At 57.2% G+C, this 68,904-nt stretch overlaps 1 protein-coding gene across 3 annotated transcripts; it reads left to right on the top strand.

The window, feature by feature from the left end:
- Positions 1-432: 432 nt before the first annotated feature.
- Positions 433-53,086, top strand: GRM4 (glutamate metabotropic receptor 4). Of its 3 annotated transcripts, none has more exons than XM_074564210.1 (11): positions 433-570; positions 9,094-9,881; positions 18,415-18,631; positions 30,223-30,358; positions 32,846-33,000; positions 33,300-33,440; positions 40,310-40,510; positions 41,334-41,470; positions 42,048-42,983; positions 48,718-48,964; positions 52,195-53,086. In XM_074564210.1, the coding sequence occupies exons 2-11, from the start codon at positions 9,363-9,365 to the stop codon at positions 52,242-52,244; spliced, it is 2,739 nt and encodes a 912-aa protein (XP_074420311.1). In that variant the 5' UTR covers positions 433-570; positions 9,094-9,362; the 3' UTR covers positions 52,245-53,086. The 3 variants fall into 3 exon arrangements, with proteins under 3 accessions (XP_074420311.1, XP_074420313.1, XP_074420312.1); XM_074564212.1 differs by lacking the exon at positions 433-570 and adding an exon at positions 1,542-1,647; XM_074564211.1 differs by lacking the exon at positions 433-570 and adding an exon at positions 6,690-6,859.
- Positions 53,087-68,904: the final 15,818 nt, after the last annotated feature.

Below are 68,904 nucleotides of genomic sequence, written 5' to 3' on the forward strand. Positions count from 1 at the left end.
CGAGAGGTGCTGGGGGCAGCAGGGCAGGAGAGGGGCCATGTCCAACCCGCTTCCCACCAGCCGGGGCTTTTGCTGCCCTTCATGCCCGGCGCTGCTCGGCAGAGGGGGCTTGCGGGGCTGCAGCCGTTCCCCCCGTCGCTGGGAGCCGGGGGGCAGCCGGGGGCGGATGCGGGGGTCCCCCCCGCCGCCTCCCCGCCGCCGTGCGCTAGTGCTTTAAAAGGCTGGCAAAGCCGGCGGCGGGCTTCCCAGCGCTTCTTCATGCAAAACTTCCCCGGCCCCGGCCCTCCTCCTCTTCCTCCTCCTTCTCCCCCTCCTCCCCCTCCTCCTCCTCCTCCTCCTCCTCCTCGTCGCGGCTGCGGTGCGGGTCCCGCCCGGCTGCGGCTCGCTCGGCTCCCCGGGCCGGGGCCGGGGCTGGGGGGGGGCGGGCGGGTGGCAGTCGGGCTGCCCCCGCCGCATGCCGCAGGGCCCCCCCGGGGTTCCGGCGCCCCGCCGGAGCCGGAGGCGGATCTCGGTACCGGGCAGCGGCCGGAGACGGGGTCGTCGGCGCCGCCAACTTCGCGCTGCCCGCGGGTAAGTGCGGGGCGGCGCGGGAGGGGCGCGGAGCATCCCCGGGGCGCCCGGTCCCCCCAAAACCTTCCCGCAGGAGCTGGGGTGCCCCTTCCTCCCCCTCCCTGCAGCCCCGCTGCTCCCCCTCTTCCCCTCCGCAAAGCTCCAGCAAATTTTCTGCCTTTTCTTCTTATTTCTTTTTTTTTTTTTTTTAGGGGGGGCTGCGACAGCGAGGGCTGCAGCAGGAACACCCCCCCACACACACCCCGTTTGGCCCCCACCCTCCCGCGGCAGCTCCCCAGCTCCCCCCTCTTCCGCTCGTTCCATTATTCACAGTTGTGGGGCTGCGGAGCGCTGCCCGTCGCCACCCCGCTGCATCCCGCCGTGGGGGGGGGTGGGTTCCGGGGGGGACATCCCCTGCCCCAATCCCCAAGCTTTGCCACCTTTGTCCCCAGAGGTGCCATGAGCCCCGGCGTAGGCTGGGGGAGGGCAGCTGGGGGGCTCGTCGGGCTGGGAAGGGGCTTGGGGCAGGAGGCACCGGGCAGGGGCTGGTGGCCGTGGCCGAGCCGCAGGCGGGTGGTTGCCCTGGGCTCGCCTCGCCGCAGCGGGCAGGGCCCGCAGAGCCCGCCGCAGGGCAGGGCAGGGGCAGAGAGAGCCGGGGCTTTGCCCGGGTCGGCGGGGAAAGGGCTGCCCCTTCGAGCTCGGAGGGGTTTGGGGGGGGTAAGACCCTTCCCCGGAGCCCCGGAGGCACCCCCGGTTCGGGGCAGGGAGCCCGGCTCCTTGTGCAGACAGAGGTTCCCGGGGCTGATTTCCTCTCCGGAGCCTCTCCGGCTCCTCAGTGCTTTTTGGGAGAGTGGATCCGTGTGGCTTTGGGAGCCGCTGGGGAAGTTGGCAGCCGTGGGAAAAAAACGGAGAACTCTCCCACCGTCTGCCCGGGTGCAGCTCTGCTGCCTTCCTCCTCCTCCTCCTCCTCTTCCTCTTCCTCCCGGCGTGATGAGTTTGCCATGCTCTGCCAGCCAGGTTATTTTTCTGTGGGCTGCTTCGGGCTTTGAGGGGGATGCCCACTGCCTTCAGCGGTGGCTGCGACGGAGACGCTGCGGAGTGAGTCATTGCCATCGCTGCCGCCGGGTGACCTGTGGCTTGGGGCTTGTCGGAGGGATGGCACAAAGCCGGGCTGGGGTGACCAAAGCCAGGCTGGGGTGACTGGAGCAGCTCACCAGCACTGGCCGCTCACCCGAGGCAGGGCCCGGGGAAGGAGGGAACTGAGCTGATCTGTTGAATGCAGCGAGGAGCTGCATGAAAATGCCAAGAGAAGTGCCAAAAGAAAAAGCTCATTTCCTTCCCTGCCTCCTCTTTCTATAAGCTGGGCTTTATCTGCACCAGGGCAGCAGGCAGGGGGTGCGGGGGGACGTGCTGGGCATGGCTTTGGCTGGGGGGAGAGCCAGGGCGAGAACCCCCCTCCTTGTATCCTGCCGCCGCCTTCATGCTGAGAGCCGCCGTCCGATGGGATGTGCAGAAATCCCGGCTGCTTTTGGCCAGCCTGGCCGAGCCGGGGGGAAGCAGCGCCGGGGGCTGCGGCAAGGGTGGTCCATCTTTGCGAGGGTGGTGGGTCCCTGCGGGCAGCAGTGGGCTCCAGCTGCCCCTGGTTGGGGGGGGCACAGGCAAGCCCGTTTTGGGCAGGGCAGCAGGCGCCGGGCTGGTGGTGCTGAGCTGCACCCCGGGGTGTCGAGGCAGCAGAGGGGGAGTTTCAAGGGGATTTTACAGCGGGAAGCAAAGCTTGGGCACAGCCGTGGTCCAGCCCCACATCCTGGGGGCCAGCGTCACCCTGCGGAGGAGCCCGCCGGCTCCCCGAAAAACGGCATCACGTGCTTCAACTTTGGCATCAGGCAGGAGGAGGATGGATTTGTCAGCTCAGCCACCCCCTTCCAGCTCTTCCCAGAAAGGCAACGGCTTGAAGATGTGGCAGGTCCTAATTATAACATAGGCGAACCCACTCCCGCCGCCCTCCCCAGCTTTGCGCCCGCTGCGGGCACCGTCTCTTCCTCTCGGGCTTCGTGTCTAATGGAGGGGTTTCCTCTGCGGGGTGGTCCGGTTCCCCGTGCCCCTGTACTGCGGATGGCCCTGCACAAAGCCTGGCTCAGGACGGGGGTCTCTGCCCCACCCTGGGGCTTTCCCAGGCTGGGTACGGGCAGGGGCTCGTGCTGCCAGACCCCGGTCTTGGGCCGTAGGTGTGATGGGGAGCAGAAACGCCGGGCAGTGCCGCAGGCACCGCCGGGGACCGGCAGTCAGGCTGTGCTCTTGCTCCAAGCCAGCGCCGTCCCAATTTGCAGAAGGTGATCAAAAATTAATTGCGGGATTTTGCTGCACGTGGCAGGAGCGGGGATGAGTGCCGGCTCCTTCCCTCCCTCCGGCCTCTCCCGGCTGGAGCTCTGTGCCTTGGCTGCTGGCAGAGACCCCGCGCCGCCTCCCGCAAGGTGAGCCTCTGCCATCTCCGCTTGTTCCGTGGCCGGATCCTGCTCGCCTTCCCCTCACCATGCCGTCAAATCCTTCAAAGTGAGGGATTAGCGCTGGCCTGCTTGGCAGCGGGGAGGGGGGGGGGAAGGAGAGAGAGCTTGCCTGCAGTTAAGGAGAGATATAAATATATATATATAACATGATAAATATTCCCTGGGTCTGATCCATGCCCAGTGGGAGCCTTTTTCTTCCGACTTCAGCATCCTTTGGGGGATGCTCTGGAGCAGCCAGGAGGGTGGCGGTACCCGGCTTTCCCTCCCTGTGGGGCTCTGAGCCAGCTGCTGGCAGGACCCCGTCGCAGAGAGGTTGAGTCGGGACCCTGGTGATGGGCTTGGGCTTATGCAAGCGTTGCGATAGCGGTTTGTGCATCGATCGAGGGATTGCTGGGGCGGGGGGGGAGCTGCATCTCGGAGCATGTCGGGTGGGTTTGGATGGTAAAATCTGGGGTCTCTGCTTGCCGCTGCCTGCTGAGCCGTGGCCTTGCTTTTCCTCCGAGCGAGCGCTGGGGTACTTGACCTGAATACTTAAGGTTTTCCCTGTCGAGAGAGAACTTAACCTGGCGTCCCTTCCCTCCGTGTCTAAATTCTGCTGTACTTCACGGAGCTTTTGCAATTAAAAAAAAACAACCCAGGAGCCGAAACGAAGTTCCCTGAAATCGCTTGCAAGTGGGGAAGAGTGAGCGTGCGCTAATTGGGATATTGTGCTGCGTGCCGGCTGGCCCCGCTTGCCGAAGGAATAGCAGGTGGGGAAAGAAACAGCCTTGATTTTCAAAAAAGATGCTGGCGAGCTCGCGGCAGCCAGCGTGGCAGAAGCCGGCACAGCCCTCCCAGTGCCGGGGCTGGGCTGGGGAGGTCTCTTTGGCAGTGGGCTGATGGGCGGCCGGCTCCTTGGCAGCCGAGGACGGGGTCGTGCAGGTGAGTGCTGGGCGCAGCCTCTCAGCCGTTTATTCCTGCATCTCCTGGACCACGTCCCTGGCTCGGCCTTTGCCTGGTTTAACAATCCCCATGCAATTTAGCGCAAAACCAGTGAGTGCCCTGGCTCTGAACTCTCTCCTGCACAGCCAAAGGAGCCTGGTCCTGCTGCAGGCAGAGCTCTGCGGTCCATGGGAGCAGGGGCTGCTCGGAGAGGGGTGGGATGCTCGGGCTGCCCTGCGATAAGCCCTGCCTGGGACCCGAATAACTCGCCTCTCGGCTTCGCCCGCTGCCGGTGGTGATTGATAAAGCCGCGGTGATTAGCGTTCAGCCATCGCTTGGGTTGATGGCACATGAGATGTGAACTCGCCTGCCTGCAGCGGCATGGGCTCCACGGAGCTAATGGCAGTAAAATGACTTGGTTTTGACTGGGAGTCCTGCAGGGAGCGGAGCGAGGGAGAGAAATGGGCCGTTTCCTTCTTTATTTATTTATTTTCCCCTCCGAAGGAGCGTTTCCATTGCTGCAAAATCCCTGCATCGAGGGGCAGGTCTGGGGGGCTCCAGCGAAGACCCCCTCCCCCTGTGCTGTGCAGCAGCGATGGGCCAGGTCTCCTCTGGCCCCAGGGCTCGGGCTATCGGGCTTGCTCGCTGTGATTTGGGGGTCCCTCCGGGCCGTCTGTTCCCGGAGCTGCAACAGCACCAGGCTGGGGAAGGGAAATTTTACAAACAAAACCCATGCAATGCGTGCGGGGGGGCTCCAGCTGCCTCTCCTGGGGATCCACCAGCCCCGGGGAGCGACGGGGAGCGCTTGCCTTGGCCCCAAAGTCCTTGACCCCCACGACGGGATGGGCTGCCCAGCTCCGTGGCTGTGTGTCCCGGCGCCTGTGAGCATCTCTGGGCTCTGCGGGACGCGGCGAGCCCGGATTATGTCTCGCTGCAGCCCCGGCTGGTGCGGCGCTTGCAGGGATGCGCGGAAGGAGCTGTGGGAGAGGCAAAGCCCAGGATGGTCCCTGCCTCTGGGACATGATCCCTTCTCCAGGCGCTGGAGATGGTTTTGCAGCAGGAGCTCTGCCCGGCGCAGGGGAATTTTTTAATCAGCGTTTGATTTCTCCTGCCCAGCTGCGCCCTCGCTCTGCCCCATCCAGGCGCCTTCCTGGATGGTGATGATGGTGATGCCGGTGTTGGCCGGTGGCTGGGCCACCACTAGAGGGGGGCAAGATGCCACCGTGCAGGACTGGCCCCATGTCCTGGGGTGCTGGTGACCCGCAGGGCAGGGGCAAAGCCCGGGAGCCAAATGCTGCCCATGGCCCCTTTGGCTACCCCTGTCCCGGGGTGGCAGCAGCCCCAGCACCCGCTTCTGCAGCTCCGGACCCTCGTTAGATGAGTCTGGCTCAGGCTGGGCAGTGACCCGTGCCCGGGGTGTGGAGATCTGCTGGGTTTGATTAGTCCTCGTGCCGTTTTTCAGATGGCGGATCCGGCTGCGGCATGGCTGGGATGAGGGCGGTGGAAAGGCTCATTTCCCGCCGACGATGTGCTTGTGGGAAGTGGGAGGAAAGCAGCATTGCTCCTTCCTTTGGAGCTATGAGAAGTGCCACGCTGAGCGTTTATCCCACCCTGCACCTGACTTGTTGCAAATCCGCAAGTATTTCTCCCCCTGGGGCGGTGCGGATGGGGCAGGAGGGTGGCTCCATCCCCTCGCTGCCCATAGCGCATGGATAAGGCTGTTCTCCACTCCGCCAGCACCTGCTCTAGGCAGGTGTCTCCCTCCAGATGTGCGTCTCCCTCCAGATGTGCGTCTCCCTCCAGGTGCGCGGGACCGGCTTCATGGTGGAAGGGCTGCTTTGGGGAGGTGCAGGAGCTCCCTGGGGATGCAGAGGCTGCTCCCACACCTCGGAGGAAGGATGGGTTTCCCTCCTCCTTGCTCCTGAGCTCTAAGGTCCGGGTTCCTGCCTGCTCGCCCAGCCCCGCACGCTGCCCACCCCTCCGGGCGCATCCCCGGCACGGTGGGACCATGATTTGGGCTGTGGGGGGAGCAGCGGCTTGTGTGCGGCCGTGGGGATGCTCGGGGCAGGTGGAGGGTGTTGGGGAGAAGGGGATGCTCGTCTCCTGCTCCTTCGTGACGAGCGCCCAGGCCTTTTGCAGCACAGGCACATCGAGTAATTCAGGCTGCATCTCCCCTAATGATTCAGCGAGGGATTCAAACCAGCTCCCCCCTCCCCTCCCCATTATTTGCGCTTTCTTCTTGCTTGCCGTGATATTTTTACCTTCAGTTCGTTCAGATTATATGATCAAAGGAGGCACAAAGGGGAGAGAACAGAGAGGAAAAAGCTTAAAAGAAGAAAGGGAGAGGCTGTGGGCTCTGGGGGCACCGCCAGCTCCGTGGGAGCTGCCGTGGTCTTGGAGGATTTTCCTGGGAGCGGGTCCACGTGGTGACCCTTCTCCGATGGGCAGAAATGTCGCGGCTCCTGGGGTAGGATGCGAGAGATGACCTGATTTCAGCTGGCGGGGGTAGAGGCGGGGTGCTGCAGTGTTTGAGCATCTCTGGGTCTCCCCATCACCTGCCTCCTCGCCACGGGCAGAGCCTGACCCGCTTCCAGGATGCAGCAGGAGCTGCTTTCCCCGGCTCTGCTCCCTCTGCCGATGGGAGGGATGGCTCCTGCAAGGGAGGAGACGGGACCGTGCGGAGGGTTGATTCCTGTCCTTGATCCCCATCCCGGCGGCGGGGCGGGTGGGTGTCGTGCCGCAAGCGCTCCCAAGCTCCTGCCTTTTGAAGCAAAGAGCTCGGCACTGGGTAATTCTGGTTGCTTAAAAGCCCCGGCTGTCAGAAACGCTTTGGAGATGGGCCTTCAAGTGGCTCCGACGGGCAGGGATGTGCATAATTTATGGAGGTGAGTTGAGGCAAGGGCCCTCCTGGCTGGGGCGGCTGCGGAGCTGGGAATCTCCTCTGCGGTGTAAAGGGGCTCAGCTCGGCATGGCCGGCTCCAGCAGGCAGCACCCCTCGGGGCCGGCTCAGGATCCGGCCCGGCTCGGATGCCCGGGCTCTGTGCTTGAGCTGAGATTAATTTAAGCTGTTTCTTCGGTCTCGCCGTTGCAGCCCGTCCAGCTTGGGGAATGCATTTGCCTGCTCAGCTCTCCTCTGCTTTTTGGTGCCTTGCATTAATCATGCGCTGCCCTCGCAGCATCCATCATCAGCGGCTGCTTGGAGACAGCAGGGGTGGGATGCAGGGGAGGGCTTTCCAGAGGGGAAACTGAGGCAGGGGGCTGTGCTGCTTGGGCAGGGGCAGCTCCGGGGCATGGGGAGGGGGACAAAGGGCTGTCCTACAGCAATCCTGGCGCACCCTGTGCCCACTCGAGAGGGTCCGTGGTGAAAGCAAAAGAGATAAGGTGAGGGCACAGGGGGTTGCAGGAGGATGGTGATAGGTAAGACCCCCCCGGGCTCCCCCCCAGCTGTGAGCAGGAGGCTCCTGCGAGGGTGCGGGGCCGGGATGGAGGGGCTGGGATGGGCTGAGCACCCTCTGCCATCTCCAGCAGTGGCTCTGGGGGAACCGCCACCTCCAAGAGCCGTCGCGGGCAGTGGTGTGCTGGGGCAGCGGGGCAGGATGGCAGTTCCCAAGAGCAGGTGGGGTTTTTCCACCCGGTGAGAGGACCAAATCCCACCCCGAGCTGTTTGGTGGTTAATCGGGACCCAAGGGTGCCTCCTCCCCGTGCTGTGCTGCAGGACAGGGCTGCTCTTCGGTTGCTGCTTCTGGGGGAGAGCAGCTGGCGATGCCGAAACGCTCCCCACGGGCCGTGCTTGGTGCTGGGGCTGCCGATAACCCGTGGCCGTCGGGGAGGTTTTGGGATTTGGTCGGGATGCAGCGTGTGTCCCTGGGCACAGCCTGCTGGCATCGCCCAGGCGCTGCTCCCAGTGCCTTCCCCACCCGTTTTGCCCTCATTCTCTCCCTCCTTCCTCCCCCGTGGACACCCAGCTCGGGGTCCGATGGCTTTTGCAGCCCGATGCGCTCGGCGCACAGCTGACCATCCATCCTCGCTGTTTTCAATTTGAGCGGACCCTCGGGTTGCTGGCCTGGGGCAGCCAGACAGCCAGACTCCCCCCGCGGCTTGGGCGAGCCCTCGGTGCTGTCGGTATTTGCTGCTGGAAGCCGTCGGTAACGGATGCTTGCAAGGAAGCAGCTGCTGGTTCGGAAATCAGTGGCCCGAAGGAAAAGCGGCAGGAGCAGCAACGCTTCGGGTAGTGATTCAGATCCGTAACGCCGGGTTTCGGCAGTGCCTGGCCGTGTCGGCTCTCGCTTAACACACGGATCAGCTCTGAGCCCGCGTGGTTTGCAGCGCGGTGCTCCAGACGTGGGGGACTCGTGGCAGGCGATTGAAAAACCGGTTGAGAAACAGCCCCCAGGTCCTTTGGCACATTGTGCCGGGGCTGGGGGGAGGCTCGTGGCTCTGACCCCCCCGCCGTGCCTGGCGGACCTGGGAGGAGGCTTGGGAAGATCTTCAGCCTCAGTTGGGGGCAGGAGCTTGGGTCTGGCTGGGCCATCGATGGGAATAAGGAAGGGGCAGGTGGGCACAGCAGGGGATGCTCAGGAGAGGAGGGGACTTGCCGCTCGGTAGAGGGGCTGTTTAACGAGCAGGTTTCTCCCCCAATCAGCTCCCCAAATTGAGCTCAGCTTTAAGGTGGCTGCCTGGTTCCCATGCCCGGCTGTGCCCTGGGGCAGGAGAGATGCTCTAGGGCGGGCAGGGCTGTGGGTGCATGTGAGGTTTGATCCCCTCTGAGATCCTGGGGCTTGTCCCACTTTGGAGGCTCCCCGAAGAGGGGATGGGTCCCGGCGTCTCCTTCCAGCCCCAAGCTGGCCACCGACCTGGTCCCGCTCCTTGGGGCAGAGTGGGCTGGGGGCCCCTGCTCTGGTCTCTCCACCTGGATGCGGTTTGGGCTGAGCCAAAGCAGCTGGTGGGAATCAGAAATCAAGTGAATCCCAAATCTTTTTTCTTTTAAAATAACCCGCAGTGTTAATTTCTTCTGGGCTCCCCAATGAAAGCTCGGAATAGCTGATGTCCTCTTCATCCTCCTGCTTAATTTTCTCTCTCTCTCTCTCTCTCTCTCCCTCCTGTTCCTCCCCTCCAAAAGGGCTCTGGAGAAAGGACCCGAACCTTTGCTTGGGCTCACATCTCTGCCGCCACCTCTTCTCCCTGGTGTAGCCATGCAGACCCTGACACCGTCCCGCAGCCTGGCTGCCCGCTGCTCCCCGGGGGACGGCATCACCGGCGGGAGCCGCTGACGGTGCCGGGAGCCCAGCAGGAGCCCACCGGGAGCCATGCCGCCCACCCGCGCCGGCCTCGCTCCCTGACAGCCGCCGGGTTTCGGGCCGCGAGCTCTGCCCCAGCACGGCTTTGGCGATGAGCGGGGGTTATTTTTGCATGGAGCGTCTCTCCTTCTGCCTCCTCCTGAGTGCCTGGAGCTGGGGGTGGGCGCCCGGGGGTGCCGCCAAGCCCAAGGGCCAGGGCTACCCGCACATGAACTCCATCCGCATCGACGGGGACATCACGCTCGGGGGGCTTTTCCCCGTGCACGGCCGGGGCGTGGAGGGCAAAGCCTGCGGGGAGCTGAAGAAGGAGAAAGGCATCCATCGCCTGGAGGCCATGCTCTTCGCCCTGGACCGCATCAACAACGACCCCGACCTGCTCCCCAACATCACGCTGGGCGCCCGCATCCTGGACACGTGCTCGCGGGACACGCACGCCCTGGAGCAGTCGCTGACCTTCGTGCAAGCCCTCATCGAGAAGGACAGCACTGAGGTACGCTGTGTCAACGGCGGCCCCCCCATCATCACCAAACCCGAGCGGGTGGTCGGCGTCATCGGCGCCTCGGGCAGCTCCGTCTCCATCATGGTGGCCAACATCCTGCGGCTCTTCAAGGTAGGGCTTGGCGAGGGTAAAAATAACCGCTGGGCAAAACCACCGTGGGTGTTTTTGTGGTGTTTTTGCAGTTTTTCTCCACGCGTGCCTCTTCCTCCATGGCCGGAGGTAGCTGGTGTCTTTAAAACCCTTCTCCTGCCTCCCCCGGGTCCCCCGGGATCCCTTCCTCCATCCCCCTCCGGTGACGACACTTTTAGCAGGAGGATATTTATCTCTTCTCCCCCGGCTTCATGGCGACGGGGGACGCTGACGCTCCTGGCGTCAGCGGGGCTGTGGGAGGGAGGTCGCCTTGCAGGGGATGGATGGGGAGGTGGGCTGAGGATGGGGGGGAGGTGGGATAACTTGGGCTGGAAGGGACCGTGGGGGGCTCAGCCCACAACCCGTGCCCACGGGGGCCATCTCTGGGGTCAGACCGGATTGCTCAGGGCTTGGTTGTGGTGGATCTTGAAAACCTTTGAGGCTGGAGAGGGTCCAGCATCCCTGGAAGCTCCCCGCGGGTAACTCGCCCCCCTCCCCGCCTGTTACTTGAGGGGGTTTGGCTGGTCTGTGGGAGCGGTGTCACCTGGGGGGCTCATCTTGGGGGGACCCTGCCTGTCCCGCTCAGCACCCTGGGTGTAAGATACCTTTTGCCATCATTTAAGACACGCCGGGCATCTCCCTGCCTGTGGCTCTCACCTGTAGACTAACGCTCTGACGTGCCGGCCCGCGAGCGGCTGAGAGTCGGGACCGTTCCGATACGCTCCACCCTGGCACCAGTTCTGGGGGAGAGCTCGACAGGGGGGTGTGGGTTATACCCCCACAACGTAAGGTCACACCGGGGCCAAATGGCTGGGCGGCCGCAGGGGTGCTGCGCTGGCTGCGGGTATGGAGGCAGCTATCGCCAACGGGGGGGCGAGGACGGCTGTGACCGGCCAGGGGACGTCAGCCAGGCTGGGGACATCGGTCCTGTGCCACCGGCCCTGGGTGCGCAGGGGGGACTGGGGCGCTGAGGGCTGCGGTGGGACGAGGGCTGGCTCTCCCTCCCGCTCTCCGTGCCAGCTGCGGGAAGGCTGAGGAGTTTATAATTACTTTCCCCCTCGTTGTGCATTTATTTATCTGCAGCGATGTCCCTGAGCTGGAGAGAGTGTTTGAACAAGAGCCCCCTCTGCAGCAAATGGCAGGGAGAAATGTAAATACTCCGCACGCCCATCAGCGCTGGGAGCCCTGTGCTGTTCCCGGAGGGGGGGTCCCAGCTCTGCCTCCCCTCCCAGCACCCCGAAACCCCTCGGTTCTGCAGGGCTGGTGCCGTTTTCCTTTTTCTCTTTCCCTCCTCCCCTTCCTCCGCCGGCCCGGCACGCTGAGCGCACCGGGCGCCCTCCTGGGAGGGCTGGAAGCTGTTAGCGAAGACGGAAAAAACAGCGTGCTGATGGAGTTTGATTTTTCTGGTTTTTTTTTGTTTTTTTTTTTTTTTTAAATGTGTTAATGTTCCAGGCAACGAGTGAGAGGGCTATTCAATAATTAAAATAATATAAATTAGAGGGAGCGGGAGGAACTTAAAAGCTATTTGCCGAGACAAAAATGATTGAATGCTTGCCTCGGAGAGGAGGAGGGGGGCAGGCAGCGGGGAAGGAGGCAGGAGAGTGACAGTCGGAGGATGGAGGGTACCTGCATCCTTTCCAGGTTGTTATTATTTTTCTCCCCCTTCTCCTCCAATTTTGATCCTTGGGCAAAGCGGCCGTGACCCGTGCAGGAAGGATGTCACTGGGCTCAGATGCATCCATGCCCCAGCCTTGCACCGGGGACATGTCTGAAGCCCTGGGTGTCCCCAGCAGCTTTAAAATCCGGAGCTGATCTCAGCCCGAGGTGAGGGTGAGGAGGCAAGTAGAGGATGGAGACCTCAAATCCCCCGGGGAGGGGAGGATGCAGGACGAGCTCAGCCCTTCCTAGACAGCAGCGAATCCCTGCGTGGGGGTGAGAGGGTGTGAATGCCGGGGGGGGGTGTGTGTGCAGAGTGGGTGCGCTCCCCGGCGGTCCCCAACATGGGGACATCATTCCCACGGGACGTGGGGGTCTCACCCCACCCTGCTGGGCACAGCCGTGTTCCTGCAGGAGCCCGGGGGGGGGGGCTCTTCCCCGCCACCCGCCCCCGCCAAGCCACGACCTGAGAGCTGCTGCCGCTCTTTGTTATTCAAATAGTGGGTTTATGGCAGGGACATGCTTAAAATGAAAATAAGGCAACTTCCATTTCACGCCACCGCTGACCTTTAAGCGCGGGTGACTCCGCTCTGAGGTTCAGCAAAGCGTTTGCCTTCCCCCGGCGCCGCTGTGCGGGCGGTTGCCTTTGCCCATTCCCGGGGGAATGATGCTTGCTGGAATTCTGGCTCCAGCCATGGCATGGTGGCACCAGGCGAGTACTGCTCACGTCCCCCTCGGCGCCCGCACCGGGACCCCTCGGTGTTCCCCCGGCGAGGGGCTGCGGGGGTAAAGTGCTGGGAGCCGAAGCAGGGGCACCCATCCCCATGCTGGGGGGAAGCACCGGGGGTGCCTGCCCTGGACGGGGCTCAGTGCCCCCCTGCCCGCAGGCAGCTGGTGGGGGAAGCGTGGTGGTGGTGGGGGGTGCATTGTAAATGCCCTGTAAGTCCATTGATTTTTAAATCGCTGAAGTGGTTCTCCAGGAGGGCTGCAGCGCATCCAGCGAGCGGCACCGGCACGAAATCAATTAGAAAGTCCAACAAGGCGAGGAGCAAACAGCTTCCCCGCTGCCCCCCCGCCAGCGCCCGGGTGTGCGCTCACAGCCCCGTGCCCCTCGGGATGCGGGCAGGAGCCCTCCCTTCCCTTTGCTTTTCACCCAGGGCCCCCCTCGCCCTGTCCCGGCAGCCGGAGGTGGGTCGCAGCAGGTCTGCATCCCTCCCTGCAGACGCTGCAGAGCCCTCGCTGGGAGGGGGTCACAGCAGTTCCCCCCCCCCCCAGTTTATCCCTGGGAGCTTGGAGCAGCCCCATCTCTATCTCTGACCATATGCGTGGCGGAGGTGGCTGTTCCTGCCCCGGGGTGATGCTGTGTGTCCCTCCCTTGTGGTCCCTCTCCCCATCCCACACTCCTCTCCCTGCTCCATCCCCGCTCCCCTCGCACACAGCCCACTATCCCCCCCTCCCCCAGCAGCAGCAGTGAGCCCAGCCCCTCCCTGCCAGGGGTTTTGTCGCTCCCGCGCTGCATAAATAAATAACGTGTCCTTCGTTAGATGCCACCGTCTAATTAAAGCTGTACATCAGCGGAACAACTTGCAGATGCGGCATCCTCTGTCCAAGCTGGTTTCATCACTCCTCGTAGCTCTGCCTGCAGAAAAACCTTCCCCCAGATCCCTGGTCTCGGCTCCGTGTGATAGCATCTCTCTGGCGTCACTGCCAGAGCTTTCTGGCACGCTCCAGCTCCTTCCCACCCCTCTCCGCCAGCTTTCCAGCCCCAGCTCTACCCACTTTCTCCCGAACCACCGCAGCGATGATGGTGTGAAAGGAACCGGGTCTGTCCCCTGCAAATGCGATCCCCAAAAAGCCGCGCCAGGGGCTGGGGCACATTTTTCAACCCCATCCCGAAAAAGCTGGGACGTGATGAAGGCCAAGCGCTCAGCCGGGGTGAGGAGCATCCCTGGTGAGAGGATGGACTCCACGCACGCCGGACGCTTTGAGGCGCTTGTTTTCTTCGTGGCGGCGAGTGCGGCAGCTCCTTTTTAGCGCAGGGGTGTTGTACAGCATGAATAATTCACCTAATGGAGGACGATGCCCGTTGCCTGCGCGGCGGGAGCCGGGGGTGCTCAGCACCTGCAGGCACGCGAGGGTTTGAAGCCTGGGGCTGGGTTGCTGCAGCCGGGAGGGCGCAGAGCTGGATCAGACCCCGGGTGTGACCCCCCCCCAGGCTTGTGTCTGCTCCCCACCATGGGGGGATGCCCCGAGGCTTTGGGGGGGCGGTGAGACGGGAGGGATGCTGCACTGGGCACCACGCTTCCCCACTTAGTGGGTAGATAACCTTCATGAAGCCGGGAAGGTGGAAGTGGGCCGGGGGAGCGCTCTGATTAATCACCCGCTCCTGCCACTTCGTTTCCTTGGTCTTCACCGGGTTTATTAAAACAGATCACAGCTGCCTGGTTCCCGCGGGCTGCCCCGGCTGTGGTGGTTCCCCCCTCGGTGCCTGGGCACGGCATGGCGAGGAGGAGCAGGAGGCCGAAGGCAGGGGGTATGGCATGTCCAGCGAGCAGCATGCCCAAGGGCAGCATCCTCAGCTCTCTGCATCCCGTGCTTTGCTCTCAGACGGGATGGGAGCTGTTTTTTTGGGAAAAAGGGCTGCAGCCACCCTCCGGCAGCACTGGGGTTTTCCACTGGAGCTGCCTCCCCGGCGTGGGAAGCTGGGTCCATGAGCAATAAAGAAAAAGGTTTTTTTTTCTCATCTCTGTTTTTACATCCTCCGGCACCCCTGGATGAGCATCTCCTTTCGGCGTAAGCCCATGCCAGGGCTGGCCGGGAGAACCTCCCACAGCTGCCGCTTCCCGGCGCTTTATTTCTTGACAAGAGCCAGATTTATTGAAGGGACGGAGCAGGCAGTGCCCGGCCGGCATCAGCCCCAGCGTAGGAGCTGCCTGATTTACACGCTCGGTTTAACAGGTTGCGGCAAAGGAGCTGGTGGGTCGGGGAGTCCATTGCTCCCTGCCCCAAGCTGTGTCCCCTCGAGCATGGCTGGCGTGTGTCACCCCAGAGCGGCTGCTTTTTGGTGGCACCGGAGCTGGGAAATGGAGGAATTTGTTATCGGTTTCGCGTCGTGTCGGAGCATCACGATGCCCGAGCGGTTTGTCTCCCCTGTGCAGTAGGAGCAGTTCCCCCCATTTTCACCTGGGGAAACTGAGGCACGGAGAGCCGGTGAGCAGCCCAGTGTCTCGTCTCCTGGTTGCGGGATCTTAATCGCTCTCCGAGGAGATGCTGAGGGCTGATCCTCTCTTGGCACGGGGGCTGATCGTGCCCCCTGGGGAAGGGGCAGTGGGACGGGGGGGCTGCAACTCACTGTGCTCCGATGACAAGGTGTGACCACCCCCCCCCACTCAGCCCCTCGCTCCTCCAGTCCCTGCAGTGCTTTACACTCTCCCTAATTAAAAGCTGCCGTCCAAATGGCTCGATGATGGAAATTCTAATTAAATCAATTCCATCTTGTCGGTGAACCAGAGGTTTGCATAAGATATGCATGAAATTAATAATTATGGTTAGGGAATTAGCTGCTCCCGACCCTGTTTCTGGCAGGGGGGGGTCGGTGCCGAAGCCCCTTCTCGTGGGGATGCTCCCGACCGGTGTCTGTGGCTCTGGCTGTGCAATGGCCCGTGTGTTTTTTGGCTCCTTCCCCCCTGGCTGCTCAGGCTGATGTTCGGATTGATGGTTTAAGTTGAAGCATCGCAGGCCCACAAACCTCGGCTGGGGCCGTGCCGAAATCAACGCTTTTTGCCTAATTCTCCCCAATCTGGAGGAATTTCTGTCTGCCACTGGTAGAGAAAATGCCGCGCCAGCTCGTAAGCTGGCAGTAATGTAATGGGTACGGAATCAAGGCGTGTTTGTGGTGCATTTGAGGTCGATCACACCAGTCCATTGACCCAGGGGCTGGGGGGAGCAGGATGACACCCCCAGCCCCTGCTCCTGCCGGCTCTCTCACCCTGAGGGACATTTCTCCAGGTTGGGGGTGCTTCTGGATGATCCCGACTCTGTTTCTGAGTTCAAAAAAAGGGAAGAAGGAGTTTTCACCCCCTGCCCTGCAGTTACTCCCCACTCTTGATGGGACAAGGAAGCCTTGGGGTGCAGGAGAGCTGGTGCTGCTGATTCCCCCCCCTGGTATTTATCCCGGGCTGGAGATGAGGCAGGCAAGGTGCCACCGATGCCCAAATACGCAGCTGAGTTAAGTTTCCAGCTTCCCCTCCCCACCGCATCCTCCTTCTTTCTAGGAACCTTGAATTCCCTGCCTGCATTCTGCTTTTATGGACCTAAAAGGACTTTTGTCTTTTATCTGAGAAAATAGCTGGTGCCAGGAGTTGGGCTATTGTAGACCAGGAGATCAAAAAGGCAGAGGGGGAAAAAGGCAGAAGTCGTCTATGAAACGGTCATTTGGGAACTAGTATTTTATTTTCACTTCCATCCAAGGCAGAGGAGCGAAAGAGAAAAGCTCTTTCTGTTTGTTTATTAAAATCCAGCTTCCAGCTCGTACCCTGTAGATCAACAGGTATTTTCTAGGCTTTGTTTTTCCAGCAGGGCCTCGAGCAGGATGGGCAGCCCGGGGGTGCCCCGGCTGGGATGGGATGCTCGGTGGCACGGGGAATAGCTGTGAAATCTCCATCAGGGAGGAGGCAGGGATCCGTTTAAACTAAAGTACTTGGCAAAGAAAAAGAACATTGGGAAAGGATCTTCTGGAAAGGCAGTTTTGCATCCTTGCCCCTAAATCTCCTTTCACGTGAGCGCCGCTGCTTCCCGCGCCCTCGTCGCATGGGCAACGCTGCATCCCGTCGCCTCCCTCCCAACCCCCCCGTGTCCATCCTTTGGGCAGCCGCTGCCGCAGGCAAGGCAAGGAGGGAGAGCGGGCACGGAGCAGCCCCCCCGCCACATTCCCCCCCCTCCACCCCCAGGATGAATGATTGCCAGCCCAGCGCCTTGCCTGCTGAGCAGAATTTTAATTGAGTCTCACGCACCGGCTCCCGGTCACAGATACCCAACGAGCAGATCACAGCCCCTCGGAACGGAGCACAAAGCAGATTGTCACAGAGAGTAATCCTATTTGCGCCTTGATAAAGATTCCTTCCTTTCCCACTCCTTCTCCATCTCTCCCTTTTTTTTTTTTCATCTTATATTTTGCAGGTAGGTGGAAGGGTGGCTGCTCCTTTCCAGGGGCCTTTTAGCATTCAGGTGGAGTCGTGGGTTTATAACACCGGTATCGCATTTAATAGCGCGCGCGAGAGAGAGAGGGGAGTGGAAGAGGGGAAAATAAGGGAGAAACAAAGGAGAAACTGTGAGATGCAGCCTGGGAGCAGGAGCGGGGGAGGATGGAATGGGTCGTGGGGGCTGGAGACCAGGGAGGGTCCGGGGTGGCTCCGGTGCAAGTGTCCCCATCCTTGGGATGCCGCTGCCCAACCAGGCTCCCAGCAAGGTGGCTTGATCTTAGAACACAAACTAGGCTTCCCACAGACCCCAAACCTCTCCCTGGCTTCTCCGAGCCCACCCAGGTGTCTCTGCTGCTGGGAATTGGCTGATTGCTTAATGGGGAGTGGTGACGGGGGAGGCTAAAGGCAGCCTGAGCTGATTTGGGTATCCAGCAGCACCCAGGTGTCGGCTGAGCCCGGGCGATTACTGGGATCCAGTGCAGCCCCTTGTGGCTCCGGCAGCCTTTGTGCTCCTGCAAGCTGCAATTACTGAATTATTCCTAAACTGGATTAGAGGGAGCAGGAGAGGCGGAAAGTGCTCTAAGAGCTGGGGATGGCTGCTCTGTACCCGCTTGTCCCCAAGTTACGGGGTGGTTTGGGATGGGCGATGCCCTGGGCTGTTTCTCCTCCCTTTGCTCTGTCCTGGCAGCAAAGCAGCATCTGGGGGACAGCGAGAGGGTGGCCGGACCCTTCCCTGGGCCATGACCCGGCTCCAGGTGGGGCGTCGCGGTGTCTGCAGCGCTGCTGCCCTGTAGCTCCAGCCCCTGTGATTTTATCGCTGCTGAATTTCAAACCTTGCCCAGGTTTTGGGAGAGCTCTGCCAGCCCTTGTGATGTGCCGGGCTGCTCCTGGGACAGGCACCTGCTCGGGCGTGGGACGCGGGGACGATGGATGGGACTGTCTGGGTATTGGGTGTGTGTTTGGCAGGGAGCTTCAGGCGGGTGGGGAGAATCTGGGCTTGATAATTTAATAAGCCTTTTCCATCTTTAAGATAAATTAACATCTGTGGTATGCTTTGGAGATGTGAAGTGATGTGTAAGTGTTCAGCATCGCGTGATCCTGCGGTGCTAAATCATTCTAATGTACCGTGCGAGGTGCGGCAGCTCTGGTTAATTTAAAGGGCTTATTTACGGCTTGGGTGGACAGGACCTGGTGGGGTGAGGTTGGATCTGTCCTTCCAGGGGCAGGAAGTCAAAGGGAGACCTTAGCCATGCTGTCCAGGGCAGAAGCAAGGTTTTCTCTTTGGCCTCTCCCATGATGGGCAGATCGGATGCCCAGTAAACCCTTCTGGGGTCCTGCTTGGTGTCCCTGAGCTTCAGGTGGTCCTAACTCCACCAAGGGCTGAGTCACCAGATCAAAGCCTTTGGGTTTCCACCAAGTGGAGCTGATGACCCTCCGCTTTGTGGTCTCCCCTTCATGAGTTGCTGGTCCTGGGTGCTGTGGAGCATCCCATGTCTGTCTGGTGGCTCACGCTCCCACCTGACCCATGGTCTTCCTTGATTTCCACCTCCCTCCCCTCCAGAGCAGGGCTTTGGGAGCATGGGCAAGGCGAGGGCATTGCAGTGGGGTGCAGAGCACCTCTTTCTCCTGACACTTTGTCTTTCCCCCCTCCATCCCAGATCCCCCAGATCAGCTATGCGTCTACCGCGCCGGACCTGAGTGACAACAGCCGCTATGACTTCTTCTCCCGCGTTGTCCCATCCGACACCTACCAGGCCCAAGCCATGGTGGACATCGTCAAAGCCCTCAAGTGGAACTACGTCTCCACCTTGGCCTCTGAGGGCAGCTATGGTGAAAGCGGCGTGGAAGCCTTCATCCAGAAGTCCAGGGAGGATGGTGAGTGGGTTTCTCCTGGGATGGGAGCTCGGTGTGGGCTTTGGAGCAGCTGAGACTGGAGGAGAAAAGGCAATGGATGGGGATGGAGAGATGCGTCTGGTTGGACTTCTTGGCCAATCTTGGGATGATGGTGCATGAGCCGGGGTGATGGCACGGTTTGGAGGATGAAGCTGGGGTGGTGCGTGTTTTGGGGTTGCCCTGCTCATTGCAAGGACAACGTGGTGTCCAGCAAGGATCCAAGCTCTCCAGCAAGGATTGGGACCCGCAATCCCAACCTACCTCTGCTTTCCAGAGCAGGCTGCTTTATTGCTGCCAGCTCTTTTCAGAAAGCATCTCGAGATCCCGTTCCCTGCTCACCAGGAGACCTCGGATGGCTGCTGAGCCATCTAACCCCCTCCCTCTGCTGCTGAGCCACGGCGCTGGGCGCGTTTCAGAAGAAAAGACTTTTAGAAATACTCCCAGGTTTTAACAGAAAATAAAGTTGGCACCAACGTGCGCTTCGCCCAATTTTAGTGGAATTATCCCCGAGGGCAGGTGTTTTAACTTGTCTATAGGCTTTGGACAGGCGTAAAGTCCCTGCTCAGCAAAACTCTTTGTGAGGATTTGTCTGGAGCCAGAAAATGTTTTGCTGACGGGAGCGGTGGGATGCTTAGGGGGGGATTGGGAGCCGCGAAGGAGCTCATGGGTACGCGCTGGTGGCCGACCATCGATCCTGGGACTGGCTGGGATGGTGAGGACCCCGGGATAGTGCTGTCGTGGGTGCTGTTACCGTGAGCCCAGGGCTGCCCCGACACCCCGCGGCAGAGCACCGGGGTCCCTCCTCGCTCTGGCATTGCTTCGCCTCCGCAGCATCGTGTGCACAGGGTGAGACGGGAGCTAAAGAGTGTTTTCTGAGGCAGTTAAAACCCCGCAGCGCGCAGGCTGCTGCCTATTACTGGCTTAACTGTATCTGAATGGCACATTAAGTTCTGGCAAAATCGGTGGGACACCAGCCGATCTGGAGCTAGTCAAACTGCGTTATGGCCTTATAAATGGATAAAAGGAATAAAAACTTCTAGGTGACGAGCTCCTAATCAAAGCCCTATAAATAGGAACAGCGTTAATTCTGTCTCGCGCGCGCGCCCTGGCACTGGGAACCGGCTGCGCTTTTAATATGCGGAGAAACCCATCTGGGGATTCAACCTGGAATCTGCTCTTCAGGATTTTAACTTGAAAAGCAGAATATTTTCACGGGGCTGTGGTTTTTTGCAAGGAGGAGTGCGTGGGGATGCTTCGGAGTAGGCGGGTGCGATGCTTGTTGTACGGCGGGGCGTGGGACGTGCTGCCTGTGCGCCCCGTGATGGGGATGCGGGTGTGAGCGGTGCCGGGGTTGTGCCTGCATGTGACAGGTGGGATGGCGAGTGGCTGCAGGGGACGCAGGGGGCTGGAGGCGGGGAAGGTGCCGTTGGGTGCCTGGCAGGTCTGGGGGAGCTGGATGGGGTACACCGTGGGATGGGGTATCCCACGGGATGGGATGCTCTGTGAGATGGGGTGTACCCCTTGGGGTGGGGTACATCTCAGGATGGGGTACCCCACGGGATGGGATGCCGTGTAAGGTGGGGTGCCCCACGGGATGGGGTGCCCCTTGGGATGGGATGCCCTGTGAGATGGGGTACCCCTTGGGATGGAGTCCGTCTCGGGAGGGGGTATCCCATGGGATGGGATGCCCTGTGAGATGGGGGTACCCCTCAGGATGGGGTGCCCCACGGAAGGGCTGTGAGCAAAGGTCTGGGTTCATGGCTCTCTTAACGGCTTCGCCACTGACCCGACTGGGGTTTGTGAGTGCTAACAGCAGCCCCATCTGGCTAGCGGTGCTAATGAGATTCTCATCTGAATACAGGAGCAATAAGGGAAAGCAGCCTTTTATGGGGGCGGAGGGGCATTTTTTTGCATTCTCAATTGTTTTCCCACCCCAAAAAGGGAGTTTCCTTGCCCGCCTTGGGCTGGCAGGTCCTGCCCCGTGGGGTGCCCAGAGCAGGGCTGATGGGACAGCTGGGTGACATGGGGAGGTGACGATAATACTGGGTTAATCAGCTTCGTTAGCCTGTGCCTGGCCCTGTTGTGCCCTTACCCCGTAGCAAGCACGGCTGGAGGATGCTCTGCCATCCCATCCACAGCTGCTGCTCCCCTGGGATCCCGGTGCCGGAGGAGCGGGCTGATGGCACGGGCACGATTCGAACCCACGCTCCTCCTCCATTAAGCACCAGTAAGGAGCGGTTGTCGTGACTGGTGGTCCCGCTGCAGCACGAGCGCTTCTTCTTCGAGATACCTGTGGTTACCGCAAATTCCTCTAACCAGATGGTTAATGATATGACGGTGTAATTGCAGAGTAAACGAGTGTACATGGAGTCGAAATGCACGCGTATTAATCTGGGGCTGAGGCAGTCCTGTAATTTGTGTATCCACATAACCCAGCGATTATGTGCATTAGTGATAATTTAGTTATCAAAAAGCATAATTCCACTGTAATTGCGGTATAACAGCGGCGTAAGTGCAGCCCGTGCGTTATCAGCAGTAACGCTGCTCCTCTGCTCGCGCTGCGGGAATACGTTTATTTACAAGAGCCGCTGTGCATCAGCCCGAGCGCGGCGCCCTGGGGCAGCAGCTCTCCCCGGGGTGGGCTCCGAGCTGCTCCCTAAAGCATCGCCCCTGGGAGGAGGGAGCGCTGGGGGTCAGCCTCATTCCTTCACCCTTGGAAAGTAGCTCGGCAGGCATGAATAACGGCATGGTTGGACCAACAATGTGCTTTTTCTTTCCTTTTTTTTTTTTTTAATTTATTTTTCTTCTTTTTTTTTTTTTTTTTATTTGAGAATCCCCCAGCCTTGCCCCCTGTGGTGGCACCTGCAAGGCTGGAAGGAAGAGCCAGCCTGTGCCTGCTTCACCTTTCAGTCTTTCCCCCCCTAAAACCACCAAATACCTTTACACCAGCGCAGACCCACTGGGAACAGGTGAAGGATCCGTCCCCTTCTTTTTTAGCCCGTTTGTCTACGCCTGGCTCTCATTTGCACCTCTCCGGCAGCGTAAAGGCTCCTCCGATTTATTGCTGCTTCAAGGTGCCTCCAGCCTGTCCAAGGGAATGTAAAACGGCTGTTGGTCGACTCAGGATCTGGCCCCCGCGTTGGGCTTGCCAGCACTTTACCCATGACGGGGTATTTATGCCGGGGGGAAAGAGCCAGCCAACGCCGGGCTCAGGGCGAGCATCTCCCTGCTCTCCTCCGGAACGGCGCTGCGCTTCATTTTTCATGCCAAGCTTGAGTCTTGCGAGTCGGTTTTTATTTCCATCAGGCAATAACGCTCATTGCTGTAGTTAGCAGTTAGCAGTCAAGCTGTTTGCTTTCTGATGCATTATCAACTTGACCTTCAGTTTCAATTCTTAGCGAAGCTTCGCGTTGAAGCCTTCGCCGTTGCGGTGGAAAGTGGTTCTGCTCAAAGCGACCCCTCCGCCGGCGGGGGGAGAAGGGACTCGCCCTGGGGACAGGTTATTCTTGCAGCCAGGGCTGGCCCTGGGCTACCGAGACAGACCGACCTGGGTGGGCCATTATATCTCATATTATATAGTAATATATCTTTTGTATATATTATATCTTATTGCAATTATACTGTTGGCCCCTGGTGATTGTTGGGGGTGGACAGTCCTTATTCACAAGGGCGAAGGGTTTTCGGGTGGTAGCGTTGCAAAGATGTTGTGTCTGCAAAGGGTGACTTTTCTTTGGCCGTATTTAAGTGTTTTAAGTGCTGCCCCCAAAGCATCCTGCAAAGGCAGTGTGTCAGCTGGTGTCCCCAAGGTGCAAGGCGGTGTCCCCAAGGTGCAAGGCGGTGTCCCCAAGGTGCAAGGCAGTGTCCCCAGTGTCCCCATCCCCTCTGGTACGGCATCTCTCCATGGCGTTGTTGCGGTGGATGGCCCTTTGCCTCTGCGTGCGTTGACGTCTCCGCTGTCGCCGAGCTCTTGGAGATGAAGGATTAGATTTATGTTTATGCAATTTAGCTGGTGAGCACGGCACGTTATGCCGCACGCCGTAATGTGCAGCGCTCGGTTTTGTGAAGAGGGTAATATTTCCAGCCAAACGCAAGACTCCTTAGTCATGTGTCTGGATCAATTTTACACTGTCATCCCCCCGCCCCCCATTGTCTTATCCTTCGCTGAGTTTTCTATATTTTTAGTTAAGAGGCTGATATATATTTGTGATGCATTTGTTCATCCCCATGTAACATCCCTGGCTGTGTCTTTCTGGTTTTAACTGGGTTCATTACTTTTGGGTGATGCATCAGGGTGTCACCCCCAAAAAGCCGTTCCCGTGTCTTCAGGCATAAGCGAGCATCAAACGTGACTTTACAGCAGATTTGTATATGCAAACCTGCACGTTGCTAATCCTGGTTATTTGCTGGCCTTGGGGATCGTCCCATCCTGCGCCCTGCGGATGCCGTCCCCGTGGGACAGCTGGGATGGACGGGAGGATGATGCTGGTGGGTACCTGCCCCCGGTACCTCCCAGTGCTGTTTGCGGGGAGTTTTCCCCCCGCCATCAAAGCGTGCGGGAGTGACCTTCAGCCCCGCGACAGCGAGGTGTGATGAGCGGTAGGGCAGAGCAGGGCTGGCGATCCAGCTCCCTTTCATCCCCGAGGACGGCTGTTCTTGTGCAGTCAGCACTCAATTACCGTGGCTCACCGGAGGGCTGTTATTTGCTGCCAGCGTCTCGGCTCCCCAGCCAAATCCTCCCATTCAGCAGCCGCCACAGAGCTGCGTGTTGTTTTGTGGCACGATGCCGAGAGCCCGAAGAGTCCCCGCTCTGCGGGAAGGCTGGGGTTTGGGTGAATCTTTTCCTGGGGGGGGTTTCTGGCATCTCTTTTTCCCTGCGGGGCTCAAATGGAGCATCTCCGAGCATCACCTTTGACGTCGCGGCTCAGGAAGGGTCCCTGACACCCACTGGCCAAAATCATGGTTATACCCATCCCCTGAGTTTCTGTGCTGGTCTCTGCCATCGCACCCCCTGCCCAAAAATCAGCGCCAGCTCTTGCTGGATGCGGCACCTCTTTGTGCTGGACGGGGGCAGCCGAAGGGACAGGTCTGGTCATTGAGGCCCCGCTGCCATCGCCACTCTGTATCCTGAAACTCTTGCAGGCTCCTCGGAGGCAGAAACCGCATTTCGTGGATTATTTTCCAATTTCTTTCCCCCCGCTACTTCTTTTCTTTTTGCTACTGTCTACATTGTGTACCCCAATACAGCCTGAAGGGAGGCGTGCCTCAGTTTCCCTGCCCTCCAGCTGTTGGCTGGTGGGTGCAAAGTGTCCTGCAGGCTGAGACTGGGGAGAGCCAGAGCTGAACTGGGGCTGCTGGGCTGGGAAAAGGCTCCCTCTAGCCCCGTGGCTCGCTCCATTTGCTGGCTGAAATCTGCCAGTAAATAATGCTGCCCTGGCTCTTTGCTCTGCTCCCTGTTTTCCCATCTCGCAGCGCTCCCTTTGTGCGCTGGAAGCCGGGAGGGAGGCGAGCGGGGCCGGACAAAGAGGAGCTATTAGTTGCGGCCGAGGTTGGCGCGCGGGCTCTGGCTTGGAGCCCAAACCTGGGCTTTGGAGGCTGCCCGAGTCGATATCTTCCTCTTTAATATTTTTGGTGTGTGTTTGGGGGGGGTGCCCGCGGGCTGATGACATGGTCTGGGTCATGCCGGGGAGATGCTGGTGGCTCCGCGCAGCTCCCAGTGAGGTCCAGTCTGAGATGGGAGACGCAGCCCTGGGGGATCGGTGAAGCAGAGATTAGGAGTGATAAGCTAAATTATTATGCTAAACGAATAGAGAAGCTGTCATTGCTTTTGAGACTCATCTTGCGCTTCACGCCCCAGCTCCTGGACTCATGTGGTGGTGGTGGGGGGGGTCTCTGCTGCAGAGAATAAACTCTGACTGCAGCCGTGCTCCCTTCGCAGAGCAGTAGATGGGGGAAAGACTGTGAAGTCTTGCTATAAACCTCCCCAGGAATCCCAAAGTCTCCTGGCTCTTCCCAGTTCAGGGCTGGAGCAGGTTGAGGGGGAAGGAGACGCAGGCCAAGGGGCAGCTCGCCCGCAGAGGCGCCGGGGGGCTTGACTCCCCTGAGTCCCTGATTAGGTCTTCAGCAGAAGATCCTTCCCACGGACACCGTCTGTGGTGTTATTACCTAAGTGAGAGACTTGATTTTTCTGCTCCTTGGCATCCCACTCCAGGCCCTGGGTTCGAGCTGAAGACTTGCTTCCCCCCCCGCTACTTCTTTTCCCCCATTGCGAATTCATTAATTACTGATTTAGCCCGGCAATGCAGGCAGCTGAAAAGCAGGCGCAAATTGCTCAGATTCATAATGTCTGATGAGATTTCAAAACACTGAAGAGCAGCGTCTGAGCTGGTTCCACGGATGAGGCAGGCGGTGAGTGCCGGGAGCCTCTGGTGACGGGGACGCGTGGCGCAGAGCCCAGGGCACCCAAGGAGGGACCCGCCATCCCCGAGGTGGGACCAGGCTGTGAAAACACAGGGTTCAGGGAGCTGCCATTGCTCCCTGCCCTGCATTCCCAGGCGGGAAGGGGCAAGATGCCCACCTTGCAGTGCAGTGCAGTGCAGGAGTCCACGAGCTGAGATGCGGCTGCACCAGGGGATGCGTCGGAGCTGGTTTTGGGTGACAAAGGCACATTGGTGTCCCCAGGCACACCTGAGCTGGTAGCAGAGGCACTTTGCCAGTGGTGGAACTGGGACTGGTACGATTTTGCAGTCTTCGCGCTGGGTAATCTGGGAATTGCTCTCATTAGGGCTCTGCCATGACAAAGGAGACTTTTCTTTGGCCACATTTAAGATTTTAAGTGCTCCCCCAAAGCATCCTGTGAAGGCAGTGGGTGTCAGCTGGTGTCACCAAGGCGCAAGGCAGGGCCAGCAGCGGGGTGTCGCCAGCGTCCCTGTCCCCATCTCCTCTGGTACACATCTGTGATGGGACCCGGGCAGCTCCTGCCATGCCACGGGGACGTTTCCCCATCACACCTGGCTTGTGTGCAGTACCCGTGGGACGTAGGGAGCCTCCCCCAAACTGCAAAGCCACTTGTTGCTGCGGTGTTGAGGATGGATAGGTGGGTGGACGGATGGACGGATGGTGCAAACCCTGGCCCTGTGCAGGACATCCCCTGCTGCGTGATTAGAGCAAAGCACACCGATCCTGCGATGGCACAGGAGCTTTGCCTCTGCGAGGCCACAGAGCCATGTCCCTAATGACTTCTCCTCTAATGAGTCGGTTCCTGGAGGCTTTGAAGTGACATGAATAATGAATCCCGGGGCAGGGGAGCAGCCAGCCGCTCGCCAATTAAGACTCTGGGCTTGGGAATCTCATTTAGATGGCTGGGGTTAGGCAGGGGAGGCCAGGAGCTCGCAGGGGAGCCATTGGGTGCTGCTTGCAGGAGTGGGGCTGTGGGGAGCCCCATCCCCTCCTCGGTATGCCCCGGGGGAGCACGTCGTGGTGGGGGGGACTCGCACGTTGCTGTTCCCAGCGTGGTTGAGCCGGGCCCGTGCTCATCCAGTGCTTCACAGCCGCCGGCACTGCGGGGAGCCCCGGCAGAGCGCTCCCTGATTGATGGTGTACGTTAGCGCCAGCAAAAGCTTATTATCTACCTGCAATCAAGAGGGCACTTCAGCATCGCGCTTCCCGGAGCAGCTGCGCTCCCACCGAGCCCGTAATGGTGGAGATTAAACCCTGACCTGTGTTTGACAACACGCATTAACCCCACCTTAATGAGGAGAGTCCCCGAGGCACCCATCGAGCAGCCGGGGGGGTGCCGGGGGAGGCTGCGATCCCGCCGGGCTGGGGGCGATGCTGGGGGGAGGGATGGGGCCGTGTGCTTGAGGGGGGCACAGGCAGCGGTTTGCTCCCAGTTTGCCCCCAGTTTGCCCTGCCCGGGGTGGGGGTGGTAGGCTGACAGGCAAGCTTGGCAGGGCAGGGATGGGTACACGGGGCTGTTGGGTGGCACTGGGTGCAGACCCCTGTGGTTTTGTCCCTGGGGCTGAGGTGGGACGCGGGTGCAGACGTGTCCCCGCTGGCCTGGCTCCCCGGGGTTGTTTGCTGGAGGATGAGTATCTGTTCCAAGTCCCGCCTGGGTGAGACAGGGTGGCCGCCACTTATTAACCGGGGTGGGCTCGTTACAGCGAGCTCTGGCAGGCGGCAGAGAAAGGACTGCAAGTGGCCATGCTGGGCACGCTTGGCCACCTCCCGTAATTACATCCCCACCATTTCACCCTCCCTGTCGGTCTCCGCTTCCCCGGATGCGGGCTGCTGATCATTTCATCCTTGGTTCTTGCAGCAGCCTCCCTGCGAAGCTGCTGGCTCTGCCGTGGTGGGACCGGGCTGCCACCGCTGCAGGGGCTCGGGCCAGGAGCCGACAGCAGCTCTGGGTGCTCCCAGACCCTGGGGCTGCAGCTCCGGGTGCCTGGTTGCTGCCCCAGCCCATGGGAGGTTTGGAAATGGGTTTGAGTTGGGTTTTCAAGGGTGTTTCTTGCTGCAAGCGCCCTGCATCCTGCGCTGCCATCCACCAGTGATGGTGCGCACGGGATCTCATCTGAGCATCCTTAAATTGGGTGCCAGTCTCCAAGCTGTCTCTGGCAGCTGGCTGTGGGGTGCTGCCCTGGTCCTGGAGGCTTTCCCCACTATTCCCGCTCCTCTTGGGTCCTTTTCCAAAGCTAAAAGAGGAAAGGGGTCCCTGTTCCTCACCTCCTGGCTTCTCTGAGCCAGCCTCTGGCCCGAGTCAGGGAGTGATGCTGCTCCGTCCCGCAGGAGGAGGGAGAGCAGCCGCCTCCTCCCCATCGCTGCCGCCACCACCTCACTGTGATTTCTTGCTTTAAAGAAGTGTTTTGACTAAATGGATTTTTGTGCGAAGGCAGTAGGAGCATCACTTGGCAAATCCCCCTGCCCGCTGCGGCGCCCGGGGGCCATGAATAATGCAGGCGCTGGGAGCCTGGGCTGCTGGAGGTGAGCGGGGCTGCCCCGAAATGCCCAGCTCTGCCCACCCCAGCCACCTGCCCCCGACCCCCTGACCTCTTCTTTCCTTCCATTATTGAGAAGATTTCATTAATTAAGAAGATAAAAACGTTCAGTAGTGGTGCCAGCATTGGTGCATGGGCTGGAGGAGGGTGCTGCGGGAATGGGGGGGGCACCCCAACCCTCCGAGGGCTTTCAGCTGGGCTGGGTTTGTGTTATTTTTAAGCCTGGAGAGACCCGATGGGCTGGAGTAAACTGTAGGGTCCAGCCAGGGGTTGCAGACATCCATGTCCATCCTTGAGACAGTTTTCTCCCAGCATCCAGCCACTTTTTTGGGTCTTCATCCCCTCTTTCCCCTCCCACTGGCCTGGCCGCATCCTGCTCGCGTGCTCCACGCTCTCCAGCCGCTGCGTTAATAAGGGTTTCATTACGTCCTAATTGCCCATATCCCTTTTTTGTTACATTCCTCATTAGTTTGATTTAATGGGGCTGCCGAGTAACTTGGTCATTTCTGAATTGGCATCGATTTAGTCTCTTTTCTTATTTATTTATGGGCCCATCTCCTCTGCCTCCCCCTCTTCCCGTGCCTACAAGAAGACGGTCCCTGCCACGAGCTCACCCAAGGCCACTTGCTGCCCCTGCAAGTGCCACGGGATCCTGGAGATGCTCAAAGTGGCTGGTTGGGGCGAGGGGGATAAAACACTCGCGGAGGACCCCAATGCAGAGCCTTGCTGCTGTGCCGGGAAGGTCTCAAAGCTGGGTTTGCCCTGGCCGTACTGGGATGGAGCCGGTGCTGCGTGCCCAGGACCCCAGTGTCCCTGTGCCACACACTCGTGGGCACCCATGTGTGCGGGTGCATGTGCCGTGGTGGGACGTGTGTCACGGCGTGTGCCCTCCCCGTGGCCACACGAGCCCGGAGCAGAGCACACGCAGCACGGGAGCCTCGCGGTGTTGGTGGCCAGTGGCACGTGGGTGTGTGCTTGTGCCAGCCCCAAGCTGTCCCTCGCCTGTGCACGCACCCGCCTGCCTGCGCCGGGGCTTTTGGAAAGCTCTTGTGTTTGCAAACTGCTGCTTTTGTTGGATTTTTCTCCTTTTATTGCCATGGAAACTGTAATTAAGCTACACCGGCTCCTTAGCCAGAGCTCTCGTCCCTGGCGGCACAGCCGGTGCCACCCTGGCCTGGCCGGGGGCTCGGTGGTGACTGGAGCCGAGTGTCCCCCCGGGCAGGGATGTGCCCGTCCTGCCGGCGCTGCCTGCTGCTGCCTGTCTCGCCTGGCTGATCTGTCTGTCCGGGAGTCTGTTTATCCAACTCCCTCCTCTCCATCCATCTGGCTCCCCATATGGGAAACAAACAGCGAATTGGCCCAATTTCTTACCACAGGAAAAAAAAAAAAAACAACCCATGATAAAATCCCCTCTCCACGGCTGGGCTGGGGGGCGCTGGGGGCGATGCCCCCCCGGCCAGCGGGTGTTATCCCCATGTCGTTAGGTTCCAAGGGGTCAAATTACCCCAATTTTCCTCCAACCACGTGGGAGGGAGTGAACCCTCCCATCCCCGAGGCCTCCACCTTGGTCCCTGTCCCCGTCCCATCCTGCCCCTGCTCCTCTCCAGGGCCATAAGCTGGGAAATCTCTCCCTGCCACCGTGTGCTAATTACTCTGACCTTTGCTTAAGCGGGGATCTTTTAGTGGCAGGCGAGGTATCAGCTGTGTCATTTACTATGCAAATCGAGACCATCAATTACATCCAGAAGGTCCCGCAATGTTTAATTTTCTCTCCCATCTCTCTTTTTATTGGCATCTGCAAAAATGCAGGAGCAGGAGGGCTCTGGCTTTTCGGAGCTGGAGGCTGGGAGCCCAGCAGCCCTGCGTGGGGACTCTTCCAATTGCCAGCTTCCGCTTGTCTCTTTTAATTTTAATTAGCTGCTTTTGCAATCACCCCGTGGAAAACTGGGCTGGGAGCTTGGCCGGTGCCACAGGGATGGGAATAAAAGCCTTTGCAGGGCCAGGCTGCTGTCTTGGGGACGATGGGCTCGTGCTGGGGCTGCAGCCCATCGTCTCCTCTTCCCGCGGGCTGTCTGTGTGGGTATTCGGCCATTGCGTGTGCAGAGCCCTTTGGAAAACCCAGTCCTGGGCTGGGGCGGGGGGCTGGCGCTCGGAGCTGGCTGGAAAATCCTCTCCGAGATGTCGGGATGGGACGGAGTGTCTGTCCGGGGGCCGGGGCGTGATGTGGTTGTGGCTCGAGATGACAGGTACTCAGTGGAGCGGGTGGGAGGGAAGGCGATGCAGAAGGGCTGAGCTGTGGGGGAGAGGAGGGATGAAGGCAGCGACCCCGGAGAGGAGGTGTAAGGAGGGGACTCAAGTGCATGTCCTGTGGGGCTGAATGGTGGCCAAGGGGGCTCTGGGATGGTGGGCTGTGGGGATGGCACGGTGCCGTGGGAGATGATGGCAGCGGGGCCAGAGTGTGGGTGAGCTGGGGAGCCCCCGATTGCCTGTTGTGGGGCTGAGGAGCCCTGGGAGTGGGGCTGTCCCCAGGGCATGGGGACTCGCGGGGGTGTCTCAGTGCCGGGGCTCTCTCTGCCGCAGGGGGGGTGTGCGTGGCCCAGTCCGTCAAGATCCCACGGGAGCCCAAGCCGGGAGAGTTCGACAAGATCATCCGCCGCCTCCTGGAGACTTCCCACGCGCGGGCCGTCATCATCTTTGCTAACGAAGACGATATCAGGTGCGGAGAGGCAGCCTGGCTGGGAGGGGAGGTGGGGGTGGGGGGGCGAGTAAATGCACTTCAGGGCACCCACACCGAGCCTGACGTGTGTGCTCTACGCGTGCTGCTGGCCGGGACTGGGATGCGGGATGCTGATGGCAGGAGCTGGGCACTGCAACGGAAGCCGACCACGGCTACAGATGTGTCTGCAACGTGGTGTAGATGTGTCACGCAGTGTGGCACGGCCACGTCTGCAGCGGGGAGAGGATGCACCCCCCAGCGTGGCAGGGACACGTCTGCGGCAGGGACCCACCAGAGCTGACTTCAGAGCGGCCACCTGGCACCGTGCTGCCGTCAAACCACAGCAACACAGAGCTCAAAGGAGGAAAAATCCTCTTTCTCTTGCCTTTGGAAACCCCCGCTGTCACAACCTGGCTGCTTCACGCCGCTCGCGGGTGGGTCGGAGCTGGCGTGGGGCCTCGCTGAGCAGGATCCAGGCGCCAGTTCTGCTTTGCTCTGCAGCTTCAGCCCCCAGCATAGAAGAAGAACGGGTCTGGGGGGGTCTTTTATGGACCTCCCCCTTGCTGCCATGCCTGCCCGGCGGGGCTGGGGACGCAGCCACATTCGAGGTGATGAGCTGCTCCGCAGGCGAAGCGACATCTCGCAGCTCCCGTTGTTTATGGAGCAGAGTGATTCACATGGAACTACCCCTGATTTCCTAAGTATCTAATTTATTAATCAGCAAACATTATGTAAATGTGGGTAAACTGCGATTTTAAATCAGTTTACATCAGATGTGCAAACGCTCCGAGTTTCTTTTTTCCTTCCTTAATAGAAATGTCTGCAAACCTGACATTTACGCGGGCGTGTGGTGAGAAACGGGGGATTTACCTCGCTGTGTAAATGGCAAGCCCCATTAACTGGGGTTTGTAAACATTTACCCATCCGAATAGGATTACGTCCCGTGAACAGTGGTTTACACACACCCACCTCACGGCGGGTAAGCGTGGATTTACCCTGGGGCACAGAGACTGCTGTGATCCCCACCCTCGTGCTGGCTTGGGCTGCGGAGCCGGGAAGATGGTGTGCTGCCTCTCCCGAAATGTGCAGGGCCGTGCTGCTGGGATGGACGGGTCCAGGGATGGAATTCCTGCCTGGCTCGGATCGGGTGTAAATCACCCGTCTCACAGGAACATCCTCGATTTTGCCCTGGGGAAATCCTGCCCCGCACAAGGATCACGGGCAGCTGGAGGTGCTGCTTGTGCTGGGAGAGGGACAAGGACCGCCGGCATCTGGAGATGCTGCGTGTGTTTGGAGTGGGACAAGGACCGTGGGCATCTGGAGATGCTGCGTGTGTTCGGAGTGGGACAAGGACCGCGGGCAGCTGGAGATGCTGCGTGTGTTCGGAGCGGGACAAGGACCGCGGGCATCTGGAGATGCTGCTTGTGCTGGGAGATGGACACGGACCGCAGGCATCTGGAGATGCTGCCTGTGTTCGGAGTGGGACAAGGATTGCAGGAAGCTGGAGATGCTTCTTGTGCTGGGAGTGGGACGTGGGCTTTGCTGACCCCCTGCCAGGAGCTTGGGGCGACCCGGGATGAGCACGGAGCAGCCGGCACGGCTCCCCGGCTGCTTGCTGGCCCCCGGCTCCCAGAGCACGCCTGCCTCTCCCTGTCTTGTCTCCGCTCGATTTGTATGGTTTGTTTTTTTCCTTATTATGCGTTTCAAACACCATCTGGACTTGAAATGATCAGCTCCCGATGGCGGGGGGTGAGTCACAAACCTGCCTCCTCGCTGAACGGGGAGAGGGGGAGATGAAGCTGCCCCGGGCCCCGCTCCCACGGGGCTGGGGACCCACACAAGCCCCCGAGGGGACAGCGAGCCCTGGGAAAAACGAGTCCGGAGGGCCAGATCCAGGAAAGCTCCCATCCACTGCTACGGATTTTTCTGAACTGGCTGACGCTGGTGGAGCGTGCAAGTGTGTGTGGCTGAGCGTCTGGCCGTGATGAGGGATGCTCGGCAGGACGGATGGCTTCTCCAGCTCCCCACTGCTGCTCAGCTGCCCAGTTGAGCCCAGTTTAGCTCTTGCCTGGGCACTGGTAGCACTGGCTGGCTCTCTCCCGTGCCTTGCAATGCTGATGGGAGCCCACGCGCACTTTCCAGTGCTGCTGCTTTTCCTGCCTGCTGCGGCATAACCTGATTTTTTTTTTTTCCCCCCTAATGTTGGGTAATTAAGGGGGAAATTCAATTACCAGTCAGCAAATATGCAAATGAGGCAGGAGAAGCAGCCTGTGTGCTCGGGCTGGGGAGGACAGAGGGTGTGGGAGCACCATGGTTTGATCTCATGAATCTGTATGGACCGGGTTGTGCCTGGTGCCGGCTGAGTGCCTGGAGCAGGAGATGCAGGCGGTGCCGAGCCCTGCCCCGTGCCAGCATCCCTGCTTCCGTGGGGCCAGACACGAAGCCGGTGCCCCGGCGAGCGCCAGCGCCTGTTGCTTCTCTCGGCAGAAGGGTGCTAGAGGCGGCCAAGAGGGCGAACCAGACGGGCCACTTCATCTGGATGGGCTCGGACAGCTGGGGCTCCAAAATTTCCCCCGTCCTGCACCTGGAGGAGGTGGCCGAGGGCTCTGTCACCATCCTGCCCAAGCGGGTCTCTGTCAAAGGTAAGGGGCTGCGCTCGGTGGGGTCCCTCTTCCCTGGGTTGGCTGTCCCCCGCGATGGCATCCCCTAAACCACAAGGTTTTGGCTTTGAAACACTGTATTTTGCAGTGGGCCTTTCCTGAGTGGGTTTTCCAGCCTGCAGCTTTGCCCGGGTGGCAGCTGGGACACGAACCCACCGTACCTTTGTGTGTCCCTAGACCCCATTGCTCACGAGACCCTCCTTCCCCTCTTTTGGGGGGTTTTGGGCCATGTTAAGCATCTCTCTGCCATCCCAGAGATTTGTCCCCTCTTCCCCGGGCAGGTTTCGACCGCTACTTCTCCAGCAGGACGCTGGACAACAACCGCCGAAACATCTGGTTCGCTGAGTTTTGGGAGGAAAATTTCCACTGCAAGCTGAGCCGGCACGCGCTGAAGAAGGGCAGCAGCATCAAGAAGTGCACCAGTAAGAGCTGTGGGGATGCTGTGGGCGAGTGGAGCCTCGCGGGGGAGGGTGTGCTGCTGTATCACACGGGGTGCAGGGGGACGTGAAGGCGATGGCAGAGAGCCCAGGGCAGGCGTTAGAAAAGTTTCGCTTTCCCCTTATGGCCTTTCAGCCCAGCCATGTCCCTATTGCTCCGGAGCTGCCAGCCCAGCTCCAAGGCAGTTACGTGACAATTAATGCTCCGTGCGTGGCGGTCTCGGTTGTGAGTGTGGTTTTTTCGGACTAAGCATCAAAGGCAGGTGGGAATTTGGGGAAGGCTGGAGAAACGCCGGGGGCTTCCGCGGCGTGGGGAAGGTGGGCGATGCAGAGCTGCTTGCCTGCACGGGCGCTCGGGTGTCTGCTGGGCTCGTGATGGCGGTGAGTGGCTTAAAAGTGGACCGGAGTGCTGCACAAAAATGCTTTTGTGCATCCCAATGCGCTGTGTGTGCTTGAGGAAGCGTGTGGAGCCTGGGTGGTTTGTGTGCGTGCAAAGGCACCGTCCCCGCGCAAAGCTCCCAGGGCTGCTCCCTCTCACACGTGCTTCTTGCACATCGCCCTTCCCTTGGCCTCGTCTTCTGCGGGTACAAAGCCACCCAGAACTGGGGGGTTTGGGACTGAGTTCTGCGTTGTTTCGCAGCATTTGGACTACTGCTTCTTCATAAAATCACAGAACGGCTGGGGTTGGAAGGGACCTCTAGAGATCATCAAGTCCAACGCCCTGCCAAAGCTGGGTCACCCAGAGCAGGTTGCACAAGAACGTGTCCAGGTGGGGTTTGAGTATCTCCAGAGAAGGAGACTCCACCATCTCTCTGGGTAGCCTGTGCCAGTGCTCTGCCACCCTCAAAGTTATAGAATCATAGAATAGTTCAGGTTGGAAGGGACCTCAAAGATCATCTAGTTCCAAGCCCCTGCCCTGGGCAGGGACACCTCCCACTAGACCTGGCTGCTCAAAGCCTCATCCAGCCTGGCCTTGGACCCCTCCAGGGATGGGGCAGCCACAGCCTCCCTGGGCAACTGGTTCCAGTGTCTCACCACCCTTACAGCAAAGAATTTCTTCCTAATATCCAATCTAAATCTACCCTCCTCCAGTTTGAAACCGTTCCCCCTCGTCCTGTCATTACGCTCCCTGATCCCAAGTCCCTTCACAGCTTTCTTGGAGCCCCTTTAGGGACTGGAAGGGGCTGGAAGGTCTCCCCGGAGCCTTCTCTTCTCCAGGCTGAACCCCCCCAGCTCTCTCAGCCTGTCCCCACAGCAGAGGGGCTCCAGCCCTCGGATCATCATCAAAGTGACCCTCTTTCCCCTCATGTGCTTGGCAGAAGCACTGTTGTCCTGTGGAAGGCATGAAGCCACCGGTGCGTCCTTGCTCCCTGGCAAGCAGCTCCTCTCTCACCTGTGCAGGCTAAAAGTGGGGTGCTTGCAGAGAAGTGACCCCAGTTGATAGCGCAGGGTCAGGGTCCAGCTCGTACCCGTGCCTGCAGGGAAGGTGCTGCCCCACGGGGGGGTGCGGGGGTGCCCGGAGATGGCAGCGGTCGCCCTGGGGTGTTGCTGGAGCAGTGTTTGCCCGTGTCTCCTTCCAAACTGCTTTGCTGCCACTCCACGCAGGAAACCTTGTCCCAGCAGAGCCTGATCCGGGCTCCCTTTTCACCCCCCAACTATGCATTTTTAGCCATTTCCAGCTAAAAGAGACTTGTAGGGATTAGTGCAATAAACAAGGCAACCAGGGGATCTGTCTTGCTGACAGCGCTGCTGCCGAGGTGATGGTTGGAGGCTCCAGGAGGTGACATGTTTACTGAGAGATGGGAGAGATTTACTGCCTGCCTGGCACCGCCTGAAGACTGATAACGCCGCGGCGGCTCGCAGGCTGCGACGTGGCAGGACTTGGGGACATTTGCGCGTCCCCCCCCCCCGTCCCCTTGGGAGGGATGTCTGTGGAAGCCGTGGTGTGCCAGCAGGCGGATGGACCTGGCCGTGCCTGGAAAGTTTGATCATTAAGGAGTTTTTTTTGTCCCCATTTCACTGCTGAGGATGAGAAGGAGTAGGGAAGTGATTGTGCCTCTGTGAGGCCTCACCTCGAGTGCTGTGTTCAGTTCTGGGCCCCTCTGTACAAGAGGGACATTGAGGTGCTGGAGCGTGTCCAGAGGAGAGCTACCAGGCTGGTGAGGGCTCTGGAGACCAGGTCATATGAGGAGAGGCCGAAGGAGCTGGGCATGTTTAGCTTGGAGAAGAGGAGGCTGAGGGGAGACCTCATTGCCCTCTACAGCTCCCTGAAAGGAGGGTGCAGAGAGGTGGGTGGTGGCCTCTTCTCCCAGGTGAATAATAACAGGACCAGAGGAAATGGTCTGAAGCTGCGGCAGGGGAGGTTTAGGTTAGAGATTAGGAGGAATTGCTTTACTGAAAGAGTGGTCAGGCACTGGAACAGCTGCCCAGGGAGGGAGTTGAGTCACCATCCCTAGAGGTGTTTAAGAAACGTGTAGATTTGGCACTTCAGGGCATGCTCTAGTGGCAGGGATTGTAGGGGTTTTTTTTGTGTGTGTATGGTTGGACTCGATGATCCCGGAGGTCCCTTCCAACCATGAAGATTCTATGATTCTAAGGATGGTGCTTCCACATCCTTGCCCTTGCAGGCATTTCCCCAGATGTTCAGCTAAGGATCTGGGGAGACCTCTCTTGTCCCCACAAGGGCTTTCCAGCTTCCCCAAGTAGTCTTGTGGCTAATGCATAGGTGTGAGCTTGGTAAGCAGCAAGAAAACTTGCCCGTGGCCATGGCCTTGGGTAGCTGAGAGCTCCTCATCGTCCCTAGTTGCATCAAGAAATCGCCGGCACCAGGAAATGCATGAGCAGGTCCTGCAGAGCACTGATCTCTTCATCTTCATAGTAATGTAGCATTTAAGCAAGCAATATTTCAGGGCCAAGGTATTAGTGGAGGCAGCTGAAACCACGACGTGGCAAATGTCCTAGGAACTGTCTTTAAATTATCTGAATTTGTCAGCAAATAAATTATCTCCTGAATGTTTGCTTGGCAGATAAACGGAGAGGGGAAATAACGCACGATGAAGCAAATAACCTGCCTGGGCAGATCCATGAGCTCCTGTGCTTTGCACGGCTTATGCAAATGTCCTGTTTGGGGCTGGTTTATAGAGGGAACTGTACTGACTTCCCCCATGGGCTTCAGGTTTGGGTACAGCCCAAAATGCACCGAGAAATGCTGGCTTTTGCATCCCAAAAACCAAAACTGAAGGGTCCTGTCACCAAACAGGACAGCTCATGGCTCTTGTTCCTGTATGGGAGAGCTGGGAGGAAGGCGATGGGTGAGGGCTGGGGTGGGCACCAGGTTTTGGGGTGATTCCTGCTGGCAGCTGCCCACGTTGTCCCCGAGACCAGTCCTAGCAGCCATCAGGATCTGTGCGCTCCATCCCCAGTTTGTCCTGCTGGGACCAGGATCAGGCTGGGACCTGTCTCCCGGCTGCTTTTGCAGTAGGATCTCCTCAGCATCCTTCTCCGCCCCCGAGCTCCCTCCGCCGGGCTGCGTCCCCGACCTCCCTGGGTTGGGCAGGCTCCTGGGGGACAGCCAGCCCCTGCTCCTGCTGGAAAGGATCCTGCCAGCTGCCGCTTCCTTAATAATTCACGCACGTGCGGATGCAGACGGGGAGGTGCTGGGGTGCTGCACGTGGAGACGGAGGAGCCGATGGCAGCGCTGGGTTTGCTGGGCCAGTGGGGTGACAAGGGCAGGAGGACGGGGCACGGCTCAGGGCTGTGTCCCCTACTGTGACCCGCACGGGGACCGCAGGGTGCCCTACGGGCTACTCGTTTTCCAGAAGAGCTAATTAATGGCCTTCGTTTCGCAGGGCTGGATGGTAACTCTGCTTTGAAGCAGGGCTGGGGATTTCTCTGCGCGCTCACCTCTGCGGATAGATGCAGAGCAGCAACGTGGGCGGAGGGGAGAGGAGCTTTTATTTGATTTTCCTTCTTTATTTGTGAGTCTTCATATTCTTTTCCCTTTTTGTTTTGCTTCTCTCTGGTCTCTTCTTAGTATGGGGTTGGTTTTTTTTTTTGTGTGTCGCTGATTGTTTTCCAGCACAGCGTGCCCCAGCGAGGCCAACGGGGGAGGATTTGCACTGCTGGCCGGGTAGTTAAGATGATAAAGGGCTCCTGTTGATGGAGGCTGGGTCTGAGCGGGCAGGGGTGTCCCGGCAATGCCTCTGCTCGGCTTTCCTTCGGACCCACCGCCTCCCCAAACGGGCACTGCCAGCCTCGCTGCATCGAGCCCTCGTTGCAGAGAGATGCTTGGAGCGAGCATCCCTCGTGGGGGGACGGTTCCTGATCCCAAGATGGGCTCACCCTGCCCAAAAACACGACGATGTGCACCTGGCTCCCATGAGATTTGGACACTCAGAGGCAACACCATCCCCCAGCTCTCTGGAGCAGCACTGTGAGCGATTTTGATTAACTTCTGCCAAAAGCCAGCGCCGACGATGTGATGGGAATTGATGCTAATCCTGTCTCATCCACCGCTTGAGAAGATAGCAGCGTCCGTCCTCCGAGGGGTGCCCGCAGAGGCTCATCATGCACTTGAAAATTAATTATCAGCCCTGTAGAACGATGCATGACCCTGCTATTATAATCAGCCGGGTCACATCCCTTTTGCGGCCTTAATCTACTGTGAGTTTGGTGGAGATTTATTGTCTCCATGTTGGGAAGAAGCCTCAGCTTTCTGCTCCGCGTTGACCCTCTGTGCACCAGGCAAATTCCCGTCTGGAAAAAGCAGCTGGGGCCTGGGGCAAGGGGCTTCTCCCACTGCTCGCTGCAAGCCGGAGGGGTGTTTGGGAGGAAAATCCAGCCTCCGCAAGCTGTGTTATCGTAGCGGGTTGTGTTTTACTTGCTGGGACCTGTGTGGGATTTGAGGTGCCTGCTAGGAAGCCGAGGAGCTGGGAAGGGATGTGTCCTGAGTCCCGTGTGTCCCCTGGGCTCAGCATCCTCTGCGGGGCGACAGGACGGCGCCGGGGGTGGCAGTGGGGCTGGGACATCGCCATGGGCTCAGCTCCCCTGGACAGTCTATTACACCTTTTTTTTTTTAATGGGTAATTATCTTGACAAGATAGAGTGGCTTGTCTGCGCCTTGAGAGATGAATGCAGGGAAAGGCCCAAAGTTGAGGGAGAAGATTAATAGCCCTTGTCAATAACGTGGAAGAAAGGATAACTTGACGGGTTTCGCATGAGTAATCTCCACGTAGTCCAAAAGCATTTTTATAACTTTGAAGGATGGGCTATAAATTCCCCTCCTTGATATCATCTTTTCTTGCTGGTCAGTTCGCTATCAATTTGCTTTAGTGTCTCGTCAGTGGCACGTTTCGCTCTCCGTCCCGGCCCAGGGATGTCACCGCTCAGCGGAGACCTGCTCCGCATCCAGCGCTGGCTTCGTCCCACCTTCCTGCAGCGGGGAGGGAGGGCGTCAGCGACCCCAGCTTCTCTGTGCCTTTTTCGTTCCCATCTGCACAGGCTCTGTGCTCTGGTCCCCTGCGGTCACCGTAAAACCCCGCCTTGCATCAGGGAGCATCCGTGCACGGCGGCGCCAGAATTAATTTTGGAAACCCTTGGATGGCTTTCTAGGTTGCTTCTGCCTCTCCGGAGGGTGATGGCCATGCCTTCGGCTCCCTGAGAAACCCTCCTTCCCTTTGGCTGTTGCCGAAGGAGCTGTGGCCTGGCGGGGTGCCCGGCCACGCCGCAGAGACGGTGATAGCGGTGCAGAGGCCGTGGCTCCCTGACGCGGTGTCACCCCATGGGAGACGCTTTCTTAGCTGTAATTAACAGCGTGCGACATTAATCGGTGTCTTTTGCTAAATGATTAACATGTTTCTAGTCCCATTAAGGGTGGTTATGACAGGAGAGGCAGGCAGCTGTCGCTGGTAATTACCAGATCCTTGCAGGATCCTGCAAGCCAGGATGGCTGCAAAGGGCTGTGGGGTCAGCAGGGTGGGAGGGTGGCAGGGGGTGACAAGGGGCGCAGGGTGACAGGAGACAGAGGACACACAGCCAGTGTTGGAGGACACACAGCCAGTGATGGATACTGCCTGGGCGGTCTCCTGACACCGCTGATAGACACGGAGCTGGTGGGAGCTCCCAGCCAGATGGAGGAGGTCAACCCACGGGGGTGAGGGTGGGACATCGATCACAGCCCAGCCCGCATTCTGCTTGGGGACCTGGGAGCACAGGGATGTCCCATGGCACTGGGATGTGACATCCCAAGGGCTCTTGGAAGCACAGCTGGGTGCCAGCACCCACATATTCAGAACTACATTCCAGGGAGGTTGGTTGGGAATGTCCCCAGTGAATGTTTCTTCGCTGCACGTCACCTTCCTGCTGCCCGCGGCGGCCAGCTCGTGTACCCCAAACCTTCCTGGTGTGCGCTCAGAGGGGCTCGGGTGAGAGCCACGGCGTCCCCATGGCTGTCCCTCCTGACAAGGGACACACAGGTGACGGGAGGAATTTCGGCTAGCGGAGAGGCGGGAGCCCTGAGCCCTGGCAGTACAGACGCAGCCGATGCCTCGGGCTGGCACTGGGAAATACATCCGCAAGGTGGGGGGTTGCTCTGGGGGGAGTTTGGGCTTGGTTGAGATGCCTTTCTGCCCTGCTGCTCCTTCCTGGGACATGCCTCGATAGCATAAGCCTCCCGCTGGGACAGAGGTGCCCTGGCTGGCTGATGGGTTTGTCATTTTGGGAATGGGGTTGGAGTTTCCAGCCGCGTCGCTCCAGAGCGGGCTTGTTTGCAAGGGTTTGGCTGCAGCAGAAATGTCTTTGCGGGGAATAGCTGGGACGGCAGGGAGATGGCAGCCCTGCTTTACGTGTGCCCACAGACCGAGAGCGGATCGGCCAGGACTCGTCGTACGAGCAGGAGGGAAAGGTACAGTTTGTCATCGACGCTGTCTACGCCATGGGACACGCTCTGCACAACATGCACAAGAACCTCTGCCCCGGCAAGGTGGGGCTGTGCCCCAGGATGGACCCGGTGGATGGCGTGGAGCTGCTCAAGTACATCCGCAACGTCAACTTCTCAGGTCCGTCCGTCCCCGGGGTGGTGGGGAGGAACGGCTCCGTGGGGCTGGGTGTCGCAGGGTGTCCCCTGTTATGGGTCACTGCAAATGCTGGGTGCAAAGACGGGGTGGTTTTGCAGCAGATCAGCAGACGAGGAGGTCTGAGCTTCCACATCTCCTGGGAGCCTTTGGAGACCAACCCGTCAGCGATCCTGCCTTCACCCTGCCGTCCTGCCTGGCCTCCCCCCTCGCCCGCTCCCCCCTGCCGCCTCCGGCTCACGGCTGGCAGAGGTCCCACTGAATCACGCCGCTGTGTCCTTGTCTGTCTTCAGATCTCCTCTGGAAATGCATCTTTTCCTCTGCCCTATCTCCTTAATAAACAATTTCTGTCTTGTCCTCCTTATTACTTCTATTTATCTTCACTCTGTGATCTGCTCTGCAGTCTCTTATTTATTTTTCCTTCTTGCTTGATTTTTCTCTTCCTTTCTTTCATTAGCATTTATCTGCACAGTTCACTTGATTTAGCTTTAAAGCTGCTTTTTCCCCCTTTCTTAAAAGAAGTAGTAAACCAGCTGGTGTAACGGCCCTTGGTGCCTGGCATCGCTCCTGGAGAAGTCGGTGGATCGGTACCATAAGGTCTCTGCACCAGTTTGGGTTTGGGGTTGGTTTTCTTTTTCCCAGTTGCTTCCTCCACCCTGTGCCTGTGCTGGCATCGTCCTGGCAGCTTGCGGCATTCCCAGCAGTGAGAAACCCCACGCCAAGGGGGAGGCATCAAAGCAGAGCCCCCTTTGACACCATCACCCAGGGCACCCCGTGCTGTGGGTGCTGAGCCCTCCCTCTCTTCCAGGCATCGCTGGGACTCCCGTGACGTTCAACGAGAATGGAGACGCGCCAGGGCGTTACGACATCTACCAGTATCAGATCAGGAACTCCACTCCTGAGTACAAAGTCATCGGGCAATGGACTGACCACCTCCACCTGAAGGTAAAGCTGGGGGCTGGCTGGTGCCGGCAGTGTGGCCATGCCAAGGGGAAGGTCCTGCAGATTTCTCCTGCACCCATTGAGGCCACGTAGGGTGTAGTAAACCTGGCTGGGAGCCAGGGGAGCCCATGGGTGCAAAGCAGTTAGGGAGCCCATGGGTGCAAAGGCAGGCAGCCAAACTTGGGGGGAGTCAGAGGGGAGGGTGTCCCCCAACTACACACTTGTGGTTCAGCCATGGTGACCCTCCATCAGTCCGTGTGACAGTATCCCATGGGCTCTGGGCATCCAACTTGCAGCTCTGATAAGAGAAGGAGAAGCCAGAACAGAGGAGAGGGAGTTTTCCCAGGGAAGCGGGACTTTGTTTTGGGTTTCTGGTGGTGAATCTTCCCAAAAGGCCGATGGAGAGCTTCATCGCCTCCCTGGCCCCATGCTGGGAAGGGCTGGGGTCCTTCCTGGGGTGTACTGATGGGGCGAGGGGTGGGATCCGGGCAACACTGCTGCGAGCAGAAGCAGGGCATCCCCCCATGCCCCAGATGCCCGGCTCCAGCGTCAGTGGGGCTGGTGCCATCTCGCCCCACAGGTGGAGAGCATGCTGTGGCCGGGGGGTGGGAGCCAGCTCCCCAGCTCCATCTGCAGCCTGCCCTGCAAGCCGGGCGAGAGGAAGAAGCTGGTGAAGGGCATTCCCTGCTGCTGGCACTGCGAGCGCTGCGATGGCTACCAGTACCAGCTGGATGAGTTCCACTGCAAGCGGTGCCACTTCAACGAGCGGCCCAACGAGAACCACACCAGCTGCACCCCCATCCCCATCATCAAGCTGGAGTGGAGCTCGCCCTGGGCCGTGGTGCCCGTCTTCATCGCCATCGTGGGCATCATCGCCACCCTCTTCGTGGTGGTCACCTTTGTGCGCTACAACGATACGCCCATTGTCAAGGCGTCGGGACGGGAGCTGAGCTACGTCCTGCTGACGGGCATCTTCCTCTGCTACGCCACCACCTTCCTCATGATCGCTGAGCCTGACTTGAGCACGTGCTCCTTGCGACGCATCTTCCTCGGGCTTGGCATGAGCATCAGCTACGCCGCCCTGCTCACCAAGACCAACCGCATCTACCGCATCTTCGAGCAGGGCAAGAAGTCAGTGAGTGCCCCCCGGTTCATCAGCCCCGCTTCCCAGCTGGTCATCACCTTCAGCCTCATCTCGCTGCAGCTCGTGGGCGTCTGCATCTGGTTCATCGTGGACCCGTCCCACTCTGTCATTGACTACGAGGACCAGCGGACTACAAATCCCCACTTTGCCCGGGGCATCCTCAAATGTGACATTTCGGACCTCTCCCTCATCTGTTTGCTTGGGTACAGCATGCTTCTCATGGTCACCTGCACTGTGTATGCTATTAAGACCCGCGGGGTCCCGGAGACCTTTAACGAAGCCAAACCCATCGGGTTCACCATGTACACTACTTGCATTGTGTGGTTAGCCTTCATCCCTATATTTTTTGGGACGTCGCAGTCGGCGGAAAAGGTAAGGGAGGAGGGGAGAGGTCTGTTTGGTGGCCCTGTGGGCTGTAAGGAAGGGGGCTGAGAGAGGCTGACGTGTCCTAAGCAAGGAAGGGAGCTTCTCTGTGCTCCCACCACCTTGGGAATTGTGGTGGGAAGTGCTGATTTGCAAACCTCTTGCTCCACTGGGGAGCAGAAACCATTGCCTCCAACCCCGTTTTCCTTTTCCCATTTTTTGTGGATTTCTTCACTCCTTCCTTCCTGGCTTTCCTGTTTCATTTCCTCCTCTCCTGGTTTGCTGTGCCCATTGGTCCCACCGCCCCTCTCCAGACAGAGTAGCCATGGGCAGCACAGGCTGCTGCCCCGTGGGCTGGGGGAGGACGAGTCCCCAGGGCAGATCCAGGTCCCCCGTGTCATTAGCACCATTTCTACATGGAAAAGGGACCGAGTGCTGCCCAGCCGGCTCCTTTTCCTGGTGCTGAGTCAGTGATGGAGGCTGGAGAGAGGGATCTGTCCTCTGAAATCCCCGAGAGGTGGAAGCAGCAGAGGGCAAGGGCAAAGGAGAGGGAGCAGGACAACCCCTCGGTGTGTCCCCTCTCTTGCCGGGGCGGGCGGCAGCTTGCGGCTTCTCACTCGATTACTGTTTCACTGTGATTTTAATTAACACCTGTGTGTTTGGCAACACGGAGCTGACGACAAATGGCTTGGCTGTGGCGGACAGGGTGGCACAGAGCCGCGCAGGGAGGAGCGGAGGGGCCTGGAGTGCGAGCATCCCCCTGCGTCTCCGGATGCGACTTTGCACACAGCGTAGACGAGGCCAGACCAGATAATCCCAGAGGTGCAGTTGGGCTGTAAAACAACCTGTTTGTCTGTCTTCCTCCTCCTCCTCGGCCCCCTGGGTTTGGTGTGGAGGGTGGTCCCGGTGCCAGTACCCGTGGGAGCCTGGCTGAAGCTCTGTGCTCAACTGAGAGGGAGCAAGAACAAAGAAGAAAAAAATCTCATGAATGAGACCCAAATCCCCTTTGCCTGCCAGCCAAAACAAGAATCGCGTTTATGTTAAACGCGAACAGCTCATGCCTGCCAGCCCGGAGCTGCCTGTGACAAATAAACCTCGGTGCTGCTATTCCCTGGAAATCCCCGGAGTGACCCGCTGCCCGGATTCCCTCTCTGGATCCATCACGACTGGGATAATGTCCCCCGAGTGTGTCCCCCCATGCTGCTGAGCTGCTGAAGGCACGGCTTTTGGAAACACCAATTGCAAAAGAGCCACAGGTGGTTTGCTGAGAGCTCTTTTGCTGTGGGCACCGGAGTTTCGGATATATCCAGGAGACCTGGCTCTGCTCAGAGCATCAAACCCCGGAGCTCGAGGAGATCGGGTCTGTGCAGGCACCTTTCACCTTGGTTCAGCCCAAAAGTCTCTCCCAAGCCGGCCTGGCCTGGCTGGAAGTGTGAAGGAGAATTAAAGGAAATAAATGGAGCCTTTTGCAGCATTTCCATTTTGATGAGATGGCAGGGGAGATACTAACAAGAAAGCAGGTTTTTTAAGAAATTATTGCAAAACAAAAGCTCCCTTAAAGCCTTCTTAATGTGCTCAGCATACTGTGGGTAATAAAGATGGAAATGATAATGATTGTAGATTATGCGCAAGGTTGCTCACCTCTTCACTGCAGCTTGTCATGGGATAATTTAGGGCTGCCGAAAGCTGGCTGTCAAGCAGCAATTCGACAATAGGCTGTGCCTCACTTCGGGGGTTTGTAATGTGCAGGGCTTCTCTGTTATTAGGCTGCTAACAAGCTGATTAGAGGCGGAAAAAGTGATGTTCCCAACTCCCCTTGGACGCAGCTCTCTTTCTTAAAGCCTGCCGCTGCCGTGGCGTCCGCTGAGCAATCCCGGGAGGGGTTTGTGGTGTTTCAGCTCGGCGCTCGGCCGTGCCGCCGTGGGATGGGAGCTCTGAGCCTCTCCAGGCTGGGGCTGAAGGGCGATGGATGCGCTCGAAGGGGCAGCCGGAGGAATCTGGTCCTCAGTGCTGCCTCGATGCTTTACCTGCTGGTTGAGGTCTTGGGGAGCAAAAGGTCAAAAAGGTGGTATTCCGCAGCCTGCAGAGAGGATCTGGCTCTGAGCGTGTCCTTGGGGTGAAAACTGGGGGTGTTGGCATTGGCGTCACCCCGCGGCGGTGCTGGAGCTGCCCGGGATGCTCAGCAAGGCATCCCCAGGCTTCTGCGGATCCCGTCGCCTTTGTCCCATCGCTGCTGGGACCGAGCCCCGCTGGGCTCCGTGGAGGGTCAACGCATCTGGGAAAAGAAAAGCCAGGAGTGTCGACCAGGCCTTTGTTCTCCCCATAGAGCATGGCTGAAGCTTTGCTCACGTCCTGAGGGTGCCACGGGGCAGACCCACACCTCCAAACACCCCCCCAGCACCTCTGCCCGACCCCATCCGAGCCTGCGGCCAAGGCTGCCTCATGGTCCGAAGGAGCTGGATAAAAATCTCCATTTTTATTTTATTTTCCTTTACCTCGTGCCTACAACTTTGCATGGAGGTGGCATATTATTATAACAAGTCCCCCAAGCCTTTTCTCAAAAGAACCTCTTATCCCTGCCGATCCCAGCGGATTACAGAAATAGCAATAACAGAGGATCTAAAGAAAGAGACAATTTCCTGCGCTGATAACGCGGCAGCTGAACAGCGGTGTCATTGTCTGGTTCTCTGTTTATCACATTTGCTTTCAGCGAGGGAAAAGAAGGAGAGAAGAAGAAATGAGGAGGACTGTCCAGTGGTTTGAGCAGCTTTTCCCTTCCCTGGCACCCGTGGCGGTGCAAAACCTCTCATAGCTGGGTCAGGCCTGGATTTAGAGGAGGGGGTTGCTCATTAATGGCAGAGATTTGCTTTAGGACAAACACAACCTGTGCAGGGCTGTGCCCTGAGCCAGGGCTTCTCCCCCCGGGGCAGGACGGGCTCATCCAGCCCTGCGGCGAAGGCTGAGCCCAGCGCTGGGCCTGGGGACTCGTGCTGGGTCATTTAGGGTTGCTGCGATGCCTCGACGCAGCGTCATCATCCTGAGTCAGAGACAGGCTGTGTTCTTTGATCCCATCCACGAAGCAGCGGACGCTGCTGAACCCGGAGCTGTAACTTCTTTTATAACCCGCAGCGCGCACCTCAAAGGGCTCGGGAGGAAGCTCGAGCGTTGTTAACGGCAGGGCAAAGTGGGGTCCTGGATTGGAAACCAATTAAGAGAGTAAGAACGAAAATCATGAGAAATGGTCATTTTTTTGATGTGGGAAAAGGTTAACTGTGCTGTGCTTCATGGCTGTGTTTAGACTCCAGGCTAAAAATATTTCTCTCTGAGCTGAAAAAGGGGCTCGCTGTGGCGTGACGCAAAGCTGTTGAGGTTAGTGCAGAAAACGGGGCTGTTCCTGGCAACTGGATCATTAGGGTGAAGGCGGCCCCTTGAGACCCCAAAAGTGCTGCAGGGGTTTGAGGAGGATGAGGAGACGGGGGGTCCTGGAGCTGGTGCCACCCGGTCTCTCGGCAGAGGGGAGTCCCCGCTGGCGCTGGGGGCTGGAGTCCCGACCCAGGCGCGGAGGAGGCAGAGTGCCCGGAGACGTCTTGTCTGAGCTCCAGCTCAAGCTGCTCTCTTCATCTTTGCCGAAACGCCTCCGAGTCCCGAGGCACGGGTGGGAGTCGCTGCAGAGGCAGGAAATATGGAAATCGCTGGGTTGAAAAGTGAGCTTCCTCCAAGAGGCATCTGCGGAGGACCAGGAGGGTGGGCAGGCGGCAGAGCTGGGGGGGTGAAGGGCTGCAGAGCCCCAGCCGTGTCCCACAGGGTGTCACACTGGTGCCAAGCAGGGTTGTGCCAAGTCCCTGGGACAGGGCTTGGGGTGCCTGGAGTTGGTTTTCCAGCGCTGCCCTCTTTCCCGGCAAGTCCAGGACACTCACGGCAAAGTCTGGAGAGTTTCAGCAGGGGAAAAAAAAAAATGGAAGAAAAATAAAAGAAGAGCAGATATTCTGGCACAGAGATATGTTTTGACTTTCCTTGACGAAATGACATTTTTATTTCCAAAAACTGCCTAGATTGACTGCGCGCATATATAGAGAGAAGGTGGAACAAACAAACCCGCGCATGTGACAGCAATAGGTTTTATTCTGGGGACAAACAAAACTTTTCCGTTGACTCAGAGCAAGCTTTGGTGCTTTTTCTTTTTTCTTTCGGCTTGAGTTGAAACACTTTTTTGGGCATGTGTGCTTGTTTCTGAAGCAGGAGAAGAGAGTGAAATGTTTCTTTGCGTGGTCACACCTGGGACTGCGGGTCCTGGGGTGGGATGGCAGCTCTGGCCGGGAGCTGTTGCCTCCCACTGGCTCTCGCTCATGGCTTGGAGTTGCCTCCATGCACCTTCTCCCCCGGGAGCCGTGTGGAGCCGCTGTGCTCAGCTTCTGTCCTTGGTCACCTTTTTGCTCTATTGACACGAGAAAACGAGCCCCCAAGGAGGTGGGGAACCACTGCCCCCCCTGACGCTGCAGCCCCCTGGCTCCTCCAGGTCCTGCCACCTTGCCCGGCACTAAATCCCATGCAGGAAACGACTGCAGAAGAAACCCCGAACACCAAGCTGTGACTGAGCCATGGGGTAAAGTTCAGAAACTGCTTTAAGCCTCCTAAAACCTTGTTAACAACTTGCAAAACAGCCCCGGCATCTGTGCACAGCTGGAAAAGAAGAAAAGGTGCGTGCAAAGGCACCTGAAGACCCAGAGAACTCTCTCTGCTCAGCCTGGAGAGGCCCAACAAGGGACCTATGTGGTAGAGGAGATGATGGTGGAGAGGACAAGCCCTGTGCTGGGAGCAGGGACGCTGACGGAGCAGGGACGCTGACGGAGCAGGAATGCTGACGGAGCAGGGATGTTCGCGGAGGGGCTCTCCCGCCCGGCCTCCCGTGTTGCTCAGGGACAAGAGGTGGGGGTGGGCGGAGGGAGAGGGGTCTCTTCACCTCCCGTCGCCACCTGCTTCAGATGCCCCCGGCTTGCGAGGAGCCTGCCAAACGCTTTCCATAGAAAAATGGATTATTCTACAGTCAGATTAATGGGCTTTCATTTTGCAAAACATCTGTCACTGTTAGTCCTGGACAGTGAGCGTGAAATTAGTTTTGACTGCAGAAAGGCAGCGTCGGTGTGTAATATGTGACTTACATGACAACGGCCCAGGGAGCCAGCTGGGGAATGGGAATTACCTGTTGAAGGGAGACGGGGGAGTGGGGAGTGCCCTGGCTGTGCGTGTCCTTGCTGTGCCCATCACCGTGGCATCAGAGCTCCTGCCCTGTGGCTGGTGGGGTGCGCTGTGGGTGACGGGGAGGAGAGAGGGAGGGTGAAGAGGGCGGGGGGCTCCGTCTCTGGTGATGTTTTTGAGTCGGGGTGCCGGCAGGTTGCTGCCGGAGCGTGCATGGGTGCTGGGAGGGCTGGGCACACACGGAGGCTGTGCCAGGGTCCCGAAACGCAGGTCAGGGCACCAGCACAACCTCCCCGTGTTTGCAGGTGGGGAAACAGCAAAAGTGGGTCAGAGGCTTCTCCAGGTGCACCTTGATCCATGCAACAAGTTGAGTCTGATGTTTGAGATCCAATACTGCCAACATTTCCAGCCCTGTCTCCCCACCCCTTCATTTATTTAACCCCAATGTTTCCACTTCCCTCTGTTTTCTCTCCTCCTTTCTCAGCTGAACCTTTCTGGATCCTTCAGAGACGTGGTGGGTCTCAGCTCATGCCCTTGTGTCTTGCAGATGTACATCCAGACCACGACGCTCACCATCTCGGTGAGTCTGAGTGCCTCGGTGTCCCTGGGCATGCTCTACATGCCCAAGGTGTACATCATCCTCTTCCACCCGGAGCAGAACGTCCCCAAGCGCAAGCGGAGCCTCAAGGCGGTGGTGACGGCGGCCACCATGTCCAACAAGTTCTCGCAGAAGGGAGGTTTCCGCCCCAATGGAGAGGCCAAATCAGAGCTCTGCGAAAATCTGGAAACACAAGGTAACGTGGCTCCCCGTGGGGTTGGGGAGCTGGTCTTGCTGGGGACTGATGTGATTCCGGGATGCCCAAAGCCTTGGCTCACTGGTGGGCCGTAGCCATGCTGTCATCCATGGGCGCAAGCAATGCCGACAGCGCTGCTCCTTGGCAAAGGGACATCTCAGCCCCTCCTGCCCCATGGCTTGGCCCGCCATCCCCCAGTAGCGAGGGCGGGATGGGAAGGGCTGCATCCCACAGGCTGGGGGCCACTCTGCTCCCCGCCGTGCCCAAAGCACCCCGAGGAGGGAGGTGTGCTCCGGGTATCCAGCTGCATCACGTGTAGGGATTCCTGGCTCTCAGGAGGGGACAGCATCATCTCCTGTCTGTGGGCAGGGGAGATTCCCCCTTCCTTCATTTAACCCGAGAAAAGCTGTTTTCCATCGCAGCAGCCATGTGGGTGAGACAGGACGTGTCCTGCCTCCCTCTGATTGGGGTTACTCCTGGTGCTCCCATCCCTCCCCAGGCCCGTTTACATTATCCCGTGGGAAGTGCTGCCCGGTGGCTGGCATGGGAAGTATGCTGGAGACACGCTCACGCCGCTGCTGGATGAGATGCCAGCTGGGGCACGTGGAAATCTGCTCAAACACTCGGAGAAGGATCCTAATGTCAGCCCACCCTGGGTGCACAGAGCTGCTCCCGGGAGGGCTCTGCTGTGGCTGATGGGGAAAGGTGTTCGGTGCCTGGGGGCTGTTCCGGGGGCCGGGCAGGAGCTAAGGCTGACACAGGGGCAGAGCATCCGTCTCCCCTGGGAAGAGAGGCTGGGGGCTCAGAAAACGCTGGGAAAGTGGATGCATGGCTGTTCTGCATTTGTGTTTCCAAAAACAGAGCCTTGCAGGAGGAAGGAATGATTGGAGCCAATGCTGATGGGGTCCTTTAAGAAGGGAAATCCTATTTGGGCTAAATCTGAAGAAAACCTCACAGATATATAAGTGTTCCTCACGTACCAGCACAGTTTCTGGGTTCTAGAGACAGTGGGATGGAGACCAAACAGCACTTCCATGGGAAGCCATGATTGTCTTGTAATCCCATACTTGCTCTGTTTCCAGCCTGAGTTCTTTAATATCCCTTGGCATCTGTGCATAACCTCCGTATCCTCATCGCTCTCTGTAATGGCTCTCGCTGGCAGTCGCTCTGTACGCGATGTCTCTCCGTAGGCAGTCTCTCTGCATAATTCACTCTTTCATCTACCTATCTGCATTGTGAAGGGCAGCTGCACGGCCAGACCCCCCTCACCGCCCATGCTGGCGGTGGCTTTTGTCAGCTGCTATCGCAGATCTGTGTGGTCTGCGATCCTATCCCAATGTGGCAGTGGGTAAGGGTCCCTCTGTCCCCCCCATTTTGTCTGTGCAAGAGATGCTTCATGCAAGGCTGGGGGTTCCCCATGGTAAGGGCTTGCCAGGATCATGTCCAGTCCTGGGGAGCCACCTGGTGCCAGACCCCCCATGGCATCAGTGTCACAGGCTGCGATGCTGCAGGAGCATTGGCATGTGTGATCTTTTCTCCCTCCAGCCACACGCAGCTCCTGGCCAGGGCTCTGTGAGCACAAAGAGCTCAAACACCCTTTGCAGCAGGGCTTGGAGGCCCAGCTGCAGCGAGCACCTCGTCTGGGACCTGAACCCAAACATTCCCATATGCTCTCTGCTGCGTTGAGCATCCTTCTCCCCCGCGGGACTCGCAGCAGGACCCTCTGAGGATCATACATGCCGGGAGCAGGGAGAGCTGAGCCTCCCGTCTGCCGCATCTCCGGCTCCGATGTGTCTCGCATGGGGAATACGGGAGCTCGGCGCGAACGGGGCTGGCAGCGCGTTCCCAAGGCATGCCAAGGTGGGGAGCCGGGCATGGCATCAGTGCTGGTGGCAGGAGGGATGGTGGGGTTGTCAGCGCAGGACAGAGGAGCCGTTTTACACTCTGGCACTGGCGGGTCACGTATCCTTAAATAAACAACAGAATAAATAATTCACAGGGCTTTGATATGGGCAGATTGGCTAGGAAAACATTGCGGCTAACAAATAGCTCTGTCAGCTCTAATTTCTTATGGCCTATCTAATTGTTATCTGGGAATACCAGTCTGAAATCTGCAGCAAGGTTCATTTGTCAGCGAGGCACCGAGACGGAGGGAGAGCTGCTGGTCGTCCCCTCTGCGCGGTGCCGTAGGGATGGTCTCTGCAGAGGATGCATTTGTGCTGCTCGTGGTGTCTTGGGCTTTGCTGTCTGTCCCAGCACTTGTCCGTGTCCTTGGCTGGAGGGTGTCTGTGTGTCTCCTGAGCCCCGTGGTACCTGGGGATCTCATGGTGGCCTCTCCGCAGAGCATCATGCCCGGGCGAAGCGCTGAGACAAGCCAGGGTGTTGCAAGCTGCTGCTTCCACCTCTCCCTGAGCTGTGGCTGCCGCTAAAAGCAAGTGACATGCTGCAGCCTGCGAGCCTGAAGGCAGTGGTGCAGCCCTGCAGGGAGCAGGAGGATTTATTGCTATCTGGCGTTTTTCTAGCTCTGGGCCTTGCTGCGGCTCCCCCGGTGTCAGTGTGGGACGCGTGGTGGCTTTGTAGCCATGGCTGCCCCCTCTCCTTGTGTGTTCAGCCCCGTCCCGAGGGCTGGTGTGTCTGGGGAAGATGGAAGGTGGGCAGCAGGTTTGTGTCCGTGTTCTCCTCCAGCACCCGAGCGTGGGCACAGGGATCCCTGGTGAGGGCGCAGCCGGGCTGGCTGGCTTTGTGCCACCCGCTGCCGGCACTGCCTGTGCCCTGCTGCTCCGCTCCCAGCTGCCACGGAGCGGCGTCCAGGGGTGCAGGGTGCCCAGCTTGCACCCCAAATCTGCTCTTGCAGGGCTGGGGCAAGCCGAGCTTTTAGCAACATGGAGCATCTGCGGGTTTGTCTGTAAAAGGTTGCTGAAGGAAGTGAATGGGAGCCTGAAAGCACATCCCCTGTAGCTCACGCCACATCCCGAGGTGTCTCTTCGGGACGAACTGTCTTTAGAGAGCTCCCAATGGCTGCCGTGGGGCTCAGCCCCTCTGCCATGGCTCAGTGCCCTCACAGGGAATGATCCCGAGTGCTGGCGCTGCCTGGATCCATGAGCAAACCCCACGTCACGTCCCCACCAGCATCTCCTGGCAAGACTCTCAGGTCAGGGTGAGGGGACAGGAGCCAGAAAGGGAGCGTGGACTTCCTTAACGATACATGTGAGGTTTGTCTCTCTTTCCAGCACTGGCTACCAAACAGACCTACGTCAGCTATAGCAACCACGCGATTTAGCTCCAGCCATCGCAACTGCCTGGCGGAGAGGGAAGCTGCGGATGCCACGACGCGGGAGGGAGCTGGGTCGCATCGCTCGTCACAGGACGCTGGAGGGGCACCCGGACGGGATGGGGAGGTGGCAGCCGGGGTAAACGCTGCCGGCTGGGCCGCTGGGCAGAGCTCCCGGGGAAGATGGCAATCAACAGCAGCAAAAAATAAAGAAAGAATAAAAACAAACCACCGACCAACCGACCACCGTGACAATGCATGCCTCCCCACGGAGGAAGAGGAACAGTGGAGCAGGGGGGGACGTAGCGCGGGGAAGAGGTGACGGACTTCGGCAAGTCTTTGGGGTTTTTTTTTTCCCTGTATCTTGGCAAACAACAAAAAAATAGAGACCCAACATTTTCCCTTTTCTGGAATTTGTGAGATTGTTTGTGGTTGTGCAGAACCTTCTGTTTTCTCTTTCTTTTTGTTTCTTTTAATCTTCCATTTTCTTTTGTTCCTGTCTTCCTCCGTCCCTCTTCACTCTCTCTCCCGTATCCTACCAAATCCTATATGTTGCAAAAAGGAAAAATAAATAAAAATACATAAAATTTAAATAAAAAACAGACGACAAAATAAAATAAAATAAAACCTAGACTGTGTTCAAAGTGCTGATTTCTATAGGTGGTTAATTAATGTATGTGATGACCATATGGATTGAAATATGTCTGCTTTATGTACTGACCAGTCAAAAAACAAAAACACACAAAAAAAACAAAGTTCAGTGCCTGGATGTTTATGAATTATTCAATGACTGTGTAGAGCATGATCATTTTTATACGAGGAGATTTCTAATAAAAGACCATGGTTTTGCACTCGGCGTTTGCTGTCTCTTGGTGAGTGTTCGTTCCAGGCTCCAGGAGGTGACTCTAGGATGATGGTGCAGGTTTTGGGTGGCCAAATGCTCCAGGACACCACAGGGCTTGGTGTCCTCCCTCTCCAGGCCATCCTGGAGCAGGATGGTGAGCAGATCGAGGGAGGTCATCCTCCCCCTCTGCTCTGCTCTGCCCTGGGGAGGCCACATCTGGAGCGCTGGGTCCAATTCGGGGCTCCCCAGTTCAAGAAGGACAGGGAACTGCTGGAGAGGGGACAGCAAAGGGCCACCAAGATGCTGAGGGGACTGGAACATCTCTCTGATGAAGAAAGGCTGAGGGATTTGGGTCTTTTTAGTCTGGAAAAAAGACGACTGAGGGGGGATTTTATCAACGCTTACAAATACTTCAAGGGGGGGTGTCAGGAGGATGGGGCCAGGCTCTTCAGTGGTTCCCAGCAACAGGACAAGGGGCAACGGGCACAAACTTGAACATAGGAAGTTCCATCTCAACGTGAGGAGGAACTCCTTTCCTGTGAGGGTGGCAGAGCCCTGGCACAGGCTGCCCAGAGAGGTGGGGGAGTCTCCGTCTCTGGAGACATCCCAACCCCGCCTGGACGCGTTCCTGTGCCACCTGCTCTGGGTGACCCTGCCCTGGCAGGGGGCTGGACTGGATGATCTCCAGAGGGCCCTTCCGACCTCTGCCAGTCTGGGATTCTGTGCGCCAAACAGGGTCCTTGCGAGGGGATAGGACAGGGAGAGGAGAGCTCAGCATCACCTGGGCACATGCTGTAGCCCGTACTTGCCCCAGGGCTCAGGGCCTGGGGCAGGATCTGGGGCAGAAAGGGCTGATTGCTCCTTGTTTGCTCTTCTTCTAGGTGGGGATTGAGGCTGCAGGGATGGAGCAGGGAGGAAGGGACTTCCCAGGGCTTTCTTTTTCCTCTCCTTCAGAGGAAGGGCCAGCTCCACCCTTTCCCCTAGCCCAGCTCCACCTGGGCTAATTAGGGAGTTCCCAGCTAACAAAAGCAGCTCTGGCCTCCTGCTGGGAGGGTTTCTCTTCCTGGCTCCACTGTGTCTCACGGGGGACAGCACAGCCTGGGTACAAGGTATGGGGCTCTTTAAAGAGTCTTGATTTTTGCCTGTTTTGGGGAGGTTTGGTGTGTTTGCTGCTGGTGTCACTGTGCTCTGGGAAAAGGGCCTTGGAAAAGGGGGTGGCTGTGCTTGTTTACTGCTGGGTGAGGAGAGGGTGGTCCAAGCTTGTCTTTCTTCTGGAGCTCAAATGGGGGGAGGTTGGGAGAGGAGGCAGGGGAAGGTGGTGCTGCCTGCGCCGGAGAGGTGGGCTGCCCCCAGGTTTTGGGCAGGTTGTTGCTTTCGATACTCAGCAAAAGCTCTGGAGCTGGTGGAAGTGTCCTGACCTAGCAGAGGCAACGAGGGTGCTGGGATGTCTCCCCGTCCCTCTGCATGTGTTCTCCCAGGCCCAAAGATGCCCATATATTCCCTTCTCTGAGTATGAGTGATGTTACCCCTGTGTTTTGCACATTTCTAGATGTATTTGTGTATTAATCACAGCTCTGCTTTCGCTCTGATGGGTCGCCCAGGCTGTGTGCCCTGGGGATGGGAGATCTCGGCGCCGCTCTGAGCCCCGCGGGGAGCTTCAGCCATTGATCAGGGAAAGTGACTGTTCCCTGCTGGCATGGAGAGGACAGAGTGCGGCTTGGAGGCAGGAGTTAAAAAAAGAAAAAAGAAATATAATGAAAAGCTTGAAACTTTGATAAGATCATACTTGTCAAAAGAGCTTCTCGGGAGAAAAGAACCTGCTCTGTTCCCACCGCATCCATCACTGTCGGATCGGATGTGAAATGCCGCCTGGTTCAGAGGGCTCCCAGAAAACCCAAGTTGATGTCTCTGGTGCTGTTTCTAGCTCTGAGGTATTGCTCTGCTGTTTTTATAAGCAGCTTTCTACTCTAAACTCTGCCTGATAATGACTGGCAAGGTGGATTCTACCTTAATTACAGCATCTCCCTCCCTCCCCTTGCAGTGTCTGTGAGGAGGGACGCTCTGCGTCCTCCAGAGAGGTTGTGGCTGGGAACTGACCATGCTGCCACCAAGCAGATCTTCCAGGCCTGTCTGTCCTCTGATGGTCAGGGGAGTTCTGCAGGGCATGGTGCGGGCACTGGAGCTGGATGGGGTGCAGGAAAGAGGAGACCTCTAGTAGCGAGATGGTCTGCCTGGGTTGATGCCTCCTACCAGGCAGGATGCAGAGAGCTGTGCTGATCTAACTGCTTCACTAGCTCGAAGAACTATATTTTTTTTTTTTTTTTTTTTTAATGTGCAAATACTTCTTCAAGGTGTTGCTCTCTGTCTCTCTTGTCCTCAGACATTTCTGCCTTCAAGCTGCTTCCCTAGACACGCAGCCAGCCCTGGAGCGCGTCCTGCCCGCCGCTCGGGCTGCCAAAAGGCGTGCAGAAGGGAGGGTTGTGCTCACGCTGTCGGCAACCAGCAACGCGCAGCAGCTCCGAGGAGGAGGAACTGGGGGGGTCTGGGCTTCAGTGGCTGGGACGGCACATCCCCAAAGGGGTGTTTTTGCTTGGTGTTCAGGGAAGAAGTCACTCGACTAAACTTCGAACATGGTTTCAGGTAGATTCATGTTCCCCTCCTGCATCAGACCCTTTTTAAACACAATAGCTACCCCGATTTCCTGATGGATCTGGTGGAGTGTTAAATCAAAAGAGTCCTCGTGTGGGTACTTATTTTGGTGTAAGTGTGCTTTAGAGCGATTCAGTCTTATTCCTTACAGACTTTAGCTTAAATGATATAAAGATGCTCTTAAGCAGATATGCAAAATATTTGCACAAATCCAACCTCACTGGTCTCAAAACGGAATTTTAATTGGCCCCACTTTTTTTTTCTTTTTTTTCTTTCCCCTCAGCTAAAAACTACACTTACTGGCACCGTTCCTGCGCGCTGCTAAATAGACCTGTATCCCTCCCAGTGCCGGGTGCATTTCGGCGGCAGACGCGGTGACCTCCGAACATGGCTGGTTAATTTTATACGGCATTTCATGATAGAGTGCTGCTTAATTCTAGACACTTATTTGATTATGAAAGCTAATTAAAAGGGAGCAGTCTATAAGCAATTGAGATGGATGTAGAGCGAGGTGGATCTGGGCAGGCTCTGGTGCTGGTATCTGCAGAGAGGTGATTGCTGCTGGGGCAGTTTTGGGAGGGAGCTGGTGTCTGTTAGGATCAGGTTTCTGCTTTGCTTCGTATTTTTAAGGCTAATTCTGCTGCCTGTGGCTGAGCAGAAGAGTGGAGTAGACATTGTCTGATCTATCGAGGGAATTCCTAGGGTTTTTTGTACTTTCTCCTGAAATCCGTGCTGTCGTTTCTCCTCCTCGCCTGCCTTACAGCCTAAAAGCACTTGTCTGATTTTTCCCCTTATTTCAGTGAAGAGTTGTTGAATTTAAATAGCAATAATTGCCTGAGTTTCCTGAGTGGTTGACCTTTGTGTTTTATACTTTTTCTGGGAATCTGAGAAGCGGGGGGAGAAACCCGGGCTGGTGCCACCTCCCTCCCTCGCCTGCTCGGATCTCCCCCCTCCCCGAGCTTTCTGTTGGCCTTGGGCTGCCGTTCCCAGTCCCCAGCTCTTCTCCTGAGCTCCCTTCTCCAGGGACAAGCAGGAACTTTTGGGCTCCCACTGTCCTTCCCGTGGCGCAGCCGGGGGCTGGAGCGGGAGGCTGTGTGTGTGCTCATCGCCCCAGCCCTGCGCAGAACGGCGGCGGTGTGGAACCTGTCATTAGCTCTCTTCTGTGAGAGGCAAATTACAGACTTTAGCCTCGCAATTAGGCCGACTCGATAGGAAATGGAAAAACAAAATAATTTCTCTGCAAATTTCTCGGCCTGCCCGCCATCTCGTCCCTTGCTCCTGACTGGGGGAGAGTTGCTCCCCCACAAGGTGGATCTGGAGACCTCCTGTTGTTGAAGCCACAGCAAAGCTCCTTAGTCAGCAAATCTGGAGGGAGGGGATGGGAAGAGCAGGGCTGGAGTATAAAGTGGCTTGTTCCTTGCTCCGAGACAGGTCTCTATCCAGCCCCTCTCCTAGAGGGAGAGCCACAGAGTCCTGGTTTGGCCCCAGGAGATCCGAGTGCTGCTCAGAGCAAGGCGCGACTTGCATTTAGAGCAGAAGGCAGCAAAGCCTGTGACAGATGTTGTGGTTCATTACGCAGTGGGGGACCAGCTCTGCAGCGAGCAAGTTCAGCTCATTTCTGCACAAGGAAGTGTTTCTCCCACCAAGACCCGCTGCCAGCCAAAACCTTTGGCTTGGAGCATCAGGCCCTTGTTGGGAGCTTTGAAGATGTAAATGGAGACCTCGAATTTAATTTTCCTGGGCTGTGGGAAACCAGGAAGGAGGATGGAGAGCTGTGATGAGCCCATGGGTGCTGCTGAGAAGACAGGTGATGCTCCTGAGTGGTCTCAGAGGGGCAGTGGGTGCCCTGGAGGGAGGTGGAAGCACCCCAGGCCTGGGGTCGGGGAAGGACTGGCGGCAGAGCGGAGCTGGACATGCCGACTGCCGGGTTTCCCCTCGCTGAAGCGGTCCCTGCGGCTGGAGCCCGCAGCCGTGGAGGGAGGCGTGTGTGTGGCGCGTAGGTGAGGGTCTCTCCCCAGCACCAACGTTCTCTTGTATGGCCGAGCGAGTCAATGGCAGATTGTGTTGAAATCTCACTTCAGCAGTGAAAGCTGCAATTAGCATTTAATGAAGCTTCTTGCTTTTATTTTTAGGTAACCTCCGATTCCCTGACTGTGTAATTTAGTCCTCCATTGCTTGGAGATAATTAAAGTATGTCACTATAATTTGCTTTTTTTAAAAGCCTGTAATTATGTTTTTATTGAGAATAAAAAAGGGGGGGAGGGGGAAATGAAAACAATGTTAGGGGAGGAGAAAGCTTTGGATGGGCAAGGGGGATTTCTTCCAGCTTGAAGGCTTGGGAGATCTTTCCAGGATGCCGTGTAGACTGGGGATGGAGGAAGGGCTTCTTCTGTATCAGTGTTGGTAATAGCAAAGTGCAGCGTTGCCAGCAGAGGTGTGAGAGCTTTGGGCGTCCACAAGCCCTGATGTCCTCGCCCATGGTTTAGCTGCAGCGTAACCGTGGTGTGTGCGTGGGCTGCGTGAAGTACTGACGCTGCTTCCTCTGCTGCCTTGTTTGTGGTCTTCAGCATCGGTCTCCTTCCAGCGCCCTGGAAGAGAGGAGCAGCCCTGCTCCGTCTGCACTCCAACCTGCAGGCTCCGGGGCAGCCCAGGATGGGTTTAACCTGGAGCAGAACAGCTGAGGTCTCATCCCTGCAGCCTCCCGCTCCCAAGACCGCCCTGCCAAGCCCAGCAAACATCTCCGCGCATGCTGGGTCTTCGTGTTTCAATCGCAAGCATCTGGTCTCCATGACAAAACATGCTTTGCTGATGCAGGGCTTCATAGCTCCCACTGTATGTCCTCCCTGCACAATAACAAATGAATGGGGAGGAATTAAATGTGTCTTCCCAGGCCTGGCAGGACCGCGCAGCCTTTGAGGGATACTTCTTGTAGCGTGGGCTGTATTCACATCTGTAAATGCTGCTGCTGGATGTCAAACAACCTACGTCCTTCCAAATCCCCCCGGCACTGTCTAACGCTGAACGTGCCAGCTACAGCGTCCTGCCTTGCTCCAGCCCGTCTGACGCTCTGCATGGCCCTGGGCCAAGCGTTGCTCCCGGGCAGCCCAGCAAAAGCCACTTCCATGCAAACTGGTCTGAAACGAGAGCGTGGCCAGCGCAGGAGGAACTGCTCTCCTACAATTCACAGCCTGGAAACTGGCTGTTGAAGGGAAGTTGAATAACAAATAAATTCAAGGTAATTGATTGGCCTGTGGCCAGTTCACAGCCAGCGAGAGCCGAAATGAGTTGGATTGTTGGCTTTTTCTTTAAGTTATTCTCGCTCAAATTTTTGAGCGCTAAGAGGTTGCATTTAGTTTAGAATATATTTAATTCATTAGAACGTTGATCTTCTCTGCTGCAGAGTTCAGATCTGATCCCAGGCTTTATTCCTTATCTAAATGCAAAGGTTTTTTGCCAGAAATATGAAGCAGAAAAAAAAAAAAATATCTCGGTGCTTAGGAAAAGCGACATGATGAAGGGAGCATGGACTGGACTGCGTTCCAGTGCAGGGAACCTGGTGGGACTTGAGCCGACATCCTCCCTGGTATGTGTCCAGTTTCTTTCTTGCCCATAACTGGGATGCAGTCTTTAGGGGCTCTTGCCCACTTCCACAGCGTTCAACGTGTCCTGGGTGCTGCAGGCAGCACCCCGAGGTCCCTGCGGCCAGCCCCTGATGCAGGGTGCTTGTACGCTGGGGTGCTGTGAAATTTGGTGCAACCCCCTGCAAAGCTTCTCTCTGGAGCTGCCTGCTCCTTCTGGAGATGGGGCTGAAGTGACTGTCTTTGATAGAGGAGTATGAGGTCAGGGATTTATGTTCAAGTGTGTTCTCAGGCTGAGCATCCACCCCCACGATACTTGCTCTCCAGGTGTCTGAATTGAATGGCACCGTGAGTAGGATCAGTCCCCCACTACGCTTGCAGCATGTTCACGTTCCTCCTCGCTGTGCAGAAATCCCCCTCCCGAGCCCGGTGTCACACCACCTTCCTTGCGGAGCCTTTGTTGTCTGCTGGGGATAACAAAGGGAAGGAACAGCACTTAAAACCCAATAAAACCCACACACCATCATCAGCTTTTGTACTAGTTGCTATGGGAACCCCATACATGCACCGGAAACGCTGGAGTATGCAAATGAGCTTCTTAATTAGTTCTCCGCAGTCTTTCATGCTCCTGGTGCAGCGATTTGATCATTAGATGAACATGCCACTTAATTATCGGCAGCTTAACCAAACACAAGCTGGGGTGACCTTTGGGGAGGGCAGGGTGTCTTGGGAGCTGGTTGGCGGTGGAGGGAAGACGGAGGCCAGCGGCTCCCTGAGTCTTCTCTAGCAGCTTTCGTGCTGGCAGGAGCTGCCGGTGTGGTCTGTGTTGCCTTTGGAGAGGAGCAGCAAGCGAGGGTGGGTCTGTGTGTCCAGACTGCCCCGGCCTTCCTGGAGAGAGGGTTGTCCAGACACCGGGCTCTCGGCAGGGCGGTCGCACGTGCGGCGGGCTGAGATTGTGTGGTGACCTTGCGCAGAAGGACTGAGCTCCTTGTCTCACTGTGGGGCGGTGGTGGAGTGAAGGGCTGGCTGGAAAACCCAAGCCCTTGAGCCCCTCTGAGCTGTGGGGCAGGCTGCAGCGTCACCCCCTCTCTGCTGGCCTCAGCGACTGGGGTGGGACTTGTTGCCTCCAGCCCGGTGTGCCAGTTCTGCAGAGCCAGATGCCAGCCGGGTGCATGTGTGAGCTCTTGCTGTAAATGCTATGAGTTTTTCACCAAACAAGCTTCATTAATCGTCTAATAACCGGATTAATTAAGGACACTGAAAGTAAACAGCAAGAATGTAATTTGCCTCTGATTGCCATGTAATTGCAGGAGTATGGTCCTATTTGCATATGTGGAAAGTGTTGTTGACAGAGGCACTGGGACCAAGAATAACAATTTATGGAGGGCAAACGTGCCCTTGGGCTGTCCAGACCCCTTCAGCCATACTCTTTGCTGCCTTCGGTGCTGCCTGCATGTGTTTTTCTCTGTGGTTCTCTGACTTCTTCCCAATTAGCCAACTCTCCTGCTATTTGTGGAGCTTTCCGAGCTATTTGCTTGGGCAAACATCGATGCTCCAAATAGACTGGCGGATCAGCTTGGGAACGCTCTTCTGTGTCCTGCAAGACAGCAGAAATACTGAGAAGAAATCTCCCTTTCTCTCAGGGCTGTCCTGATGAGGGTTAGGACAGTGAGTTCTCTCTTTGACCCCGCTTGCTTGGGACTCACGGATTCTGGTCGTGCTTGGAAGAACTTGTCCTTGCAAGCCCCAGAGAGCTGCCAGTGCTCCAAGAGGTGAACTGGGAGCACACAGAGAGAAAGCAGATGCTGCACGGCTCGGAGGCAGAGCCAGCGACTGAATACCAGAGTCCAAGTCCCACAACATCTTGCGTCTCTCATGGCCTCCACCCCTCGTCAGCTGGTCTTTTTTTTTTCCAGCGCTTTTCTCTTTCCCTGCAAACGCAGACATCTGGATTGTGACTAATCTTCCAATTCTCTGCCTCCCGTTCGCCCGGGGTGCGCTTTCTTCTTGCATATGACCTTGTCAAGACTGGATCTGGGCTGCTTGAGGAATGGGAGTACGTGGTGCTTTGCAAAGATGACTACGCGCTCCCTTCACACGTACATGTCCAAAGGGGACAATTCAGAGGACTAATTCCATCTTGGAGAGCCCAAGGGTCGTATTTTTTCGCTCTCCCTGGTAGACATGACTTGGTGGAAACCTACAATGCGGAGTGATGTGACCTTTCGGGAACAGCCCAGAACATGTATGGTGGGCACGATTCCTAAGTGTATCCATGGTGGTTTTTTTTTTTTTTTCCTCATGGTGGTGGTTGAGGTCTGTATGCTCCAGCTATTTCAGCCTGTTCCTCACGTGTAGATGGACTTGGATTAAATCAGTGTGCGTTGTTTGCTTGAGACAGGCGCCTGCTGCTCACTTGTGTGTCTTCACACTCAAGCAGGATAAGAACTGGTGAATATGATCCTTTGTGCAATTGTTTTTGAAGAGAGCTTGCTGGCAAAATGCATGGGGGCCAGTTTGCCAGCAGTACGCTGGCGACGATTATCTGTGAAGGAAAATGGGGACTTGGGATCCCCCCTGCCTGTCTGTGGGCATCTTTCCCATCAACTGTTTGTTTCCTTGCAGCATCTGAAGGTTTTGGGACAGTTTCCCACGGCTTTAAGTGCCATACCTGTCCGGAACGGCTGCCAAACTCCATTCATCACAGACAGTGTTTTGTTTTTCCTCTTCTGGAAACTTGAAAGGTTTAGAAAGAAATCAAAATTTCCCATGAAATTCAGTGGGGAGAGGGGTGGAAGGAAGGTAGCCTTCTGTTTGTTTTGCGCTGCCTTTCTGTAAGCCGCTATAAACAACCTGTCATCATATCTCCAGTGAAGCAGTTGAGCAGGCTCCCCAGGTGTCCGCATTTGGTTCCTTGCCATGCAAGGTCTTGTTAGAGGTGGTGGTTGTTTCTGGTTAGCCATGGACTCCCTTTGAGCTTGAAGAGCAAGACAGGGAAATAGCAACAACTGCGATTAGGGCTTTATTTTGAACTTCTAAAATCTCTCTTTCCTGTGGTGAGCAACATCCTAGAGTGGCTGGAGGCTGCACCTCACTAATGTTTCACAGTGAAAATTTCAAAGCGATAAACAAGGGAGGCAATCAGCCCCTCCTGAATATCGAGGGGATGTGGGTGGTGATGCCTGCAGTGCCTTTGAGACCTCTCCCGTTGTCAGCATGCTTTCTTCAGGAACTGAGGACTACATGAGGGCTCCTGCCGTTGCGTGCTTTAAGCTGTGTCTGAATACCTTCAGACCTTCCCTACAACAACCTGGACTTCCTTCTGGAGCTGCAGTATCGCTATCTCTGTCTAGGGTAAGCCAATGTTTCTCAGTTTTGAGAGCAAGCCTTTGCTCCCTCTGCATGTTGGCTCCTGAAGATCAAATATTTGGTTGGTCTTGAAACTTGTGAATGTGAGTCGGTCATTAAGGCTTAATGTTGTTCTCGCAGATGTCTCTCTCCCCCACCACCCTCCCTCCTTTCCTTCTGCATTGGAGTAGGTGTGAGGGATCTGCAAGAACTTGACCTTGAATAAGTGTTGGTGATCCCAAAAGGATGGACGTGTAGGTCTATTGCCGTGTTCTGGTTTGAGTGATCTTTGATGATACCAAGATTCTGATTTGATTCCTGTGTGACCTTGACATGGGCAATTCATGATTTCCCTGATTTTGAAATCCTTCTCTTTCCAAGCGGGCTCAGTGTTCTGGTGCTGTTTTTTCAAGGCTGATGGGGAAGCTGCCTCTGGTCTGATTGTCAGTGCTGCTGCTGCTTTTCTATTATTTTTCAGATGCCTTGTGTTTTGGGGGGAAAATAAAGTTCCAAGCCCTGCTTTGTGATTTTTCTCTTCCCTGTAATTAGATGTAGCAGTGATCAAAATATGTTGCATTGCACTGCAAGCTTCTCCAGGCAGATGTTTCATCACCGGAGGAGAGATGACTTCATCCTTTACATTTGGGGAAAATTAAGAGGGAGGAAAAAAGAAAAAGGCGAAGGAGAATGTTGGATTTCCTGTTGTGTGAATACATCTCGCTAGGCTTCAGGGGCGGGATGTGTGAGAGAAGAACCAGGGCCAGGCAAGAGAAGGAGGGCAGATTTTTTTTATTAATCTATTTTTTTACCCTGCTGGCATTCAGACCTTGAGAAGTGCACTCCTTGGTACTTATTTTGCTGCAAAAACTGGGGACGGTGGCTGCGACCCACCTTGCTGCTTCCCCGTGGCCTCCTTTGGAGGGGGTTTTTAGCACAAGGCGGGTTTTTAGCACAAGGCAGGTTATTAGCACTGCATTTTGGCTTTCTGGGGTGCACAGAGCCTCTCTACGCCTTTACGTCTCTTATATATGAGCTTTCAGGGCAGCTGGGGAGGATGCAAAGGTGGCATAAAGTCTACTTTCTGTCCTTTGGCATCTGGAACTCTTTGGTGCATGGTGCTCTGTGTTGACGGTAAGAATGGATTAATTCCCCAAATATGACCAGTAGAGGACGGTGGGGCAGAGGCAAAAGATGTGAAAAGACCTGTAAATGGCCCTTTGTTTGGGGATGCCAGCACCAAATGCCGCCAGCTTTGGAGCAGAGACTTGGGTTTGGCTGGGGAGAGGGTGAGCATGCGGGGAAAAAATGTCTCCCGTGCTTGGAGCACCAAGCACAATTCCTCAAGCTCAGCTCAATAAGAGCCATCAAAAGTAAAAATGACAGCAATTCTGCAGTCAATATAATGTGGCTGCAGGTTAAATAAATAATGTTTGAATGATAATAATTGCAAAATGATACTATTTCATCCGCCACAAACATGTGGTTAAGCTCTCATTAGCTGAGACTACGAGCTGTGCAGGAAGCACAGACTCTTTGAAAGCAGATCGCTTTGGGTTATGCCACTGTAGAAATTCCTGGGCTGCTTTTGCAAGTGTTTAATAATGCCCGGGAGTAAGTTTGCTCGTGGGATTGAGAGGACAATTGGAAAGGCTGGCACCCCAAAGTGAAGCTGGATTTTTATTTATTTATTTGAGGTCTGCTTTTTTTAGGTTCTCAGGGCTTCTGAAAAATTGAGTTTATAATTAATGGACTACGATATAGTTCTTGAGCACTGTAGGGAAAAAAAAAAGGTATATAAAGTGTGTTTGACGCATAGAGTTTTTTACTTATAGATACGTGTATACAGGCAAATCCAGCCACATCTAGCGCAGTTTTGTCCGAACTTCAAGTTTTAGCAAAAAGGCTGCTTTGGCCTGTCTCGCCACCTCTTGGTCCCTGAGAAGCCACCCTGGAGCAATGCTGGCTGTGCCCCCCCAGGGATAGTGCTCAACCCCAAACTGGGGAAACTGGTGTGCTCAGCACCTCGCCAGACAGGGCTGATTTCAGACTTGGCTGCAATATTGATCCTCACTTAACATAGTAATGAGAATCTGCTTCCCTAATCAGCAAGGGAAAAATCTTATTTTCCATCTGCTAGAAGGAAATGAGCTTTGTTGAATGGTGTTGTGGTACGGAGATGGGTGATGCTGGCTTGGCTTCGCTTTGGTCTTCCTCGTCTGGACAAGGAATCTACTTGGATTTTTGCAAAGCTTTTGACACCGTTTCCCACAGCATTCTCCTGGAGAAACTGGCTGCTCATGGCCTGGACAGGTGTACTCTTCGCTGGGTAAAAAACTGGCTGGATGGCCGTGCCCAGAGAGTGGTGGTAAATGGAGTTAAATCCAGTTGGTGTCCAGTCACAAGTGGTGTCCCCCAGGGTTCGGTGCTGGGGCCGGTTCTCTTTAATATCTTTATCAATGATCTGGATGAAGGGATTGAATGCACCCTCAGTAAGTTCGCAGATGACACTAAACTGGGCGGGCGTGTTGATCTGCTTGAGGGTAGGTTGGCTCTGCAGAGGGATCTGGACAGGCTGGACCGATGGGCTGTGACCAATGGTATGAGGTTCAACAAGGCCAAGTGCCGGGTCCTGCACTTGGGTCACAACAACCCCATGCAGTGCTACAGGATTGGGGCAGAATGGCTTGAAAGCAGCTCGACAGAAAAGGACTTGGGAGTGTTGGTTGACAGCCGGCTGAATATGAGCCAGCAGTGTGCCCAGGTGGCCAAGAAGGCCAACAGCATCCTGGCCTGTATCAGGAATAGTGTGGTGAGCCGGACTAGGGAAGTGATCATCCCCCTGTACTCGGCACTGGTGAGGCCCCACCTCGAGTACTGCGTTCAGTTTTGGGCCCCTCGCTACAGGAGGGACATTGAGGTGTTGGAGCGTGTCCAGAGAAGGGCTACAAAGCTGGTGAGGGGCCTGGAGGACAAACCTTATGAGGAACGACTGAGGGAGCTGGGGTTGTTTAGCCTGGAGAAGAGGAGGCTGAGGGGAGACCTTATCACCCTCTACAACTACCTGAAAGGAGGTTGTAGAGAGATGGGGGCTGACCTCTTCTCCCTGGTGACAAGTGATAGGACGAGGGGAAACGGGTTCAAGTTACGTCAGGGGAGGTTTAGATTAGATATTAGGAGACATTTTTTCACTGAAAGGGTTATTAAACATTGGAATAGGCTGCCCAGGGAGGTGGTGGATTCACCATCTCTGGAGGTGTTTAAAAAAAGGGTAGATGGGGCACTTAGGGACACGGTTTAGAAGTGGCTCTTGTCAGGGTAGGCTAAAGGTTGGACTCGATGATCTTAAAGGTCCCTTCCAACCTCAACAATTCTATGATTCTATGATTCTATAAGAGCCCGTTGTGATCGCTTGGGTCGCCTTGGCTTCCCTCGTACACGCTGATGTTTGGGGAGACCCTCCACCTTGCTCATCCTGAAGCCCAGCTTGAGTTTTTATGATGAACCTCATCACTCATATTGCCATCTCTGAACCCTCCTGGGGCAGGTGATGGCTTTCCAGCCCTGTTGTCTTGCGGAGACGTGGGGCAGTGTCCATGCTAGCTCCTCAGATCCCAGCCTTGTGCCTCATCTTCCTCATCTAGTGCATTATTGAGGGGGGGGAAAGCCTTATTTCCCCTCCATTCCTGCCTCGGGCCTCCCAAAATGTGGGCGAGTGAGCTGCCCCCCTCTGCCGAGCGGCCGCTCCTCTCCTCTGTGGTTCTCCCCGGGCCGGGCGCCTCGCCGGACTGTCTGGCTGACGGCAAATTGTTTTTTGATGGCTGACTCGGTATAACTGAACTCAATTTGCCTTTCAAAAGCAGCTAATAGTCGCATTAAAAAATCCATTTTCACTTGTGATTGAATTTGACGGCGGCTCAATCAATAAGCGAATGGAGTGTTTCACACGCTGTACCGAGCGGGCGTTACCACGGTAACAGTGTAAGCGAGCACGGCCGGGTGAATCGCCCCTCGAACGGGTGTCACCTGGCCCTGTCACCCAGGCCTGTCACCCTGCGAGGGGCTGCCCCAGGCAGGCGCCATGTTGGGAAGGGAGGCCCTTCTGCTCCTCATGACAGTGATGCCAGCCAAAATGTGCTTCACTTTCCTCCTCTTCGCCACTGTGGAGGGGGATGAGTGCTTTGTTGGTAGTTGGAGGTGGCCAGCCTGACAGGGACCGGCTGTGGCGCCATGGCCGTGCCTCGCGAGGGGAGGCAGCCATTTTGTGGTGGGGCTGGCACTGAGGGAACGGTGGCCTGGCATGGCCCTCAGAGGGAGGACATGCCCATTTCTGCGCCTTTCCTTCCCAAATCTCTCAGATACGGGGAGGAAGGTAGGAGGAAAGCAGCCGGAGCAGCTCTGGGGCAGGAAACAAGGGTAGCGGGGCTGGGAATGGGGCTGGCAGAGAGCTGTCCTGAGGGGACAGGTTTTTCTGTGGGGGTAAGATAATGAAGTGAGGAAATGGATTTTTGATTTTTTTTTTTTTTTTAATAGGGTTCGTCCGTGTTTGATGAAAAATGAATGTGGCACTTTGCTTCATGACAATCAGAGTGATTCCTTTCAGCTATTGTTTGCGTTCCTCCTATTGTAGTATAAAATGAAAATGAGATGGTTCAGTCAGGAATTTTGCAATTGTGATTTTACCCCCCCCCTTTTTTTTTTTTTTTTTTGTTTCTCCTTTCCAAAGCAGTTTCCTGGGGAATTTTAATTAGAAAATCTTTCCTCTACGTGCTCCACGGCAGCCCAAGCTTCTTGCTGTCGATGCAGGGAGCCTACCTGCGTGCTGACGCTGCAGCCATTTTGCTGGCGTGGCGGAGGGGAGCCCACCCGCCCGGCCACCTTCACCGCTTTCCTTCAGCCCGAGGAGGGGGGTCCGCATCGCGAAATGAATAAGCTGCCTTACAACATGTTGGTGTTTTCTCGGCAGGGAGTTTGCCTGAGGCTGCAGGATGCCATTCCGTTGCCTTATAGTGCGCCTCTAAAGCGCAGGCGAGCAACACGATCCTGTCTTGGAGCTCATTTCCATAGATCGATCTGCTCTAGAAGAAGAGGGGGGGAAAAGTCTGTGCTGAGTTTGAGCTAAAAGAAGAGGAAAGCCAGGCACCCTGGGCTTAACTTGGGCAGGCAACTAGAGTTAACCCCCACTGAGGACTGAACAGGGTTGAACTTTTGCTGCCCACCTGAGTTAAATCCGAATCCTTTCCTCCCCAGCTCGCGTTCCTGGCCATCCCTGCTGCTGCATCGCACCCGGATGGCTTCTCAGGGCTGCCGTGGACCAGGGAGGGCTCTTGGCCATGCCTGCCATGGCATTGTGTTTCTCACCTTTCTCTCCTTTGGGGCTGGCACCTCATCCCTTGTGGACCTGCAGAGCTGGAGATCAGGACGTGGGGCTGGCCCTGGGTCAGCTCAGCCTCTTCTCTCCTCTCCTGACATGCTAGAGGTCACGGCATTCTTGCTGAAGAAGGCAGGGGACTCTCTGAGTTTCCAGCCCTTTTGCCGAAGGCTCCTCTGCTCCTCACTGAGGAGAGAAGCCATTTCCATTAATTTCACAGGCTGTTTCCACCACGTCTGTGTTTGCTGCTGCTGGTGGCTGAGGATGGTTCTCTCTTCCCACGTTCGCAAGAAGAAACAAAACCTCTAACAATGGTGCCTGAGCAATCTGTGAGAGCTCTGGAGACAGCCTGGAGGGTCAGGGCTTTGTTTCCTGACAGGTACGGGGCTCCTCTAAACTGTAATTTCATTGTCACCAGGAGCTGACATCTCTTTGTTTTACATACTGGAAGGAACTGGCAACAGAGCTGGTTTCAGCGTGTGCAGGGGAGCTGCAGTCTCTTCCGCCTGAGAGAGCACAGCTCGGCTGTGTGGAGGAGCCGCTCTGGATGCGACAGGCCGGGCTTCGCTCCCTACCTGCTGCCCTGTGGGTGACGGAGGGACCCGGACCCACTTCTGACTCCCCTGCTTGGTGGCCCGAGCCAAACTGCCATGCCCCAGCCTTGCCCCTTGTTTTTTCCACCCTAGGGCAAAGAGTCTTCCCTTGTGCCCTCACCTCCCCGAAACTGGGTGATGGTACTTTGGGGAAATCAGAAGCAGCTGAGGGGTAAATTCGGACTCCTTGACTACATCTACTCTGCGCTCGTGGGGATGCTGGCCCCTCTCCCAGGGTGCACAGGGGAGTATCCGCGTGGCTCCCTGGATTGTGCCCACTCAGAGTATC

Source organism: Larus michahellis, chromosome 21 (genome assembly GCF_964199755.1).
Source record: "Larus michahellis chromosome 21, bLarMic1.1, whole genome shotgun sequence".
Taxonomy (NCBI): domain Eukaryota; kingdom Metazoa; phylum Chordata; class Aves; order Charadriiformes; family Laridae; genus Larus; species Larus michahellis.

Coding starts and splice junctions, on each gene's coding strand:
- GRM4 (XM_074564210.1), top strand. CDS start 9,363: ATGAGCGGGGGTTATTTTTGCATGGAGCGTCTCTCCTTCTGCCTCCTC. Junction 33,001..33,299: donor CAAGCGGGTCTCTGTCAAAG/GTAAGGGGCTGC, acceptor TTCCCCGGGCAG/GTTTCGACCGCTACTTCTCC. Junction 33,441..40,309: donor CAGCATCAAGAAGTGCACCA/GTAAGAGCTGTG, acceptor GTGTGCCCACAG/ACCGAGAGCGGATCGGCCAG.